General features: G+C 40.8%; 5 protein-coding genes and 1 long non-coding RNA gene across 11 annotated transcripts in view; 2 read left to right on the top strand and 4 right to left on the bottom strand.

The window, feature by feature from the left end:
• The window catches only part of LOC115352195, a 7,105-nt gene extending 5,202 nt beyond the window's left edge, over positions 1 to 1,903 (bottom strand). Inside the window, exons 1-2 of the long non-coding RNA XR_005934071.1 lie at positions 1,696 to 1,903; positions 694 to 822 (exon numbers count right to left, since the gene is read on the bottom strand). This is a non-coding gene — a long non-coding RNA (uncharacterized LOC115352195). The remainder of the gene's footprint in view (positions 1 to 693; positions 823 to 1,695) is intronic.
• Positions 1,904 to 10,091: 8,188 nt separating this feature from the next.
• On the bottom strand, positions 10,092 to 40,708 carry MACO1 (macoilin 1). 2 transcript variants are annotated; one of them, XM_030039384.2, is made up of 11 exons: positions 40,450 to 40,708; positions 31,084 to 31,225; positions 30,264 to 30,390; positions 27,986 to 28,109; positions 25,577 to 25,755; positions 24,612 to 25,110; positions 15,828 to 15,986; positions 15,450 to 15,632; positions 14,491 to 14,611; positions 12,796 to 12,970; positions 10,092 to 11,645 (listed from the first exon to the last, which is right to left on the bottom strand). In XM_030039384.2, the coding sequence occupies exons 1-11, from the start codon at positions 40,527 to 40,529 to the stop codon at positions 11,443 to 11,445; spliced, it is 1,992 nt and encodes a 663-aa protein (XP_029895244.1). In that variant the 5' UTR covers positions 40,530 to 40,708; the 3' UTR covers positions 10,092 to 11,442. The 2 variants fall into 2 exon arrangements, with proteins under 2 accessions (XP_029895244.1, XP_040984908.1); XM_041128974.1 differs by lacking the exons at positions 27,986 to 28,109; positions 30,264 to 30,390; positions 31,084 to 31,225; positions 40,450 to 40,708 and adding an exon at positions 26,321 to 26,512.
• Positions 40,709 to 41,146: 438 nt separating this feature from the next.
• RHCE (Rh blood group CcEe antigens) lies at positions 41,147 to 54,480 on the top strand. 4 transcript variants are annotated; one of them, XM_030038326.2, is made up of 11 exons: positions 41,147 to 41,263; positions 44,313 to 44,348; positions 45,524 to 45,710; positions 45,935 to 46,085; positions 46,759 to 46,900; positions 49,602 to 49,762; positions 50,074 to 50,211; positions 50,453 to 50,583; positions 51,496 to 51,575; positions 52,709 to 52,782; positions 53,397 to 54,480. In XM_030038326.2, exons 3-11 carry the CDS (start codon positions 45,544 to 45,546, stop codon positions 53,421 to 53,423), a joined length of 1,071 nt encoding a protein of 356 aa, XP_029894186.1. In that variant the 5' UTR covers positions 41,147 to 41,263; positions 44,313 to 44,348; positions 45,524 to 45,543; the 3' UTR covers positions 53,424 to 54,480. The 4 variants fall into 4 exon arrangements, with proteins under 4 accessions (XP_029894186.1, XP_029894184.1, XP_029894182.1 ...); XM_030038324.2 differs by lacking the exon at positions 41,147 to 41,263 and adding an exon at positions 42,179 to 42,288; XM_030038322.2 differs by lacking the exon at positions 41,147 to 41,263 and adding an exon at positions 42,270 to 42,288 and having other exon boundaries at positions 44,310 to 44,348.
• An 868-nt stretch (positions 54,481 to 55,348) lies between these two features.
• Positions 55,349 to 58,867, bottom strand: TMEM50A (transmembrane protein 50A). Its single transcript, XM_030038331.2, has 6 exons — positions 58,756 to 58,867; positions 58,235 to 58,347; positions 57,771 to 57,838; positions 57,475 to 57,567; positions 56,120 to 56,180; positions 55,349 to 55,818 (listed from the first exon to the last, which is right to left on the bottom strand). Exons 1-6 carry the CDS (start codon positions 58,846 to 58,848, stop codon positions 55,773 to 55,775), a joined length of 474 nt encoding a protein of 157 aa, XP_029894191.1. The 5' UTR covers positions 58,849 to 58,867; the 3' UTR covers positions 55,349 to 55,772.
• Positions 58,868 to 59,556: 689 nt separating this feature from the next.
• On the top strand, positions 59,557 to 65,342 carry RSRP1 (arginine and serine rich protein 1). 2 transcript variants are annotated; one of them, XM_030038327.2, is made up of 6 exons: positions 59,557 to 59,792; positions 60,005 to 60,060; positions 61,336 to 61,965; positions 62,311 to 62,465; positions 63,678 to 63,761; positions 64,817 to 65,342. In XM_030038327.2, the coding sequence occupies exons 1-6, from the start codon at positions 59,704 to 59,706 to the stop codon at positions 65,000 to 65,002; spliced, it is 1,200 nt and encodes a 399-aa protein (XP_029894187.1). In that variant the 5' UTR covers positions 59,557 to 59,703; the 3' UTR covers positions 65,003 to 65,342. The 2 variants fall into 2 exon arrangements, with proteins under 2 accessions (XP_029894187.1, XP_029894188.1); XM_030038328.2 differs by lacking the exon at positions 64,817 to 65,342 and having other exon boundaries at positions 63,280 to 63,761.
• Positions 65,343 to 66,312: 970 nt separating this feature from the next.
• SYF2 (SYF2 pre-mRNA splicing factor) lies at positions 66,313 to 68,946 on the bottom strand. Its single transcript, XM_030038330.2, has 7 exons — positions 68,832 to 68,946; positions 68,636 to 68,743; positions 68,131 to 68,256; positions 67,749 to 67,866; positions 67,537 to 67,627; positions 66,839 to 66,937; positions 66,313 to 66,732 (listed from the first exon to the last, which is right to left on the bottom strand). Exons 1-7 carry the CDS (start codon positions 68,889 to 68,891, stop codon positions 66,567 to 66,569), a joined length of 768 nt encoding a protein of 255 aa, XP_029894190.1. The 5' UTR covers positions 68,892 to 68,946; the 3' UTR covers positions 66,313 to 66,566.
• Between the last annotated feature and the right edge of the window lie 513 nt (positions 68,947 to 69,459).

Here is a 69,459-nt window from a genome sequence, read left to right as displayed (position 1 = left end):
CAGGGTTGGGAAAAACTGAGGTCTCTTCCCACCCTTAGTACTACCAACCATCATTTCAGGAAAATCAAAATGTTAAGCCAGATTCTTGATGTCCTTTCCAATTAACTTTCAGTAGAGGAAAATAGTCAAAGCACAGGATTTAGTATTGAAACACTGTCACAAGCTCTGGCTAGCCTGCAGTTAACTTGCCCCTACGAGATCGGATCAGAAAGGCTCAGCAGCGTGCCTTAGACCTAGAATTAATAGAGAAGCTCGTTCTTCAGCTGGAGCAATGGGATGCCCATCTCTTTTGGGGAAGATACCTGCTGGTGCCCTTCAGTTCAATTACACCTAAAGATTGTATATGGGCAACCGCACACAGAGGTTTCAGGATGACACCCTTCACCCCAGCCGCACACCAGGCTGAGTTTTTGCAGCACAGATTTTTGCTAGACATGTCTGATCGCACGTCATTTCAGTACAGATTATGGGCGTAAAAACATAGCATCCGCTCATTTCCTTTGCCTATCTGCCGTGTGTTAATTGAGCTCTCAGGAAACCGTGCAGTGCAGTCCTTTGGGCTGCAGAACACTACAAACCACCCTCAGCCCGAGGTTCATTTTCAGGTAGGGATACAGAATTAGGTGCCCATGCCTCATTCTAGGAAGCACAGTAACAGATGTTAATTTCTCCCACTTAATTAAAAAGGGTGACCTTTTGGGTTGCAGCTGTCCTATGGCAAAACAGCTCTTCCTCCAAGCTTGTTGTTTAGGATGATCAGGCGGAGTGTAGTAGAGAGCACCAGTGCATATCATGAAGAGGCAGTAATTGTGCTTTCACCTGCTATTACAGAGACAGGTTTCCTACTCAGGCTTGCAGATGACCTTCTCCAATCAAACATTAACTTTGCAGCAAACAATCATTAGGGAGCATTTGCAAGCTTTAATAATTAACACTTTTATTAATCCACTGACTCCACTTCAAGCAACAGGTCTCTCCAAAATTAATTCTCATGCCATTTAGAGGAGAAAGAAATGCATACCATTTCAAGGCAGAGAAGGAAGAAGGTATTTAGATTCCACTGCACTTTCTAAAGGTACTGGATCTGCTCCTAGAACTGTAATTATGCAACTTATTAACTGAACTGCCAAACATAAGGCTAAGTAATTTTCAAAGCCTGGGCTTTGAGAAATAGTATTACTGGCAGCCATGCAATCCAAAATCCAATCAAGACAGACCGCAAACTTTCAACAGGCTGAAACTCCATCAGCTGCTCGTTGGCTGCAAAAAGCAAGGGAGATGAAGAAAGAGGTCCAGCTAAGCAAATTAACTCCTTTAGAATAAGGGACCTGCTTCTCTAGAGAGCCAAGAAATGAGTGGAGGGAGATGTACATCTTCAGAGCTGTACTGCATAGAAAGCCCAGCTGGGAGGGAATAACTTCTACCTGTCAAGCAAGATAGCTCAGCTCAGCAATTGCTTTGGCTTGTGAGACTTTGCAGTTGTGCTGAGAGCCCCAGGAATTTTAAAGGTCAAAAAAAAGCAAAAGGGACCCCAAAGCATGCTGCTGCTTAGCTGCCAGTGATGATTTTGAATCCCTGTCCAATAGCTCTTTTAAGTGCTATCACAGAACAAATAAAGTTGCTGTTTCACAAGCTCACTAGAAAGTCAACCAGATCAGATACACAAGCTGGGAAGAACTCAACAGTATTTCTTACCTTTACTTTTTTTGCTTCCTCTGATCACCATCTATTTAAGAGCAGGGCAGGCACCTGGCCGGCGCAACTGAAATACAAAGAAATTGCAAAGCAAACTCAGATAAGGGCAGAAGGGAATCAGTTAAGTGTTGGTTAATGTAACTACTATTAAACATGCAATGCTGAAAAAAAATAAGGAGGAAGTGCTGAAAAGATTCTCCTGTTTAATCCTTCTCCCTCCTATGTTTCCCCGTTGTCTCGCCAGATCAGTTTCTATGGGGCAAGAAGCTGCCTTACCATTTTTCAGTTAAAACCCCCTTTTTGCAGCTAGTCACAGTGACAGCGCTCAGAGCACAACCTAGTCTTGCTCAGGGCTTTGCAGAGCTCTGCTTGAACCACCAGATAATGCTCCTTTTTGAGCAGCTTCATACATGTGGGATAATTGAACAGGCTCCCTCTGCAGTGAATAACTCTTGCCTTTGTGTTTGAATACTTGAGGAGCGTTTTGACTTTCCAAGTATTGCTGCCGTTTAGAAACACAGCGTGAGAATCAGACTGTTAATGCGTTACTTTGTGCCATAATATGTAGTAAAACTCATGGTTTCAGTTCCTCCAGCTTCTCCCGTCAATGCCTAAGTGGGGGTCCTGCTGTTCTCCATCGCATTACTACGTTTCCCTCCTTTTTTCTTTAGCTATGGTAAATCAGAAACAAATTAAAAAAAGAGGGACCAGAAGATATCAGAGTCTTTTGTTAAAAATATGCATATATTTAAGTTTTCCTTTTATTGTTACTAAAGTTTTGCTGCTGTGGGCAAGATAAGACGTAGGAGGAAGCCAAATATTTTACAAAATATCTGCCAGAGAAATTCCTACCTGTAAACTATTACATGCACCCGCTGCATTCCTCTGTGTCTGAGCCCAGTGAAGTCCACCTCAGAAATACTGAATATTTTAATAATGCTCTAAACTTTTAAAGCAGCAATAAACATGGAGTGAGCTTTAAAATATTTCCCTGAGAAACCAAGAAACAAAAATCCCATTTTACAGATGGGTAAGCAAGTAGAGAGAAGTTAAACAATTCCCTCCGGGATACATACTCATCATGAGAAAGATGGTATTGAAGTTACAACGATTCCGGTTTCTTGGCATCATTCAAAACTGGCCATGACCCTCTACAGCCCAATATACAAAATAAAGTTTTTGTAGCAAATCAGAGCAGATGAGGTACTTCACAAGCAAAGCACAAATGACAAGACTTACTGTCTGAGAAAGAATAACGCTAATTTATTTTCAGCCAAGCCTTTTTGTCTTAACAAGTACAACTCAGTTTGTTCTAAATAGGCTTTAACACAAAGTAGTTCCACAAACACACTAACTTGCAGTATCTGCAGTCCTATGGATATGGGTCTCCCGATTAACTATAAAGCCTAAAAAGACTCGACCTCTATGCAGAGATCTTCCTGCAGCAGCTAACAGTCTCCCCCTCCTCTCCTCAACTGCCTGTTTTCTCAAAGGTTGCAGGAAGTTGTATATCCTTAGCATTGCTGATTTGCTGCCAATTTTAACTGAAATTAGCAAACCGATTTCAAAATAAAGCTGAAACAGACAGACAGACACCCAGCCATTTACTTATACTTCCATATGAAGACCAAGTAAAAGAGAGTGGGAAATATACTTTCAAATTTTTGTATTAGAGCCACAAAATTAAGAGTATCAGGCTTTACCAGCCTGCACCTGTAAGGCACAGTTACTGGCACTCTGAAATGTAAGTTAAAAAGATGACCTGTAATGTATTGAAATTGTTTTTACGTAGTGACAAAAAAATAGGTGAATGATACTCAACTAAATTCAGCAAATTCAAACAGTCATCTGGAAAAAAACGTGTTCTTGCAAAACATTAAAGGAATCATTTATACCTGGTAAGCCAGGTGTCCACTGATGGAAAGAGCCTTAAGGTCGCACTTTGCTGTGAGTGGGTTTGAAAAGTTGTGCTAATGATATGTAAAAATGCCATTATGAAAGGGCAGGTCCATTTTTATACTCTGCACTCACATTGATATACCGACTCCTTGGAGCAGCGGACGTGAATCTTTAGATGTAGCAGCAGTTTAAGCCTGAATTGCTAGGTCTTATTCAAGTTGCCAGGTCTGCCAAGGGCTTAAACCTGCCGAAATTCACACAGCAAGATGAGTTTTGCAAAGAGCTCAGTTTCTATCCGGGCACCAGAATATGCACTGAGCTCCTCTGCAAACCTGGCCCCAGCAGAGCGGTCTTTGAGGCAGTGGAGGAAGGGAAGCAAACCCAGCATACTTGCATCTTGCTAGCCAAGTTGTAAAACAGGAACGCTGCTGTGCTGCTTGTTTGATTGATTTCTCCCTCTTCTTCTGCAAGTCCACTCAGGCTCTGAGCACTTCAGGGCAGAAAGCCCCCTCATTGTCTGTATATGTCTAACACAAGGCACAAATGCTCCGAGTTTGGTCCAGACTTGTAAGCGCTACTTATAGATTACTAACATAAGTAGTAAAAACGGAGTTAATAACTAAATGGAAGGGGGAGGGGGAAAAACGGTGTCCTGGTTTTGGCTGGGATAGAGTTAATTTTCATTCTAGTAGCTGGTCTAGTGTTATGTTTTGGATTTAGCATGAGAATAGCCTTGATAACACACTGATGTTTTCAGTTGTTGCTAAGTAGTGCTTATACTAAGACAAGGATTTTTCAGCTTCTCATGCCCAGCCAGCAAGAAGGCTGGAGGGGCACAAGGAGTTGGGAGGGGACACAGCCAGGACAGCTGACCCAACCTGGCCAAAGGGGTATTCCATACCGTGTGACATCATGCCCAGTATATAAACTGGGAGGAGTTGGCCTGGTGGGATCACTGCTTGGGAACTAACTGGGCATAGGTCAGCAAGTGGTGAGCAATTGCATTGTGCATCACTTGTTTTGTATATTCCAATCCTTTTATTATTATTATTATTATTAATTAGTTTCTTCTTTTCTGTTCTATTAAACTGTTCTTATCTCAGCCCATGAGTTCTACGTTTTTCCTTCCGATTCTCTCCCCCATGCCACTGGGTGGGGGGGAAGTGAGTGAGCGGCTGCGTGGGGCTCAGTTGCTGGCTGGGGTTAAACCACGACAAGGCAAAACAAATTCATTCCATAATCCTCTTCATCTTCTTCAAAGAATAACCTCCCAGCCACCGGCCCGCCCAGTCCTGCTGTACAGCTGCATGGCAATACACGCTGTACACACCAGACAATGAGACACAGCACAGAGTTTAGAGGAGCCAGTGTGGAGAATTGCATTTAAATTAGGAAGTCAAAGGAATGAGCTAATGAAGGTCAACTCCACAACAACAGGGCATTAATGGGACATCTTACAGCACTGGTGTGGTTTCTCCCTGCCCCATGTTAAAATTTGTCTAAGGTTAAAAAAGAATATTTGTAAACATAGAGTATTTTTAATGTAGTGACTTTTGATGCTGGTAATCTTTTACTATAAATTGAACTTCAATGAGAAGAATTATTCTCAACAGAAATCTAAACCAGCTCCTCCGTACAAGTCAAGATACATGCTGTACCCCTTTGCAAATAGAGGAGAGTTTCAGCAACTTGTTTTTAGCCCTAAGATCTGGTTTTTATACCAGATCATAAACTAGGCTTTGGGCCAGGACTAAATGTTTTTCACCTGCATTTCTAAATAATACCTTTCATTTATGGGAGGTGACAATTCTGCACTTTTGGATAGCAAAGACATAATGGCTTGTAGGATATCATGACTAGCCATGGATCTTTGAAAGGTATTTAAGCTGTAATGTCAGTGTTCCTGAGAAAAAAGAGTTACTGGCAAGCTGCAGCTGAAGCAGGCAGACACCCTGCTGCAAAGGCAGTTCAGCAGGTAAGTACCATCACCACAGACAGAAGATGGGTAAAATACTCTAGGCGTATACAGTGTGGAAACTTTGCTGTATTTGCATCAAACTTCAACCAAGGATCTATATTGCTTTGGTTTCTGCATCAGAAAGGCTTCTGGATATGGAGAATAAAGCAAAGCCTTTTTTCTTCCCTTTCTTTGAATCTCTATATCGTCTCACATAGAGAAAATGTTTGCATATTGATTATACTTTTATTATCACACAAATCCATGTATTTCTGAGCTCTCTGGGCTTCCCAAGATGAATTTCCTATTCCTTCACATAACGGAAAGACTATGAAATAACATTCAGATGTCTGTTTAAAAAGAAATGGAATTTTTTCCAGTATGCTGGTGACTGAGTAATGTTCATGATTTGCTCTCTAAGCAGGGCCAGGCTCACCCTGGGCATCCTGGGCCCTCTCGTGGCTGTTTTGCAGAGGACACAAAGTACTTTTCCTTTTAGTAAGTTTTCACTTTCAGAAAACTCCAAGACATGTTCTCTTCGGGCCCTCCAGATCTCAAATATTGTCATTGAAAACTGCTATGAACCACAACATTTAGTTTCAGATCCAAATTTACTTGGGATTTAGGAGTATTTGAATTTTTTTTTCTTCAAGCTAATCGCCAGTAAAAGACTACTTCACTTCTCATCTTTTTTCCCCATCAAAACAGTTTAATATTTTAAAACTTAAGTCTCTAAGGATGGCATATGATTTGGTTTCTTTAAAGATGCAGGGCCCTGCTGCCCTCCAAAGAGCCTCAGGGGCTTTGCAGATGGAAATGCATTCCCATGGGTAATGGAGGCACTCTATATAATCGTTTTGGTTTGCTTTTTGATACACGGGACTAAAAGCAGATGAAGCATAAATCTTCTCATGATAAAAATTTCTTGCAATTATTCTATATGGCAGTTAATTCATAGAGAGGCCTAAGAAAAAAAAATCCTAAGCATATTTAAAAAAAAAAAAAGAAATTGCAGGTAAACAGATGGTTTTAAGTGACAACACACCTGAAGAAGTTACAAAAAATAGAGATACTGCCTAAAAAGATCATCAAGAGACCAAATTGTTTAGTCAAGGTTAATGAAAGTTAGGATATAGTGGCAAATGTATGAGGAAACAGATCAGATTAAGTGAGCAATTATGGAGATAAAGATTGTAAAATGCTGGTTATTTCAATCTTGTAAGAATCCCTTGGTTTTAGCACCATCTTAAATTGTCTTTAAAATGCTTGTCATGCATTTTGCATAAGGAATGTTTCAATCAGACTTTGAATGGAATGGCTTGAAAGCAAAGGATAAGAAAATTCACCTGAAGCTGACACTTGGTTTATGATCAGGGTACTGCATTACAGCTGTGTTTGTTAGGAAAAGGAAATTGTTAAGCTAATGCTTTAGGGTAGAGCAAGAAAAAGCTGCATTTTCCCACAAAAAAATGTACTACTCCTGGAGCATTTCCAGAAACATAAAGAGAGCAGGCTACACTTTCACTAACTGCCACTACTATTTTATTATAATCAAACCATTATTGTTCATACCAGCTAAATTTTGATGGGAAATAATTTCTTGTTAATTACGTAAGACATATAGTTTAAAGTTTTTCATTGTAAGCAGTAAAACCCAGTATTTTCTGAACCTGACAACATGCTCTAGAACAGCATAATTACCACTCAGAGATATTATAGGTAAATGAGCCACTTACATTTGAACTTGATTGAAATGGATTCTTGCCCTTTTTTTCTGCCTATTCTCCTTTATTAGAAATGCTTTAGTCAAATGCTTGTGTATTATTTTAGTACATCATAGAAGCTGATTCAATTAAGATACTGTGGCATCTCAGATTTCATTTTTATAATCTATTATGTATTAACTTGCTGAAGGTCTATTTCTGACCTTGACTTCCAAATTGCAATACAAGAAAAGGAAGTGTCCAGTAGTAAAGAAACACATCCCCCACTGCACACTAAGTCCTATGTATTTAATAACCATTGAGCTTATGACTGTGACTTGTACGTTTTAAAAAAAACACAAACCAACAAAAAACAAAACCCCAGCAACTTAACTGCTGCAGACGATCAAGCTGCTGCACTACAGTGGTGCCCAGTGCCAGTAGTACACAAACCTGTTTGGATGAGGTCAAATGCAGACTTTGGGTTAGGCTCTCCTTCCACTCTCCGATGCTAATCTCGGGAACAGTCTTATTCTCAATAGCAGGCACTATCGGTAAAGGAAAAGGGTTAAACTTTTTCATGGAGCATTTTCTATCAAATGCTATTGGAAGGAGTCTGATTTTTATTTTGAAGTGCAAAAAAATCCATCTGTTGCATACAAATGTCATCAATAACAACATATTCAGAGCAGCCAGCTCCTGGACACAATAACGGCAGGATTGGGAAATGCTGAAAGGCACGCTTCTTTTCGTCTAAGACACTGTCTTGGAGCCAGTTACTCTAGTGTGCAATTCCAGTGTGCTTAAGGCAACGCTGGGATAAGCAAACAAATTCCAAATCTGATTTAACAATTAAGAAATAAAAAGGAAAAACAAACCACAAGCTTGTTCTGCTTAAACACTTCAGAGGAAATAGCTACTTTAAGGTAGATGGAAGTTCACCTGCTTTCCTGCGCTCAAGTTGGTATCTCCAGCTTCATTTCCAGCTGGCCACAGAGGACATTTCAGTCAAAGCAGCAATTTTTTTTTACTTTCTGGAAGTTATTTGATGAAGCAAGACCGAGTTCAATACATGCATTGAAGCCCTCCCTTCCCCATCACCATGAAATATACCAAGAAAGGGGAGCTAGTTCATCTTAGCACAGTTAGAGAATAGATTCTATGAATAAAGGAGCTTTTTGTTAAATATTAAAAATAAAATTACATACTGCTTTCCGCTCTACTTAAAATTTTAGTGAGGATAAACCCCGAGGTGCTCAAAACCATTACATAGAAGTCCTGTCTTTCCATTACCTTTTCTTCCTAGACTTATGCTGATGGAAAAAGTTCTGGATACTTCAGTTTTTCTTTGGCAGATCTCTCTAGAGTATTTATTCCGCAGTAATATTTCAAAATTGACTGTAGAAAAAACAAAATATCCTAGGTGACCCTTCTGCAGTGTTACGTTCTTAAATTCCCTATATATTAATCTTGCAAGTACAATTTATGATGAGTCATTAAGATATTTTCCATTTCAGACATTTAAATATTTAAAGATCCAGAGGTTGGCTGGTATAAGATTTGAGTGCTTAAATTATCTCCTTCCACTCACTCCACTTATCCTGTATAGCAGACTGGTGCCTGCAAATACTTTCACCTTTCCTAAAGGAACATTTCCATTTGAACTGAGGAGGGTACTACAGAATGCAACTTCTGCTGCACTGCAACGTGATACGTTAAAATTGCAAACTTATCTATAATGTATTTTGATTAGATGATCTACGTGTATGTCAGAGTGGTGGTGGTTTGAGAAGAAGAAAGAAAAAAAGAACACGTCCTCAGCGAACTGGAAAGTTCTGGAAGTGCTTGCAGCAGAATCACAGAATAGTTGAGGTTGGAATTTCTTGGTACCTGAAAAATTTTACCTGAAGGCCTAATCCAGTCAGAGAAGAACACCCATGTCAGGACCAGCTACAGCAGTAGCCAAAGCAAAGATGTAAAAGGCAGCTCATTTACCCTGAATACAACTGCAGGATTCACAATAAAAATTTTTACAACAGGAACTGTGGCTGCTAAGAGTATTAAGCTGATATACTGAAAACCAGGGACAAGTTGTTCTTTCTTTTTGTCTCAATAATGACCTCCAAATCGTCCATCTTTGCTTTGCTTTGGCAGTAAGGAGAATGGCTGGAAAGGAACAAAGGCTAAACTTACAGACATACTTCTGCAATTCTCAAAAAATTCACCTTTTTTTTTTTTTTTTTTTTTTAAAGCCACAGACAGGGTAACTTGCTAAGTTTATATGTCAAATACAAAAAACATCTGTTCTTCCTTCTGTTTCACAGAAGTGAAGCTCTGTTGCAAAAGAGAAGACTTACCTGGAATAACAGAGTGCTCTTTAAAACAAAATGTATTCTTTATACCAGGCTAAATCAGGTCAGTTAAAAAGGCAAAAAAAATTATTTTCTTTTATCTGCAAGAAAATGTTTATTCTTTGTAAACCCCACAGAAAAAAAGAATGCAGCCAAGACCAAGTATTGAACGAAAATTGTGCCAAAGTAGGCAGCAAAATGGGGGAACCTCAACACAAAAAGTCAGTGACAATATTTCATGTTTTGCACAAAGATGAAAAACCTATGACATTTCTGAGTAACACTTTTATGGTGACAATTACACAAGATGATTCAAAAATGCAAATGACAGCAACATGCACACCTGGCTAAAGCTAGAAGTTTTATCCCAAAAGAATATCTGTGATTAAAATGATGAAACTTTAATACTTCTATTGACTTGCGTGTCCTACTTCATTTCTTTTTTTAATGAGGCATACATGCCAATTAACATGAAACTTTAAAAAAAAAAAAAATCTTTTCTTTTAAGAAGAACTTTGTCCTTCCAGAGTCCACTGCATGTTTGCAAAATCATAATGTTGGGTTTGTAATTCTGCTAGTTTCCAATACAATTTTGCTTCCCACCCCTCCAATCCCCACCCTCAAAAAATCTGAAACACTTCAGAAGTTGCCAGTGCAAACACTTTCTATCAATGTATAATATACATTTTAACTTAAACCTTTGTGCAATTTATGAGTTTCCTTTAAAACTCCTTAAAAACTCCTTGGCACAACAGCTGAAAAATATTCAGCTCCATTTAAATTGTCAAACACAAGGTGATATAAAGTGTAAATCACAGTTGAATAAAATAAAAAAAACCCAGAACTGCAGCTTTTATTAGCCAGCTTTACAGTCTCTTGTATACAGTACATTGCACAGTTCCGCCTTCACAATAACGCTTCCTGTATTGATATTGTGCCTTCCATGATGCAGTATAATCAAGGCAAGTTACAGAACACTGCTGAGTTTATATCAAAATAAACAGGAGATGTAACCTTGGTTTATAATGAACATCCAAATTACCATGTACAATTTGCAGTAGACTCTGTAATGAGCTTGATATATAAGCTAGATGACAGTGAAGGGGGGAAAAAATAGTTTAAACTATCAAGTTTCCTCTTGAAATGTCTTTTCCCAAGGCACTGTGAACAAGACTGTTAGCAATTCTCAATGACTAAAAACACCAATGGGAATATAAATATTTCACACAACAACAACCGTCACATCATCATCTATTCTCTTACTCTTTCCCTTAAACAACGCCCCTGAAATTTGTTTGGTCCTTTGAGGGGTAATCAAATTATCTTCTGCAACATCACATATTTGTATTTAATACATCTATAAATCAAAGCTTTGTTAGATTATTTAACCCTTTCACTGTAAAAACTAAAGTTTTTTCCTCACTATTTCTGAATGAATCTGCAAATTCAACTTGATTATTTAAAAAAAAAAAAAAAAAAAAAAAAAAAAAAAAAAAAAAAAAAAAGAAGAAAGGGTTCAAAATCAAGCAAAGCCCTGTATTTTTCAAGAGGAAACCATGCAAGAGTACATAAAAAGGCAAAATTGGCTACTTGAAAACCAAGAATTGTTTTTAATGCATTGGCCAAGGAAAATAAATTGCAAAGTTCTGTGAGGTTTTCTAAAAATTTACAAGAAAAACTGATGGGCAGTTCTAGTCAATCCAGATGTTCTTTTTATCCTGTTTTAAATGACAACAAATACAGTCTCACACAATACAATTTCATCTTGACTGCAAGAGACACTCCTGTGTGATGCCTTCAGCATGACAAAATTACTGGGCAAAAAGAAAATTGGCATTCATTTCTTCAAGGGCTGATAAACAGAGGCATTGGGATCAAGTCCAGAAGGGCTGGTCTCCACAAATTTGGAAGAGTAATGTGGGGAAACAGGACTCAGAGTGCTGGTGGCTGCAGTGTATGTTATGCTGGGCATTACTGCCATAACTTCTGCAATCTTCTGTTTTAGGTCCTTGATTTCCTGATCTTTTTGAATGATTTGCCCTGAAAACAGCAAATAACATCACTTAGAACCAGCAGCATGTTCTCGCCCTCCACCAACTGTTCAATGATAACAGCTGTTGAAGCAAAACACCCAGAAGACATTCACTCTAACATGATTATCAGTATAAGCACAACTCAAGTAACTCTTGGTTCGTGTCAACGAACTATGTTTAATTACCTCTAGTTACCGTGTAACACAACTAGACATAGCACTCCCATTAGATTTTGCATTGTTTGGATTCACAGCTGCAACATACCAAAAGATTATTTCTACGGCTTAACTTTTTTCTGCACCCTTCCATTTGCATTTTACAAGCACCTCACAGGAGCAGAAGTGTACGCTTATTAAAATGTGTTCTTTACTTTATTTTCAAAACTGTCCTATTCTCACCATTTTTCTAAACCCCCTTTGTGGACACTCACAACACCACTACAGCAATTTATGAAACTACGTAAAGAGAAACACCAATGAAATGAAACAAAAAAATTTCTCACTCTAATCAAATTTTCCTGCAACCAAGCAAACTTCTGCAGGGAAATTAAACAGGTACTAGATCAGAAGGTTATTTAATTTTGCTTCATGGTTTGCACAGCTGAACAAAGGCCAGTCTGAGCAGGGTTTTATACTGGCTTCATGCTCCCTCTGGTGGCTGCAACACCAGCCCAACACAGACACTGGTGTCCACGCTTACCTCACCAGTGTGAGGTTTAAAACAGGTTGGGTTATCCCCCCCCCCCCCATTTACGTTGTATTTACTTCAGGAGTATCAAAATATTATTAGGATTCAAGGACAGGGGCTTAATAGACGGCAGCTATTATTTTATCTTCTAGCTCTTCAAAAGAAGTTCTCCAGCTTTTAAGGTAATGGTTTATAAAAATGTAGAAAATCATCATAAATTAACTTAAACGCCCATCTTGACATTTATTGTCTTCAGTTCAATAGCTTGGGGAAATTAGGTCAGCTGATCAGCTGGATTGCTTAGACTCACATTCACAAAGCTGTACAAGACAAAAACCTACTGAAAGCTGAAATGCTGAGCAGGGGCCATAGCCCACCCCTAAATAAAAAGGGAGGATATTCTTTCTTTCTGTCATATTTTCCACAATTTCAGTCAGTACTACACGTTGAATTAAACTATCCCACATTACCTTGGGCAATCTCAAGCTGCCGTTTTGCATCTCCTAATGCAGAGAACAGATCCAGCTTGATTCTTGTCTCTGCACTCAGGCTGTTCTCTAAGTGCTGTGTTTTATCCTGCATGGCTGAAAGTGCTGACATTAACACCTCCGTATCCTTCTCATTTTCCTTGTACTTCCGCAGCTCCTGTAGGAGTAATTAGGACAAATGTTATTCTCATCGACTTTACACATGAGATACACTGAGAAGTCTTTCTCTTCCCCACAGCACACCACTGGGCCTGGTATTAATACTGTAAAATTAAAATGATGGTTAATTAAGGACACTGTAATATTACCTCCAGTAATTATACATGACCATCATACAAGTGATTAAAGCCATATTGTACAACGCATAATTACAGTGCGGTGAGCAAGTACCATTTACTCTGCTTCTCAGCCCTCTATCAGCCGTATCGAGACCCTCCACCCAGAAACCCTCCTCAGCACTTCCAAGTGCCAGCTAAGCAGCCGCACAGTACTCTTAGCCAAGCTGTGGAGTATGAAAACACTTCCCGTAAGCAAAATGGCTAGAATGGGGACTGATCTCTTGCTAGACAGTTTAAAAGGATACTAAATAAGCATTTTAAGCTATTTCAGTTGGCTGATGAGAGGGATTTCTTTATCTCAGAATACTTCCCACATTGAACCTAACTGTGCTGCAAACCCAGAAATTTAGGAAAGAGAAAAAGGAGGGAGCAAGTATTCTACACATAAGAGGCAGGCACCTTGTGGCTGGCAAGTATGCATTAATATTTTGACTACGAAAAAAAGAAATGCTATACACAAAAAAAGTTCTATACTTTAGAATGAAGAAACAATAATACAATAGGGGAAATATTAATGCCTGTAGCAAAAAGCTTTTCTAACAGTTTGAAGACAGTAATAAAACCAAAAAGCTTCATTATAGCTGGGTTTAATTATCTGAAAGCCATGCTCATATTCTCTATGGATAAACCACAGTTGTTTTCAAGGGTTTGGTAAACCTAGGAACAACAAGACTGCATATGTTATTTGGAAACAAATTCACAATAAGACCAGGTGGATTCTGAAGAGTGTCTAAAAACCCACAGGACATTAAAAATACATATTCATGCAAATTGCCAGTTGACAGTCCAAATACATCTTTAGGAACAGACATTTTAAAGGAATAAGGTCAACTTCAACTCACACATTTGAGCTCTTAAACTCTAACATGCCAGACAATATGTCTGCCGCAAGTCTACCACAATGTACTTTCAATATTCAAGCCCTTTCACAAAAAAAAAAAAAAAAAAATTTTAATGTCTGGCCATTAAGATTGCATTGAGTAAGCAATCTTACTTGCTAGCAGTGAAATTTATAATGATACATACTGGCAACAAGCTCCTCATATTAGACCAAAAAATGTTGTTGAGGGGATTATATTCTCAGCCTACCCAGACCATTGGTTTGGGGGGGAAAAAAAAAACCCTAGTAATTTAAACAATTGAATGGTGTGGAGCTGAGACTATTAACCTTTCTCATACCCACATTCTTACAAAGCCTGATGCAAGATATGCAAGACAGACATCTCAAGAGCATAATTCTTGAAGGGGTTGATTGCCTCTTATGTAGATTCACCAATTTCAGAGGGTTGAAAGCAACTCATTGTGATGATGATCTAAGCCCCTGGTGCTTTCTCATTACCTGAACTTTTATTTCTAGTTCTCGTATCTGATCTTCTTTCAGCTTTATGTCAATTGTTAGCTTCTTGCACTCTGTCTCCAGCTCTCGGATACGATTTCGTAAAGTTTCAGTACATTCTCCTCTGCAGAAAAAACATTAAAAGAGAAGATGAAATAAGAATGAGGCTGTCATTCCTGAACTGTTTATAACATGAAAATTAATATAAATATTGAAGGATAAAAAGAGGAAGCTAACTTTGTTCTTTTCAGCAAGAGAATTTCCCTTATGGCAACAATGCAAAGAGCTGCAAAAAGTTACTCAATGTTACGCCTCAAGTATTAGGAAATTTGGAATATTTATGAAATATGGAGCAGAAAAGCAGAAATAATTCTTCTTAGACATTTGAAGCACTGCAGATTAAAATGATCCATACTTGTGCCATGCTTTCATCTTGAAAAACTTCCCATCTATACACCTACGTTACTACTGAAACACCACTGTCCTGAGCACTGGTAGTCACTGGCTAGAGCAGAAAACTTTCAAGATCTGAGATCAAGACAGTATTTTGGCCAATGTTGTTACATGAATCCTTGATTTACAGTCCCCACATGAAAGGTGATGTTCCTTTTTTTAAAGCAGACTGACCCATACAGGGTACAACATCTCTCTGTTAGCACAATCAAGGTACAGCAGATAATTTAGAGCATATTCATCCTTTACTTCCTGTAAATGTAATGTATATGAGTACTGAGACTCAGCTTCATGCAAGATCTCCCAGTCCTCCCACTGCCTTAACACAAATAAACCTCTTAACACAAATACAGCTTTAAAAAAAAAAAATAATAAAAAAAAAAATCAAATACAGTACAGAAGAGCGAGAAGTGCCTCCCCAAATCCCCCCAAAACACATTTCAGTAGCAACAGCTACATTTCAGTAATTTTCTGGAGCTGAGCTTGCTTCTGGGGTCGAACAAAAGTACCTTGTAGCAGCAGCAAAGGCGACAGCACGTGCAGCAGTTGCTTCTTCCAACTTCTTTCTCTTCTTTTCTTCCATTAATTGTTTTTCTACAAAGGCTCGTGCCTCCTGCTCTGCCTTTAGTTTCTTCTCCAACTGGCTGATCATTTGTTTGTCTTTTTGTTTCATTTGTACAGCATTGTGTAATCTGGAAAGTAACAGGTATGGGATTTAATGGAGGATTTTACTTACTAAAAATAAATTGCTGCCAATGGTCCCAAATGAGTCGTGCTGGATTTGCGGGCAAGTGCCTCAAATTTTGTAAAGTCTTAACATAATAATTCCCCTTTACCAGACTACAGTCATCAGCAACTCATGTACACAGCTGCATAAAAACACATACTTGTTCTGAAGCAGTTCATTTTCTTGCCGGAGCTGTCCGATTTCAGACCGAATTCCCCGCTCTGTGTTAGTCAGAGAACTGATCTGACTACGTAGCTCCTGTTCAATCTGCCTGCTTGCTTGCAGGTCAGCCTTTAACTTTTTAATATCTTGTTCCAACCTAAGAAAGACAATTTTAAAAGATAATTTCACTTTATTTCCCAGTTACCCAAAGGTTCAAGCACATTATATAAAAATAAGCAGAGTAAACATCATACCATCTGCCAACCCCCCCAAACCCTTCATACTTAAAATAATCAGCTCTCAGAAATTATGTCTATCCTTGCTAAATAATAATGTTTTATGTAACTACACACATATAGCTCTATGTATAGCTATACACACACTTCATAACCTCCCACAGGAATTTTGTTTTCCTCCATGCACTGTGGAGTTGTAAAACAAATCCTGTGGAATTGTATTTTTCCTCTTCAAGCAGAAGTGAAATGGGTAAGTCTGAGAAGTTGTAAACAAGGACAGGTGCACATATGAACAAATTTTACTTTTCTCAACTAATTCTGAGTTTCATTTGTTACTTATAGCTGAGCAAAGGAGCATACTGCTGAATTCTCACCTAAACATTTTTTTTCTTGAAGTACATAATGTGCATGTTGAATAAAGAGTACGTGTTAAGTCATCCACAGTTCAGGAGTCAGTAAATTTAGTTTTAATTGCTCCTGAACAGAGACCATCTGCTATACACTTAATTGTAGCTTTTGAAAGTTCTTGAAGACTCATGCAAGCTTATTAATTAAAATATTTTCAACCAAAATTGGTTAAAGAAAACACGAATTTCTAAAGAGAGGCCCCTAGCTCACCTTATATTTTCCTCACATTTTCAAAACAAGATTATTGATTCTTAGAATAAAAACACACCATAGGTGAATAATCAACCATTTTTTACAAGCACTGTGTTACATACTTATTTAAAGCAAATACGCCTCTCAGTCATTCACACATAATTCTCATTTGCTCCGTCAGTTATTGATGTAAAAATTTTTCAATGTTCATAAAGAAGATAAAGATGGTTTTGTTTCCTAAAGTTCCATACAGAATTAATGGTAGTTGAACATTCAGACTTGGGGAAAATAGTCCCAAAAGCCAAAATGAACTGCCCTTATTGACATTCACTAGCACAGACGAACGGTTATAGCTTTTAGTCCTCGTAATGAGAACCACTTAGCTCTTTTGGGCTTCTGCGCAGGAAAATCTCAACCTAAAATGCTAGCGAGAGATGTAATGATATGAGGCATAAGAACATCCTGCGTGAATGAATCAAGAGGTTAAATGTGGAATCATCAAACTTATGGAAATTCATAAAAGTATGTCTGCAATAGGCTAAAACTGCACCGAAGAGGTCTGCTGGGTAAATGAACAGAAAGAAACAGCCTATAAAAGAGTGTGGTCTATAATACACTCATAGAACTCAAATGCTCAGAGCCTACTCGCTACAGCTGTACTAAGCTGTCTTTCTAGTTATACTTGAACTGCCCTACTGGTAAGATGAATTCCTTTTACTATAGTATAAATTGTGGTCAAATGTACCTTTAAAAAGAAAAAAAAAACCCAACTTACACTTAGTAGGCAAACAGCAATAGTACAAAGCAAATACACATTTCACGTTGAAGACCACAAATCATTTCAACTCTGTTGTAAGAGGAAAAGAATTTGCAAACCTAACCAAATATTCATTCAACCATGTAACACAGCACACAAACCAAAAATGGAAAACCCATCAGCAGACCGTATTAGGTATGTATTTTCACTGTGTTCAGTATGTTAAGTGATAGAGCCGGACAGCCGTTGGATGATGATGTAACAGTTCAATTTAATCTTCCAATAAGCAGTAACTAAGTGTTTTAGAAAGAGCAAACTTATTAATTGAAGACAGTAAGATGCTGTAGGAAGCATTAACAGACTCTTGCCTGCCAACAGCTGATTGGTTTTAATATAGGTTTTCATAAATAGGTGAAAAAAATGGTTGGTAGGAAAATGTAAAGGAATGCACATAAATCACACACACTTTACATTGACAAGTATCTATAAATAATTTCAACATATATCTCTACAATAAAGGATAACTGTGAAAATAAGACAGCTGTAAATAGCCATTTCCCTGTAACTAAGACTATGTTAAACTTGCTCAAATAAGATATACCAGGATTTATTTTGGTTATTTAGTATTCCAGGAAAAGAAGCACTGATCAGGTAATGCCCAAATAAATCAGCGGTGCTAGTACAGGACAAGCTGAATTTGTATTTTTGGCAACAGAGTATTGACATTAGTTCAAACTTCTTAGGCCATCTGGTTCATGGCATTCCTGCTGGTTTCAATGAGGGCTCTGTACCTGCAGTGCTCATGGGGCTGGTCCAGACTGTGCTGTAAAGAAAGATGAAACCTGCATGATCCACAGAGTGCACACAAACACGAGCAGAAAGGATGCCTACTTTCCAAACCAGGAGGAAATATATTAGGCCACAAGCCACAGCTTTCCTTTTTACACAGCATAGGTTTAAGTGTCCAAACAGAGCTGTGTACATTACATTTGCGAGAACTGGGGTCAGGAAGTGTTGCACGCTCGTTATACATCACTCAAATCCTGCCTGAACACAGAGCCAAAGCCTCATGGATGTCCTTTCCACCCTAACTTTTCAAGCATGCTCCAAGCATCAAATATTCATCCTTTTACTCTGAAGGACCACAGGAGACTTTGGGTAGCTTTTACAGGAAAACAAGACCAACCTGCCATTCACTATGACTTTCACTGTAAATCGCAAAGAAGCCAGGATTAAATTCAACAAGAATCGATTGAACTCTGGGTGCTTCCATTGCTTATGAAAAAACAGTAGCCACACCGCTAAAACACACCCAGGCAGACCACATACTGATAGAATATTACTGCCTATGAGCAGTTGGCGCTGTTCGCCTGCAACCCTTCCATGACTAAACACTGCAGAGAGAAGCTTCTTTTTCTTAGAAACTGCTGGCAGGTATAAACTGGGAACTATATACATTGTGCATCCATTAAAACACAAACAGTCTCTGATTTACTAGCCACCACAAATGAACTCACTGTAGGCTCAGGAGTGAAAGAATGGCAAGTTAACCAGTTTGACTTACTCTAATCAAAGGATGCAGTACTTCCACACACCTGAATTTCAGAACACCATGCAGTTAAGAGTTTTTATTCTGTTGTGAAACAATCACTCCTATCAGCACAGATGACCTAACTTAAACAGTCAAAAGACAGAATTAACATATGTAAAACATGATCAATCTACATACAGTGAGTGATCAACTACTATAGTGCAATTCCAAAGGGGCAAAAGAGAATTAATACAGAGAAAACTAATCTCTTCCAAGTCAATGGCAGACAAAATAATTTCTAAACAAGACCATCTATCGATAGACTTATTTCTAAACAAGTTTTAAAGCAAGATTTTACCAGATTTTAATTACTCCTTTTCATTATACTGTAGTTTTTACTATAGCTTTAAATACTGGAGCAGATGTTTTCTGCGATTTATAGAGCAAATAAATGCTCCTTACTATCTAAAATGAGTTAGGAAGCTAATAATCCATCATAATGCAAGGACCAAATGTTTCCTATATGGTTTCTCTCCCAGACCTGCCACTATTAGCTAAAGAAACAACTCCATGAGAGAGAGAGAGAGAGAGAGAGAGAGAGAGAGAGAGAGAGAGAGAGAGAGAGAGAGAGAGAGAGAGAGAGAGATGAAGTTATTTTCCCCTCAAAGGCACATGTACTCCTTGCATTCTCTGGTGTGTAACCATGTTCTTATCCATCTTATAAAGTCCAGTCAAACATTTTCAGCCTAAAAATTTCCTCCTGTCGAACAGCAAGTCAAAGCTCTTCTCTGTATATAGACAGAGAGGTCATCCATCATTTCACAGAAATACAAAGAGATTAAAAACACCCTTTATGTTGCCCCCTTTCTAAAATGAAAGCACATTATCAAGGTAAACCAATACAATGTCATAAAAGAAAGCTTCGCTGCTATGAGCACAGACTAGTGTGTGGAGTTTTCCCTCCTCCCCACCGTAATAGTCTGCACTACTGTTACAATGATAAATGACCCAATAAGACAGCACTTCTTTTATTATTATTATTCTTTCTACCATTTCATTTTCTGCTTAAGTCTCTTATTTCCAGGCTTATTGGAAAACTTATTGACAAAAAGGGGTGAAGAAAACTTGAGTTCTAGAAGATACTTTATTGCTGCACAAACTACAAGTCATTTTGACACACAACTATTTTTAAAATGAGGGTTTAGTTGCAGATTATTACATTGTGCTGTTTATACAACCAAGGCCAATTTCTTTTGGTTTGTCATTACTATGAATGCAGATTTACCCCTTTTCTTTCCTCAGCACTACCACATATCATTCCTGATCTCACTGATGAAGAGAATTAATCAGTAATCACCTCCAAGACTGAGTATTTTTCCAAATGCTTCAAGGAAGATTGATGGATCAACTTAAAGACAACTCAATTCAGCTTAATCCTCTTAAGTATTGATAACTGGTGAATAACATACCCTTGTTGCTTAGTTTACTCGGTTAATGCAATTCCATAATCACCTGACAACTGCACACAAATTACACGCAATTGATATAAAAATTAAAGTTTTAATTAAAAGACCCAGAAAGCACCCGGATGCTTTTCTAAGACTAATTTTTTCCTTTGTTCTGTTCCGGCCCAATCTGTTGGCATAAGCATCTGCCGCAGTGAACCTACTTCTTTGAAGTAGCCAATGTGATCCCACAGCGCTGAGGTTCTCCTGCTGTAACTAATATGCTGTTACCAGCAGTTCCTCAGAGCATTTTTCATTACCAAAAAGACAGTAATCCACAGAGAGAAAGCAGAGTTACTTATTTTTTTTCCTGCACAGAATCGATCTAAGTAGCTGGCATTTCAAAAGGTTATTCTGTTTCTGAACAGTCCAAGCACTATGCTGACAGTAGCTTGAAAATGGTCTGCTAGAAGGATTGTCTCCCAGATTTCTAATTTACATTCCCAATTCTTTTGCTTTTCTATTCTATACTTTCCTTCACTCCCATCATATTGCAGGAAACACTGACCATCTCCCCCACTGCAGCTGACAGCAGAAAGCCTTCTGGTATACTAATGCCATTTCAGGCAGGGGGGATAAGGAAGCAGCAGCAATCACTTTTAGAACATCAGTGGTGCCACAGAAGATGTATAATAATTAGCATCAAATGAACAGAAATTTACATTGAAACCTTCAAGTTCATCTCTGCAGGTAATATCAAATTTTAAGAAAGCAAAATAAGATGTGGTAGACCAGCCCTTGCTTCACAAATATTTTTCTTAGACCAATTGCCAGAAGATGTCATCGTTATCTCTGAGAATAATTAGTACATAAGACAGCTTGTTTCAACACCTCATGTGCCAAAGGCAAGACCTCTATGGATACAAACAGTTTTGCCAAGCTGCACTGCCAGTTTTTTGTATGTGGGTTTTTTTTTTTTTTTTTGGTTTGGTTTGTTTTTTTTAAGGATGCAAATAACTAGAGGCAGGACCTGATTATTGCTGTGTAATAAGCAACACACACACACAAATTCTGCATCAATTACAGCTTGGACTTGTTCCATACATCGAGCCCCCTAAAACATGAATAAAACCTGCTGCACCTCAGAAGTGACAGTGAAACAAGTAACAATAACAAAAAGTCAACTTGCTCTGTACCTACTGACAAACACTATTAAGTGTAAGGGGATATCAAGGCTAACCCTCCATTGGATACCAAATGTATCCCTCCATTGGCCCAATTACCACAGTGTTGGGAAATAAGCAACTCAGATCACAGAGATTCAATTGTTAAGTTCTTGACAAACAAACAGCAGATTTCAGCATCCATCAGAAGTAGATATTCATTTCAATTGTAGGAACAAAAAAAAACCAAAACAAAACAAACCCAAACCTAAGACAGAGGTTACTTTAAAGGCTGATCAGCAGGGACAGAGCCTCTTGAATCCCTCTGCTCTAGCTAACAAGATGACAATAACGTAACGTATTATTCAGTGAAATACCTAGAGATGGGGATCAGTAACTTCCTCTCCAGAAAACTAAACACACATGAACTAACCATTTACCAGACAGAACAAAAATAAAAACTTACTTTCAAATAAGAGTAATATTGTATATATAAAATATAAACTTAAATTTATTAGCAGTACCCTTTCAGATATAAATGTCACATCAAATATTTAAGAGAAAAAGTTAACAAGCATGCAAGACTGTCTTGTTCTCAAAAACCCCAATCTTTACTGTCTAGAATAACCCCTGTTAATCCTGAGTCCCTAGCAGTCATAAGGCATACTTTACATTTAATACTGGTTAGTCAGCTCAGGGAAATCATTTGTGAACACGAAAGTAAAGCAGCTTGGTTTTGACATCCTGCTGTGAGTCTGCTGGACAAGTAGTTATAAAAAGCATCTTTATTTGGAAGCTGAGCAGATCTGATCTGAAAGTCGGACACAAATGCAGGACTTCACATAGCCCTTTTCAGGGTACGGCACTGATGCAGACTAAAAGTTTAATAACGGGAATGAGTACTACTACTGGAAGTGGAAAAGATGATGAACAAATGCCTTACACTCCAGGGACAGGGTAACTGACAAGTTAAAAAAAAACAACACATGAATTTTTAAATTTAAGTGCAGAACATCCCATCCAATTTGTCAGGTAAGTTTATGCTTCCGTTGATGTAGGAGTTACATACTCAATCTGAATAGAAACAAGATTTCATGAATGATTTCAGTCATCTACGTTTGTAAGAAACTGTGAGCAGCAACACACAGGACGTTGGTGTTTTAAGTGCTCCTGGCTTGCTTGCATGGGGAAATCAGTGTACAACAAGAAGGTACAGGAATTTGTAGCACAGCCCCCACATCACACCCACGCATCACATAGAAACACTTGACAAACAAAAGACTGAAGTAGCTTAATTCACTTTCAGGGCAGAGTAAGGCTACATTGCACAAAGGCACTTTCAGAGGATCCTGGGTACTCTGTCCCTACCCAGTGAATTAGAGGAGCTAGAATTCTGTAAGGACACAGTCTAGTTTATTGTATACTCACTTCTGCATTAGAAAACCCGCTTTGGACAATTATAATGACCACCTGGCCTAAGCTCACATCACAGCATATAAGAATTTCAATGTGTAATTTAAAACTTAAAACACACAAGGTTTAAAACTCATTCCTTGTCATAGCTACATGGGACAAAATTCTTAGTCTGGCAGGTCATTCTATAAAGCACTTCCCTTCTCTTTTCTCAAGACTTATGAATGATATTTTGAACTGCAGCAAAGCTAAGTGGCCTGTTTTCATCCTCAGTGAGCAAATAAGCCATATAAAGAGTATAGAGGTGCCCATCTGAAACTAGCAACATACAAATACAGCAGTCCTGTACATGTTTATTTAGATGCAGCTTTGCTGAAGCCAGAGCCATCTGCATCCCATTAATCTTGGCTGAATTTGATTCACAGACTAGATCGATTAGCTGGTTTCTTATTTGCTTCATACAAGTTCTCTACAGACATTAGGTATCAATTAGTCTGGATATTTAATTGGCAGAGGTACACCAATCAGCGGCAAAGTGATTATCAGAGGAGAAAATAGTATTTTCACTGAAGTAATTGTATTCACATAGCACAAATCCTCAGAGACAGACCAGAGTCAAAAGTCCAATTATCAAAAGGTACCTGCAGGGAAAGTGAACCTGATCTGCCAATTAAGTTAGCCAACAAGGATTTGTTGGCCAAAGAGTGTTCAGCACATGAGAAATGGAAAGAGAGAGACATAGGCCAGGAATGGTAGGAAAGTGCATAATTGTGCAACAGGTTTTTTCTAGACATATCTCTGTCCCCATTCTGGACAGTTACACACTACCTCTTTCTTAGTTCTGGTTACTTGTTCTGGTAACATATGACACCACCATATGTCTCAGGACTCACACATTTTAAGTACTTAGCAGCATTTCATAAATACATCTTTATTTAAACCTCAGATAAGCATATGTAAAGATGTGACTTTTTCGATCTTTATAGTTTACAAGGCAGCTAAATTAAATCCTTGTGACCTGTACTTAAACCAATAGGGCAGCAGGTATGCAAGCAAGAATCTGAACTTATCGCTTTAAGGAGTTACATGGCAGCTGCCACTTTGCATCTATACTCATGAATTGAATATTAAAACAAAAGCCAAACATTTCAAGGAGAAACAACAAAACAAAAAGTTAAGACAAAACACCTGTTCAGGCACCATCAAACCCCACTGAATTCCCTGGAGATGTAAAGGTCACTCCGTGGAAGGTTTGTCAAGAACACATCCACCGAGTTCTGTCATAATGATTCTTTACATTTCCCTCATGCCTTCTATCAAATGATTGTCAAAGCTATTTATTATGCCTCACAACACCCCTGTGAGGTAGGTAAGTATCATATACTGAGGTAGGTAAGTATCATATACTGAGGTAGAAAGGAAGCAATTTGCTCAAGGCTGCATAACAAACCAGAGGCAAAAATCAGGAACGGAACTTAAAAGGCCTAGTTCCCAGTCTTATTCCATTACTAGACAATTCTGTCTCCTTTATGGGATCATAAGTTACATTTTCCTAAGAAAAAAAAAAAAAAGATTTGATGTACTGGAACGAAGGGAGGATAAGACAGGCTATTACACAATGCTCAGATCAAACTTACCTTACCAGTGCATCTGGTTTGCTTAGCTGGTTATTAGGAATACAATTTTCCATTAAGTCCTTATGTGTGCTTGGGCTCTTGCTAGCACATTTCTGTTTTTTCTCGTTTTTAGTAGATGAGGAAGGGATGCTCCCATTAGTTGCACTGTGACTGCGAGGCGAGGAGTTCACAACTCCGCTGACATTTTTGTAATTTTTGGACGAGGCAGTGCATGAGTCCTCTTTTAAGAGGTTTTCTGTACTTCCTACAAGATCATTATTTAATCTTTTACTATTGATATGGTTTTCCATATATTCAATTTCTTGTATTTTAGAGTCTACAGGTTGCAAAATATTGTTGTTTATTCCAAGGTTGTGTTTCTTAGCATCCTTGTCCTTTTCTTTCCCTTTTTCTCTATATTCTAGCTCTGGCAATGTTGCAGATAATTTTTTATTAGCTGGAATGCCTCCATTGTGCTGCAAAAGTATTGAGGAATCCATGTCAGATAATCCTTTGGCTGCTGCAATACCAAAATAAAAAAAAATACTTAGTTCATTAAATCAATCAATACTGTGACATACAAAGAAAAAAATCATTAAGTACACATCAATTATTTCTGCAGAAAACAATCATTATTAGAGTCTATTTAGAAAAGAAAATCAGAAGTCACATGATATTTTAAGACTTTTTCTCATTACAGGCAGGAAACAGTAACCAAGGGATTTAATAATAAATACTAGTGCTTCATAGAGCACTGACTGACTAGATTGATGCAGTTGCTAATAAAGAACTAAACAGCGGACGCATTTTATTTCTACTGTCATACTAACCACTGCCAAGATCATTTTATTTCTGCTCCTCTCTTTCCAAGTTCACTATACTTTGATCAAAACAACATGGACTAAAGAAGCTCTTCCTTAGCAGGCTTTTAGGCTTTTTTTTTTTTTTAATAATAGCAAACACATTAAGTAAGAAATACAACTTGCCTTCCTCTGCCTCCCTCTCTTGCCTTTGTAACATCTGCTGTTCGGGGGGCAGAGCTTGCTGGAGAAGCTGCATGTAGAACTCATTCTCTTTCTGCACTTCTTTTTGTTTTCTTAAACGCATTTTGTAGCTGACGTAACTTTTAAAGCCAAAGCCCAAAGTCACAACAGGATAGCCAATACTAAGAAAAAAAAGCAACATTATTAATCAAAATGTAACCCATAATAGTAAATGAATAAATTGTAATAAATTATCTAGCTGTGAATACGTCTGAATTACAACTTTTCATAGAAAATTATATACAAAACATTTTTTGCTGTACTACAATAAAGCTACAGTTCAAAAATATAGGCATGTCTTTATCAAGATAAAATTACAGTTCATTACAGACAGCAATTAACTGTAGCATAGATTAAAGGATTACGACAACGCAATTGCACTATGCATAGCAAAGACAGCCTTTAGACAAGCACCAGACTAGGAATTATACATCTTTTAAGGAGATAACAGCCAAATACAGCAGAAATTCCCAAGTTTTGTTCCTAAAGGGCCCTGTAATATGCAAGACATTAAACTGGGAGGTGTGTTAACAACATTCGGCCAGAACAGCGAAAGGAGAAACTGATCCTTAGCCCCATCCTTTTGCACTCAGAAATTAATAGCAGATCCCTCTTCCACCACTCTTTAAAACTGAGACAAAACAATGGTTCTCCAAAATACCACCTCTGCAACAGGCCTTGCGATACCTTCTCACTGCAGCACAGGCTGAGAAACAAGAGCTGGAGAAGCCGTTGGAACATACAGCTTTGGGGCTACTGCATTGCTGGGAGGGACCAAGGCTGTGAGCCAAAATGCCATCACCCACACCTGGTACAGCCAGAAGTGACCCTGGAGGTAAAGCCTCAATAACCATCTGCCTCTGTTGAGGATGGCCACAATTAAGACATCTTCTGTGAGCAACAAACGGCCTTTGGAAACTCCTCGTTTAGGAGACTGACCTTGAAGCTGTAAGCGAAAAACATCTAATCTCTAGACTTAGTTCTTCCACTTATCTTACTGACAGATAAGATATGAAGAATTTCACTTCCAGCCAGACTCTGCTGTTCCATTTGTTGACAGGGATGACAGCAGCATAACAGACCTTTGGAATTATTTTTTTGAGTATCAGCTTCATCATGCAGAATTTAAGTATTCTTACTAGCTTGTGACAACTGCACCAATACAGAATGCTAACAAATCATGCTAGTGTGTTTATTAACAAGGATACTCAATCAATGAGCAAACACCCCTGTATAAAAATAAATATATCTTTGACAAGTATTTCAACAAAGCATAGGGAAGTTGCATTTTAAACACTGAAGGTATCCTAGATCAGGGGAAAACTCAGATGCAGGTGACTATTAACCATTAAAATCTTCTCATTCTTTGCTCAGTAATAGCACTGTGCAAATTGCATTTCTAAGTAAGCTGCCAGAATGCAAGAATCATTTGCATATGCATCTGACATTATCTCTGCCAATGCTTCTTTTGTAACACTGTGTAAAGCCAGCTGTAGCTACAGTTCTAAAACTCTGATGACAAGCTGAAATGTTTGCATCCAATTCAGCAGCAGAAAGACCTTTCTTCACAGCTCCTAAAGTGCTTTTGTAACCTATTATAGAACTTAATTAGTGTTTAAGGGATTTAGTGCACAATGTAGACAATATAAATTAAAATGACAGATGTCTAATTTATTGGAGACTGTATCACAGGGAATTGGACCAAATGACTCCAGGAAAAACAGGACACTTTTTAAACATAGCCCAATCAACGCATACTACACTAAAAACTTGCAGAATAAAAGTTCACTTCTTCCAGATACGGATACTGTGCAGTTTAAGTCTTTTGCCTGAAGTCACCCTTATCACTTCCAAAGTAGTAGTGTAATAAGCAGCATTTGTTTTTTATTTTCTGTCATGATTTTCAACCTGAAGCTTATTCACTTCCTCTGGTGAATTATGAAATCAGACGCTCATGAGAATCCTTCTCATTGGAGAGGAAAAAGAGGAGTGCTTTGTTACAGAAAAGGAAGAAGATTTTCGTAACATTATACATAAATTATCAGTGAAACTATTTTTTTGCTACTTTTACCATCTATTCATTATGTAAATACAAAATTTGTAAACTGATGACAAGAACTTTCAAGAAATGCTATGAATATCCACGCTACAAATTCCTTACAGCTCACAAGCACTGTATCTTTAGAAAGGTTACAATTGGTTAATGTTTAGCGTACATTTCTTGTGGAATATTTAATGACAGATGTGCAAGGGGAGAACTGAAGCCAAACCCTGAATGAAAATAAAAAGCCCTGAATATTAATTTCCCTGCTGAAATAAAGGTTAATAAGAAAAGGAGAAAAAAACACTTACCAGTGTGCTGCAAATGGACGACATAGGTCTACATGGAAGTTTTTTAAATCTTTAAATCTAATGGCTGCTTCAATATAAACGAAAAGTATCCACAGTGATACTGTTGGTAAGCACACACCCCTCTCTATTGAGAGAAGAGAAAAAGAGAAACACCTTAGTAATATATTACAAGCAGCAAATATTTTAAAGTTATGTTTAAAACATTCCAAAAGTTAAGGGAAATTTTCAGACAGATATAGTGAATTGTAAGAGGTTTTTTTCAGAATAAAGTATCTAGGATGTCTTTATTTTAAGCCAACTCTAAACTTTTGTCTCCTTATCTTGCTTTATTACTTTTATAAGGCATCAGTGAAAAATAACAGATGCAGAGCTAATGAAATAGCTTGGCACAAAACCCTATACAGAGAAGGAACACGAATGGAAGTAACTGCAGAAGATGAGGTAATGTTACAGCTTATGATGTTTGAGTCAGAAGTGGTAAGCTTGGACTACTTTTTCACTCCAAGTTAGGTATATCTTAGTAGCAGCAGTGAGCAAATCAGCTGAGAAAAACAGGAGTGAGTAAGCACAGTACTGGTTACTCCATATACAGTAATGCAGACAACAGTCTGCGACTCAAAACTCTACATCAGGAGAACATTTAGGACGCTGTATTGATTTCTCTCTCCAGCACTACTGGTGAGAATGTAAAATAGTAGCCAAGCAAAACTAAGGTCTTAAACCTCTTGGCCAATGGAAAACATCACTGTGGCTTGCAATATAGCCACTGTAAATTTCCACAAATCAATTCCAGTTACATGCCACAGGCTTCATCAAAATAAACAAAATTCTTGATTACATTCTGACATCAACATATAGTGTGCTGATGTGGAAACAGGTCTCAACTTTGAAACTAAAAAGACCATTACTCTGAGGCCCTGATGTTATTTACTGTGGTCTCCAGTTTGGTCTCTCTTGAATAGCTTCACTCTGCATAAATGAGAAACCTATAGCAGAAACTGTCAGCTTAAAGGAACTCAACATTTCAGCTAGGTGGACATACCACCTAAAAAGATCATTACTTCTTAAAAAAAAAAAAAAAAATAGTAAGTTCCCATCAACTAAGATAAACATTTAAAAAGAAGAATCCCCAACATTGCAGTGAATTCAAATATTAAACAAGCTCAATAGCTACAGTTAAAACTGGCCCGTCAGGTTTTTCCTTTGGGGTTTCTAAACATCAACCCTGAGAATGACTTCAGATAACACTTTAACATATTAATACAATCCTAAAAATAACTCCAGATTTTCTACGTATTTTAAATTGGGCAGCAACTGGTTCACAGTATCTTCCATTAGCTCCCACATTGTCATTATTATAAATGACTAACTCGTCAGAAAGATGACTGCTTTCACCAGTAAGCTGAGAAATGATCCATGTTATCCTGCAAATTCTTATGATGTGATGGCAAGTCTAACATGAAATATTACAAAAGCCCCAAATCCCAAGGACTTGGGTAGTGAAAAGTTACCTCTAAGAAAAAAAAAAAAAAAAAAAAAAAAATCAAGATTTATTCCTAAAATTTTTTGATTGAGGGAAAGACATACACATAACCCATATCAAGTATTAGTGCTCATGCAAACTAAACCACCTCCCCCCAATCCAACTGCTGCCCCAGAACCCAAGGATTTTTTAAAACAAACCCAAACAACTAAGGATAAAAAAAAAAAAAAAAAAAAAAAAAAAGGGGGGGGGGGGGGGGAGGGGGAGGGGAGAAGATTTCTCCATACATGTCTCAAACTGTTGGGGCAGCCACTGGTATTACCAGCCTTTTTGCTCAGAAACTGAATCCAGTTGATACAGATTTGACTAATACAAATTTAAACTATGATAATATCCAAAATTAACAGCACACTGATCGAGTAGTAGGAAGAAAGTAACACCGTTTCACAAACTTTTCGTATGTGCTCTGTATTTGTTGAATTGCTGCAGAAGTGTTTTGACGTCAGGAAATTTTTTTTTCTTTTTTTTTTTTTCTTCTTTTTTTACTGCTCTGGAATTCCTGTTTATACACCTTCAGTTCCATTGGTCAAGCTTTAATGATAACTACAAGATGCACCCAGACATGTATCAAGTGCAAATCGGCATACCAATGAAAGCAAAAGAACATTTTTTAACTATAACAAAATGGCATTAAAACAAATGTGGTAACAAATAGAATAGGGTTTCTGCAGGTTACTAAAAGCTGTAAGATATACATTCAAATCAGTAAGTTGTAAATAAAGAATAGTGACCTACCTGTGTGCCAGACATACTGTACCCAAACATACGTGCTGGCAGCAAAAAACAGCCATTGTATTGGTATGAAGAGCAGACATATTATATTTGATGTGAATGCTACACAAACAAAAAATACTGAAAAGGCCTAAAAGAAAGGAGGGGTGGGGGGAAAGAAGAGTGTTTTGGTTTATTCCAGCAATTACCAGTTTATTAATGGTGACACCACAATGATTTCAACATAGAAACACTAGTGCTGTTCATAATCAGGGCAAAGAAATGGAGCAGTCTAGCCAACAAAAGTAGAAACTTAGCCAATTAACAGGCACAATTTGTGAAATTGCACCCATCTACTCTTCCAAGGAGTCTCCAAACAGCTATATTTATTCCTTATTATTTTGTTTGAAGACTTTCATTTACACTGTTGATATAGTATTATCATTGCTATATTCTCCTGGAAAAAAAAAAACAACCACCAAACAACCAGCAGTGTCATTTACTCTGAAAGAGTAGTAAATATCTAAACAGGCAAGGGCTTCTGTTTTATTTTAAACAAAACCCTGTTATATAGGGACCTAAACCAATTCACTAATCTCAGGAATTCAAACAGTATTTTCCTATGGTGAAAATTTGATAGCTATGTATGTCACTGCCACTTGCCAGAGATAAAATAGGCAGTCAGAGAGAAGAGCCTTGAGCCCAGGTCACCTAGTCATTAGAAAATTCGTCCTCTTGTGAAAATGATCATCAGCGCCATTAAGTTAGTTGTATAACATGGAATATGCCCTGAAACTTTGCAGGATTTCCCTACAAAGGGACAGCAATTTTGTGTTATACTTACCAAACCCTGGTATCTGAAGGAATCGTAAACACTCCTGATGAAGAGCCAGAATGGCCACAGATATTCAAATCTGAACTCCAGGACAAAATCTGCCAACAGTACTAGGGCCCACACTACCAGGAACTTCAGATACAGAAAAGTACTGGTAAAAAAAAAAAAAAAAAAAAAAAAAAAGATAATTTCAGGTCAGTGTTTCCAATAGAGAGACTTAATACTACTTTTTTTTTTTTTAATTAAAAGCTCAGGAATAAAAACTATAGACAACTAATACAGATAAGAAAGTTTCATTCCAGATAATTTTACAAAATAGGTAGTTTTATTATTACATTAAAATCAGGCTTGGTCTAATGAAGTTAATTATATTCAACTGCATTTGTTTTTAAAGTAGCAAAGAAACAGAAGGCTTGCTGCTCTTACAAGACATTCAGCAACAATCTCCCTTTAGCTTTGCAGTGTATTTTTACAAAGCAAAGTCTTGCCAACAGGTATGCTATCACAGCTGAAGTGTTTCCCTTCTAGTTTGCACTCTTGGAGCTCAGAAATTTCTGTGTTCCCTCTCTTCAACAGACTGCAGATGTTCACTCATTTTCCACATTTAACACAGACAAACTGCAACACCAATAAATTGAGATATATTTTAAGCCTATAACTATAGCAATTAGGAAGACTGTTTTGATACTGAGTTGTCAGTGTTATATTTGAAAACATCCATATTAAAGTAAATGCATCCATTAAAAAAAAAAGAAACAACAAACTAACAGAAAAATGGAGGCACATGAGACTTGAGAGCAGACAGTCTAACGTCTATTTTTTTCATTATTTCAAAGCCACATTCCCTTATTCTCAGTCCTGCATTTTAAACCATTGATGATCCTTCTTGGCTACGGAGCATAAAATGTTTTGAGATCGCACCTAACTGACACAGGAGCACCTGAGGGATCAGCCCAATCCATTCTGCTAAAAAAAGGAGGAAGCAAAACCCCTCTTTCCCTAAAACCCAGCACTCAGAAATCTAGTATGTTACTCCAGTTTCCCAAAATGCAGCTACCTTGTTGCACCGTATTGGGTTGTAACAAAGGTGGATTTTTAAAAATATATTTTTATTCCTTAAATCAAGGGCAGTTTTTCCTTGTGGTAACTTATTTTTCCTCCTCTATCATACTGCCAACAAAACCAGTAGAACTTTGCCCTGGAATGTTTACTGATAAGTTGCCAAGAGTTTGCATGCACAGTGCCAGGTAGGGTCAAGTTTCTGCACTGTTCACAGACATGTGGCTTTTTTAGGAAGTTGTTCAGAGCTTCAGAGAAGATACAAAATAGCAAACTTCTACGAAAACTGTTATGAACCAACAGAAGCTTAGAAGCAACTGAACTACTTGTCCAATTATCACTCACGTTACTTGTAACACAAGGTCAGCTTCTAAACCACATGACTTGGAAAACACTTTTGATTTCTTGTGAATCAAAGATTAATTGCATGTGCATGAAAGTGACCCTTATCAACTGTCCTGGCCCTACAGCTTCCCTCAATGGAAGAGTTTTTGCTTAGCCTTCTTACTTGCTGTATGTTACCAGGCTTTCTCCTAAAAGTCCAATGCCAAGGTTTTCACTGTGACTAGACACCCGAAAGGAATTGCTTCAGTGGAACCACTTACATATATGCTCTCAAACATGCTCAAACAAGGACATGCTTTAAATCAGCACAAACTAAAGAAGGACTTCATAGCAAATACACTTCTGAAGTCCGAGACAAATAAGCAAGTATTCCTACATTTAACCCACCTCGGCTTCCCCCCACCCACTTTTTTGAATATTCTGTATCTGGAGTTTAACATAATGGGACTGACAAAAAAAAATGCAAGTAAAGAGGCTATAGGAAGCACTTTAATTCAATGGAAACAAAATTAATGACACACACACCTGGAAAACTTAAGATACTGCTTTTTTCAGTTTTTATAGAACCACCCCCAGCCACTTAGTCAAAAATTACTCTTCAAGAAGAATGAAACTACAGTATAAATATTAAAAAAAACCAAACCCAACCCACAACAAACAACAAACAAAACCCACCAAAAAACCTTAAATGCTAATGTTTACCTAAATATGCAAGATTATGCTTGCATATTTAAAGTCTACATCCTCAACAGAAATCTGTAAAAAGCAGCTGCATTCAGAGAATACTTAGACATAAAAGGTGACAGGCATTTGGGGATGCAGTCACCACTCCGTTCATTTTGACCATGTTGTTGAATTGTACACGTGCAGCTCTTAAGATTTGAGAAAATACATAAAGGCATCACACCCAGGCAATCATTATTCTGTCTGTTTAGCTGGAAAAGCAGTTGTGTTGTGTAGGCACTTTTTCCTGGGTTAAAGTTATGGCTATTGTTTATTTTTCTGCCACTGAAATCTACAGAGAGACTACATTTTTCCTAGCAAATTAGGGTTGTCAGAACTAATGCTTTTCAACTGTTAAGTGCCACTCTAAGTTAAAGCATTTGCTGAATAAGAGTTCTGTAATACAGCCATTAAAGTGATTTCTAATATTAAATTCATATCAATCCAAAGGCCATGGTGACATTTACCACTTTTTAAAGTGGAATTGTAACAATACAACATTTGTAATAAGGTTTTCCCAACAATATTAAAGAGCCTACTTCTCAGTCATCTGAAGGACTCTAAAGCAATTAAGAATTTAATGAGTACAAGACTAAGGCACAAGAAAGTTATTTCCTTTTATAAAAGACTTCATCCACTTATGTTGGCCTCAGCAACAAAGTTCACTCTTGTGTAATATAGTCTACATATGCATTCAACTGCATGAGTCCACAGGCATACACGCACTCATAGAAAACATTTTAAAGGTACTCTACTCAATCAGTTGGGTTTTTTACCTCAGGACCCCCTGCCGCCCCCAATTAAAGCATGCAGGACTGCAGAGCCAGAGACTGCAGTCCATAACGAAACACTCCACCCCAGCTTTAAAATCGACATAGGTAGCAGCCTAAAGACATAAGCCGCCTCCTCGAAATGGGCCGGTTTTACACACTGTGCTGAGCTTCCACGCTGCCACGGTTACATACACTGCTGGGTTACAACCAGCTCGGGTGTCTTTGCTGCACACTGCAGTCTGCAGATGGCAATGAATCTTTGTAGGAAGAAAGGAACACAAATCTCGGCTTCCCTTCTTCCATAAAGGTACACTTGCACACCGGGATTTGTTGTTCCTGGCAAGCACACAGTTCATCAGTTAATTTACAAGTGCTTAGTGAACAGACACTTCTTCAGTGAACATTTAAATTAGTGATAGCTGAAAAACGTCCAGCAAGAATTAAACCCCAAAGAAAAACAGGCTAACGGACCTCTCCTTTGGACAGGCTAATCACTCTTCAGCTGTTTTGTTTCATACGACAGACCGTTCAAATAAGATGACATGAATGAAATGACTAACAAAATTTAGCAATAGCCCTCCTCCCTTTCTCTGCTCTCACTTTCACTTCATCTTTGCTCTTCAATCCCTTGATTCTTTCCAGGCACGGTTCTTCCCTTCAGTGCATTTCTATTGTTATCTAGTTTCTGTCCCCACTGCACCTCCTCTCCAACACACTCATCCGGCACTCCTTCGGAATCCAGCACCAGCCATTTGGTGTCTGTGAACCTCTGATAGTCATTGATCTTTCTGGGCACATCCACACATTTCTCCAATTTTGATAGCTGCTGCGTCAGTGTCCTCACTTAGAGATAACACTCACTAGGCAGAAGTGCTTTCTAACCTCTGTAGCCCTTATGTTAGAAAGGCTCAAATATATTCCATGATGCCAATTATAATTCCAAGTTTGTTCTCAATACAGGGGAAGATTGTTGCAGATAAATACCTAAGATCTGGGTTATCCAATTTTCTGACACATGTCAAAAAAGCTGACTTCAGTGATGTGACAGAGGTTTAAGGAAGACAGGGCTTTCCCTATAAAACCAGCATACGGTATCTAATCTTGTAGGGTAATACAAGACGGGGGGGAAGGATGGACACATTCATGAGAAGAGCAGGGTACCAAGCGGGAAGGAGCAGTGATTACACTGCTGCAAATTCTGTGGAAGGTCAGTTGATTGCTAATGTATACTGAACATAAAGATTTATTCAGAGCCCAACAGTGGCTGTGTTCCCCCTTCAAATTTTCAAACAAATAATTTTCCTCCTTATTCTTTCTCCCCCCCATCAAGTGCCAGATGCCATTTCCTTCCCTCCCCCCTTCCCCCCCCCCCCCCCCTTGTTCTTTGTTCTCTTTTTACTGCCCCACAGAAGCAGATATTGTGCTTGCTGTAAGGTAAAATATTGCCAAAAAATCACTAGAAAAAACACACAAATTATGCACCCCAAATCCAAACTGGTAGCAAATCAAGCCTCTATTGTATCCCACTATTACCAGCAAGTCCCAAAGGCTGGAAAGTGAATCTTAACAGAACTGATGGCATGTTTCATTCTGCAGCCTGACTCACACAAGACAATGGAGTGGAAGGCATCTTAAGGCTGGCAGGGTGCTAAATGCAGAGGTAGGCTTTAGAAAGGTGAAATTTAGCATAGCTGTGAAATTACCGAGGAGTCAACAACCACCATCTCAAGGTTACCCATCCAATGCCAGACAGAACAGTGGGGATGCTGACTGAATATCACTGGAGATTTTCAAATAAAAAAAACTTTATATATGTAAACACACAAATATATATATATGTGAGATTATTACTAGTGGATTAAAAAAGTAGTACAGAACAAGCACAGCAAGTATGCAAGACAGAAAATGACTGCTGGGATGTGGTATGTATATTGGAAACTATTATGTGAAACACTTGCCAACTAAATTTTTGAAAAGGAAGAGAAATGTAAAGAATCCCAGGAAACCTCCCTGACTACTTATTCAGTGTCTTGATATGGCATAGAATATATCAATCGCCAAACTATGGAAATGTAAGTAAAGGAAGACAAAATAGAAAACCCTTCCAGTAATTCTGGAAGCAAGTGTAATAGACTGCTGAACCACAGGCATATAATCAGCAATCAGTATTGTAATACTGAAACAAGAGAAACTGTTAGCCCACTATGGTAACTCAGCTGAAAACACCAGAGTACAGAACACATAAAGCTAGAGGAATTGCAGTGTGCAGGGAATGAAAGTCACTGGCAGAGGGAAGCAATATTGCATGTACCGTTGGGGTTGACACAGTAGAACACGTTTAAATGTAAGCTAAATTAGATTTGAGACCTGAATTTAAGTACTAAAAGGTAGCACTGCTGGTTTGTTACAGACCTCCAGGGCAGGTTGAGAAGAAAATGTTTTTCCCTGTATAGGAAGCTTATAAAAAAGTGCCAGAATAAATCAGTAGGAATAATCGTTATGGATTTAAAAAAAAAAAAAAAAAAAGCGCCTAAAAAAAGGCCACATTCCTGGAGTTAGTAATGAACCGTTTTTCCTTACAGTTTATTTGGCTGTCAGCAGAGTCAAAACTCAAGGCCTTGGAAATAAGCCATATCCGAAGTTAGGTGGCATACAGAACCACATGAGTATCTTAGCAAAGGGATCGTGGTATCAAGAAATGCTGCCCAGTATGAGATGCCCAGGGGCACAGACTGCCTTTATTCCATCAGTGGGTATCTCAGTAACCACTTGGAGATTACAGACACATACACATCCTCCCAGGCATTCACTTGGCTGCCAGCCCAGGTAATGCCTGTGATAAAGGGCAATATATATATATATATATATATATATATATAGGCTAAAAATCCTAATTCTAAAGGAACATACAGTGTTTAAGGACTATTGTCAGGAAACCCATGATACATAGCATAAGTCAGCTGATGTGACAGCGTAAGTTAAGCCAGTAACATGTGGAATTCATCTTGAAACTTAACCAGCTACAAAATTGGTACCAAGTGCCAATATGACTCAGTAGAGCCAAAACAAGCAGTAACAGCAATAAAGCTTAAGTATTTTAAATAGATCAAGGATGAGGACTGGGAAGAGTTAGAAACAAGCAGTAACAAGTAAACTTTAATTGCTTAACTGATGACAAGCTGCAATGAATACTTTAATTAACAATTAAGGTTTTAATGCATGCACAGTGTCAAAGGTATAAAATGTTAATCACTCAAGCATTGTAAAACAATGGCAACGGATAGCTTAAGAAGTGAAAAGGCAAAGTTTTGAACATACACTGTGGAAATAACATGAGATCTCACAATTCCTACCATTAGTTTGTTGGTTTTGGAGATCTATTGAAAGCACAGTTATGTTTTAATTATAATAATGTTCTTTCCACAGATACTGTAATACTTCTAAATAGCATAAGTCTTTATCGCACTTGCACATGGTATTAGATTGGGATTCATCAGGTTTTTCAGAGTACAGGTAGCAATATTCACTTGAAGCTGCGATGCTGTACCACTGGCATCCAAGGCTTCAGTCGCAGTACACAGGAGCAAAGCTGCTAATGGCAGCGCTGGTATGCCATGTTACGCAGCGCTTGCACACAGCCTGAAGTACCTTAGAGCTATAGATGGGGAGTAAAACTAAACTGAAAGGGAAAAAAAGGGGTAAAAAAGGCAGAAAGCAAAAGGAAGGAAAAACAGCAGAATGTAAAAAGCAGTATAAAGAAGAACAGGGAAGGCAGCTGTTGAAAATTTGGTGGGGAAGGGGCAGGGGGGAAGATTGGTCAGGAATAACTTTGGAAGTGTTTATGAAGGGCTGAGGCCAAACAGTCCATTTAATCTAGGTAGTGAATGTTGGGGAAGGTACTTTAAAGAACTACAGCTGTAAAATTTCAAATGAGAAAGGTTGTGAACCCTTAGATCAACTTGTTAAAAAGGATACTGTAGAAGTTGGCAAAAAAAATAACATTCAGGGAGACAGGATATTCACATTTTTCAATGCAACCCAGGATTTTACATTTCTAACTCTCTTCTGTGACTAGAAATTATTTTTCTATCACTTCATATAATTTGCTTCAGATTTACACATGTAGAAAACCCTGCCACCAGAGTTTTACTGCAGGACAATTCCTTCATTGCTTCACCTCCTCCAAAACTCTTCAGCTTTGCAGCTCTCAACTACGCTCACATGTGTCGATTAGTGACAGCTGTGCCTAGCTCTGCATTTTAAGATTGGAGAGGGAACAAGGATGGGAAAATTGGTCTTAATTTTAAAAGCAAACAAAAATCCTACAAGAGTTAAGTATCTCAATCATGCTGTTTGTTCAGCCTAGCTGCTTAGCTTCTAACACTACGATGCTACCTACTGATAACTGTATTTACTGGGTTTGTGTAAGTTGATGGTGACAATTAAGATAAGTTGAATAAATAACTGTAGTAGTTACAGGAATTTAGAAATCTATAGTTATATAGAAGCTACCTGTATGTAATCTCTTTGAATTCTGGGGGGCAAAGAAAAGAGGTTAAAAAAAAAAAAAAAAAGGAGAAAAAGGAGAGCAAGAGAAACAAGAGAAAGAGCCACAATGCATGTAGAAGTACCTCTCTCTGGTTAGATTTCCAAAGAGGCAAGACTTCACACTAGCTTCTCTTTTCTTTCTGTGGGACAGTACTTTGAAATCACTGACTACTTCTATTTATCAAAATGCCACATGAAACAAAGGCTAAAAATCCTATTTCTGAACTAAAGCATTCCAGGAGAAGTTAGTACAAGAAGCCAGATGTCTGTCTCAGCTGTTCACACAACTACAACAGCTCTACATGCTGAACACACTCATCATCTGGTGTTCTCATCTTTTTCTGGTTTTCCCTCCTTCTCTCACTCCACCTTTCCAGCCAGTCACCTCAAAAGTAATGGAAAGCACATGATTTTGAATGACTTTTGAAAACTAAGTAATTATATAAGGAATTGCTTATATGTGAACTATTTTCCTAAGACTAGCCGTCTTAAATATTAACTTTTAAGCAATGGATGCTTTTTCTTTAACATTCCAAGCACTGTTTTCTAAACACCTGAAAGAGTCTAAAGCAACAAGATACTCTCTACTCTCACGTAGAGATTCACTACAACTAGGATAAGCAGTATATTGTGACAATTTTGTTACAGTCAGAGCTCACTATCAACTGTTTCACTTATGCAAAGCTAACATCTGCATTGTATGAGTTTGCTCAAGTTTCCAGCCACTGCATACATAAACCTCAACTCAACTAGAAACAGATATGGGACATTACGCTCACTAGAACTTTCAAAAGCCAGCTTTCCAGCCTCTACTAGAATAAACCGCTCTTTATTCAGAAATATGTTAATTGTTGTATTTCATAGAAAACTTAGCATACTTAGATACTCAGGAGGGCAGGGCTCCAAAATACTGCTTAAAACATGCTCACAACAAGCAAACGCTTAAGAATCTGCGCTTTGGTGGTGCGTTCTGCATGTGGACACCTGGAAAGCATGCCCTCATTCCAAGACACCGATGAGGTACCTCCCACGCCTAAGAACGTGGATCTCATTTCACCACAGTTTCCCTTCTCATTTCGTATGTCAGAGGTGAGTCAGACACCCACTGCGTTTTCACCGCCACGAGGCCATCCATCCCTGCTCCAGGCACGACCCACACAAGCTCTTACTCGCATCCCTTGCTGCTACACCTATCGCTCTCGCCCGCTTCCACCGCGGAGGCCGCAGCACAGGTACCTTCGCCACCACGTGAAAACCAAGTTTCTCAACCTCAGCGCGAAAGGCTGCCGCCCGCCAAAAGCCAGCAACCCAGATGCTAGCCCGCTCCACCACGCTGCCGCTGTCGAACCACCGCAGCGCGCAGTTCACAGGTTTAGCGCTACTGGCAAAACCCAGCCGTGAGAACCCACCCGCTCGGGAAACCTCCCCAAGGGGAAAACAGGGCGGCCAGGGCCCCCCCGCTCCACCACACAGGTGCGAAGCCCAGGGTGGCGATGGTGGCGGCGGGGGGGTAGGCTCCCACCGGCTCCTCGCCGCTTCTTCCTCCAGGCAGCGCCGACAGGACCTTGGCCAGCAGCTCCCCCCCACACCCCGCGTTCTCCCTTCACCCCCCCCACCCCCCCCCAACCCCGGCTCCCCGGTTCCCGACGTCTCGGCGGAGGCGGGAGCGGGTGAGGGGATGGGGAAGGGAGGGCAGGCGGAGGGGCCGGTGCGGCCTAGCGGCGGCGCGACCAGGCCGCGGGGCGGGGCAGCGCCTGAGGGGAGACGGGGCGCCATGGCGCGCGCGGCCCCCGCTGACAGGGGCGGGGGCGGGGCAGCCGCTGAGGGGGACCGGGGGTGCGGGGGGACCGGGGCAGCGCGTCCCGGTCCCCGTCCTCCTCCTCCTCCTCACCGCCACCCCCCCCCCCCCCCGGCGGCCGCTCGGTACCTGCCGTAGATGCCCTCGGTAATGCGGTTCCGCTTGAGCGGCCGCCGCAGCTTGCTGCAGTCCGCGCTCCTCCGCTTCATCCTCCCGGTCGCCCTCCGGCCCGGCCCAGCCCGGCCCGGCCGGCCCCGCCGTGCGCCCCGGCCCCGCGCTGCCCTGACCCGCCCCGGTCACGGCAGCACCATCCGCCCCCGCGGGGGGTTCGCTCGCGCGGGGCTTTTTTTTTTAATTTTTTTTTTTTTTTTTTCCCCGGGAAACAAAGAAATAAAAATAATTCCTGGTCCGTCCCTCCCCGCCGCGTCCCCCCGCGCAGCCGCCGCGCAGCGCCCCGCCTTTCCCGGCGCTGCCCAATCAAGCGGTTGAGCCCGCTGGAATGACGGCGTGCTCGGCCAATCGGCAGCGGGGAAAGGCAGACGGACGGCCTGGGAGGCCCATCGCGGCATCAGAAAGTTGGTCCCGCCCCACGCTATAGGGTGGCCCGCCCACACCCTTCATTGACGGCCGCGAGAACCCGTCAAAGAGAAGGATTCGTGGATTGATGGCTTGTGGGCCAATCCCTGAGTAGGTTTTGTTCTTCTCCCGCCTACTGTCCTTTTGGGCTGGTTCTCGCCCCGTGTTGTGATCGACAGTAAAACCGCCCAATGGAAGAGACAAATAAAAATCAAAGGACAGCTCAGCTATCCATTCGGAAACGGAAGAAGGAGGGCTCAATTTCCTCTGTCACCGTAGCACTGAAGTACCGCCCCTCACACTTGATTGACAACCTCTCTGGCAAATAGGCTGTTGGGAAAAGGAGAGCTAAGTCTCAGGTGCAAAGGTAAGTGGAGGCAGCTTACGGTGCCCTGTGCTTCCCCCATAGCGCGGCCCCGGGCTGATGGCTCACCAGAGGGTAAAAAAAAAAACACCTCAGAGTGACTGACGGACTCCTCCAGCCAATAAAGAACGCACACAGCAGAGTGACAAGCGATCGGTCCAATCGCGGAGCAGGAAGCTGGGGGGGGGGGGGGGGGGGGGGGAGACTCGGCCTCTCTTTCCCCGATCGGCCCAAAGACGGACGATGGCTGGAGATGGTCCAATCAGGGGCCATGAGGGACGCCAGCCTTGGGCCAATGGGAGGCTAGTCCCTAAGGGAGGCCTGTTGGGAGGGGTGGGTGTTCAGCCAATAGGAGGCGAGGGGCGGGGAGGTTCCCATCGCCCCTGCTGCCGCCCGGGCCTGCCTAGTCACGGCCGGGCGCCGCCGCCGGTTCAGGGCCCGCAGCCCGGGCTTTGGGCCTCCCCGCTCCGGTGGCCGCTCGACAGAGCCCCCACCCCAAGGCCTGTGGTCCCTTTTGGACTGTGGATAACCGTGAGGAAACCAATGGCGGCCCCCGAGCCTGAGGGAGGCCGCCAAAGCGGCTAGGCCCGCCTCGGCCCCGCCGGCCCTTTGGCTGACGGGAGGGTAGTGGTGCCCGGGGCGCCCAGCGCCTCTCCGTGCTGCCCTTCTCTTCTCCGGCCTCGCCCGGAGCTGGGTGGGGTGTCATGGACCTGCCAGGCCTCTCTGGGGGTTAACGGGCCTCCCTGAACAAGGGTTACGCGGTGCTGGGCTGAGTCTGAGGAGTGTGAGTCCCGATATGGCGTTAAAACTGGCACAGAGGAGTGCACCTGAGGCTGGTGGCCCCCTTGGCTGAGCCGATGGGGATATTTTGCTGGTAGTGGAGCTCTAATCTGAAAGTTATTTTGTACTTCCCCCTGTCTGAGATCACTGAGCTTAGGTCTGGTCTTTCTGTCCGTGAGGGAGTTTAGGCTGGAAGTCTGAGCATCAGTGTTGGCGGTGTGGCATGTCATCCTGAGGGAAAAACATGGGTAAATTCCTAGCCTTTGGTGTATTTTCCCTGAGTGTTAAAGCTGACAGCAGATTTGGTAACAAGTGTCAAAAGAGCTAGTTGTGTTCATTTGACCATGGCAAAATGGTGGAAGGAGTTTTGGGTCATTCTTACCCTGGGTATGAGTCCTAATGGTTTGTCTTGCAGGAAACAAATGAAAGCTAATTAGATATATTGCATTTATAAACCACACAAAGACACTGCATCAGTTAGCTAAATCAATTCTTAAATTGCTGTTTCAGCTATTATCTTTTTCTTGTCTAGAGAAAGTTCACTAGGTGTTCTGGTTCTGTCTGAATTACCCACGTGATCACAGAATTCCTATAAAAAGGAGCTGAATGTAGATCTTCCTGTATCAGGATTTTTCTGAAGTCGGGGCAGCACTCTGCATGTCTGGGAAAGTCCTTTGAATGCTATGTAGGAGTTTCTGAAATGGGGGTAAGGATACTTAACGGTTTTGTTAGGCCTAAATAAAAGCTGGTAAAGCAAATTGTAACTGCATGTGAGGAAGGTACAAGTTACCACCACAAATGCAAACCTTTCACAGATGGCTTGAAAACTACTATTGTGCCATACGGCCTGGGTTTGCAGGAGGAACGTCCTAAAATACAAGTGAACAGGAATTTTTCTGCGTATGTGCTTGTCTGACAGATATTTCTGTCACCAGTAGGTGGCTTTCTACCCATTTGTACGCATTGTTATTATCTCAACCACCAGCGTGCAAGCACAGCACTGAGTTTGAAATGGCCTCAAAGTAGAAAGTCTGAGGCATAATTACAGTACTTTAATCTCCTGGACGACATGAACAAAGAAGCGTACAGTTTACCAGAAGCACAGTGAATACTGAGAAGATGGTAATGTTCATATTATGGATTCATAAATTGTCCTCAACAACCAAATAATCTTATCTAACAAATTATGACATCTGTGCACAGCGATATACTGAACATAGTTAGCTTCCACCATATAGGCCTGCTTATGTGCCCAAAATACTAGTTCTAGTGGCTCCTGGTTTAAAAAAAACCAACAACTAAAAAAAGCCTTTGCCTTACCAAAAGGCTCAGAACCTGTAAGGCAACAGGTACCTTGTAGCCACAATGTAGTAATAGAAGTTGCTACACTTCTGGATGAAGGCTAGGTCTGAATTAAAGAATCAGGAGGGTGTAGGTCTGTGGTTTGGTTCTCAATTAAAAACCAGCAGCACACTGAACAGTGCTGTCTGCCTGCAACTTCCCAGCCTGGGGATTACCAAGGCCTTCCAGAGTGTTCACTGTAGCTGTTTCCATAGCCATAGTATAACCAATAGACCAATCTTACAAGTAGCATCAGAAATGCTACATCACCTCTGCATGTCCAGAGATTCTTGATTCCCTGCTGTTGGGTTGTATTCATCATGTATGAGAAGGTTTGTCGTGGGACATGGATGTAGAGCTATAGTCTAACCAACCCGAGAATCACATTGAGAATCTCAACAGGACCTTCCCTGACCTTTACATGAAGGGATTTGGGTCTCGGATGGATATGAGCAATGTAATTAAATAATGTTTTTGCATGAACTTCAACATCCTGTTCTTGTGAGTCCATGTTCTTCTTTACTTGCCATTTAGCTGATACGTAAGGCTCAACAGCAGCCAAAGTACTGTATGGGTGGTATCCTGGAGCATTACAGTATTGACAGCTTGATATGTCTGTGTTCATGACTACTTTTTGAGTTCAGTCCATGTCAGTTGTGGTAAGTTTGGGCTCCTGACATGCCACAGATAAGGAGCTGTTCCTTGCTGACGCCTCTTGGGCTTTTTATCGCTCTGAGTTTTTATTCCTTTCCCCCCACAACTCCTCTTCTATTGGTTTGAGGTTACTGGAACATTTTTATAGAAAAAAATATTAATGTAGTCTAGGGCACAATGCCTTCTAAATACCGCAACTTCCGAAGCAGCGTGCCGTGGATAATCCTTTTTCTGGAAGTTGTTTTGATTATCCTCTTTTACTTTTTGTTCTCAGATGATGATGATGCATCCGGATCGACCAACTCCTACCCAGGTAAGATTGGAAGTGTTGCTGTGAAAGGAAGGGTTAATGCCTGCTTTTATTTTGCAGTGCAATAGAGATGGGATTCAGCAGGTTTGTGTAATTGTTAGTGAGAAGTAGAATGTTTTTACTGCCCTTTAAGTACCCTACCTTGCTATGTATGATGTGTATGTTGGTCTGTTTTCTGCTGCCTGTTTGTGGTAATCTTGACTCCTATGAAGGTAGCAAGCTTCTATGAACAACAAAGCTTCTGAGGGCAGGCACTGCTCTATGTTAAGCGCCTACGTCTGTGAGGTCTTGGCATGTGAAGGCGTTGTTGTGCTACAAAGTAAGAATTCAGGATGGCAGTATTTTCCGTTTGAATGGTTGATGTAAATAAATGAAGTTAATACAGTGGAATTAAGGGTTTAAATATATTCTGGAGATTTATTTTGTGCATTGATCAAAGGAATGTATTAGCAGATTATGCTATAGCCATAGTGTGTAATGTATTTACGGTGTTGTGCAAATATGAGCTGATTAATCCTCATGACATTCTTGTATTACCCTCCCAGTTTTATAGCTGGAAAAATGAGACCTACTTACTAGCAGTTTAATATTTTGCTATATGTAGAGGCTGGCACAACCATATGAGAATGACTGTTAGCATGTCCCAGGGGACAATTCCAGGGCTACAGACCCAAGAGCTTATATCTTGGGTGGCCTCTTCCTTTTATGCAATGGTGCTGGTTTCCATATTAAACTCTTTCTACTGCTGTTTCTGTTCCTTCTATGCAGATGAGGGCTTCATACAGGTTTCTCTTTGTAACTTATTTCTTCCCTAATGCCCTCAAGGAATGAATCAGCACTAATTCACAGTAACTCTCCCTGAAAAGTCCAACTTAAGCTCTTTAAATTCATTAAATCGATGTCCAAATTTCATTGCTAAACGTACTTAATTTCTGTTGTGCTTTTTGACCCCTCAACCCCCATCCTATGGCATCCATTCTGATTACTTTGTAAAAATAAATTCAGCATCAAGGGTATTGGAAAGCAAGCTCTGGAATTCTTCACTCAATAATAATGGCACCTGAATTTTTATCTGAAGGCTTCTTAGTTAATTGTGATTTTTTTTATTAATTTTTTTAACCAGAAATCCAATCTACATTAATAATGTCAGTGCTGTCTTGGTCTTTTCTGTCATGCAGCTTTTCAAGATGTCAACCACATGGTGATTTTTGGATTTGGCTTTTTCCTGACATTTCTGAAAAGATACGGGTTTAGCAGCACTGGATTCAACCTCCTGATCATTGTACTTGGTGTACAATGCTCTGTGCTGATAGAAGATTTATTAGTTTTGCTTCTTCAAAGGGAATACAAAGATGGTCTGCAAAGGTAATTAGTTTCTGTTAGAATTGGAATAATCTAGAACTGCTGATTGCTCTTTGTGAAGGATGATGCCTTGTTATATGGACCTATTTGTGAATTAGCATAGTCATATTTGCAGACATTTTGGAAGGCTTTGGGTTTTTAAGTACATTCTACTGTCTGTCATTCTTTCTTTCTTGGCCCTGGTGTGGTCCTGATACAGAATTATTTTTTTCTTTCTTTTATTGCAGAATAACAAAGGCTGCTGTGAGTATGACTGCTGTGGTCATCTCCACTGGAGCTGTTCTTGGGAAGGCTAATCCTGTGCAATTAATTCTGATGGCAGTTGTGGAGATAATAGCTTTCCATATGAGCAGATCGATCAACACCACATTCCTGCAGGTACTGTAGTATGATTTCCAGGCACATGGAGGAAAATTTCACTGGGACTTTGGAATGTTGCCTTTTGGTGGTTTGTTAGTGCTCTGCTGACAGGAACATCAGTGTATTTTATCTCATCTCAGTTAGACTGTGGCCATGTTTTCATTAAGAGATGAAGCCTGACTTAAGGACACGGAACTCCAAACCCGGCGCACTCTTTATCTATATAATTGCCTATATCTATATTCTTGGCCTTAAAGGGTGAGCTGATCTGATGGATTGGGATGTAGTGCATTTGGCCTTGCCCATGCCCTGACCATCCCCAACACATGAATGAAAGCCTTGACCTATGCTAAGGCACTAATCGCCTTTAAACTTTACCCCCTCCCTGTGTCAGTTCAGTCTGGAAGATTTCCAGTGTGAATGGTATACCAGCCCAGTATGGGCAGCAGAGTCAGACTTGCATTTAATGTACAATGTAAACATACCCCAAACTCTGTATATGAATTGTGTGTTTATGTGCTGCACTGAATTCAGGTAAGTTAATCTCGCATAAATAACTCATGCGTAAACTGAGGGACTGTGGAAAGAAATTGTTTATAGGGAGGTTACATGAGCAACTATATCAGGAACTGCACCAAAGGCTTCCTGTGGGATGAAATAAACCACAAATTTGATTTTTCTATTGATACAGGTTTCAGACAATATCAGCATGATGCATGTTCACCTGTTTGGAGCGTACTTTGGTCTGGCAGTCTCCTCACACTTCTCTGAGCCATCACCAAGGACTGAGAAGAATGCGAGTACCCCAAAGTCGGATTTGTTGTCAATGTTAGGTAAGGCATTTGCTTTAATGTCTCAGCTGGAAGAAGAGATTGCAGTAAGAACATAAGGAGTGTTTCTAGGGGCTGGCCACAGCACACTGAAGCTTTTGCATCCAAAGTGCATGTCTGAATGCAGCCAAGCATAGAAAACTGCTGCTGCTGTGGTTCGTGGTTTCTGACAATGAGTTGGTGAGTCTCAGCATGTTTCCCACCAGGCATATAAGCCACTCCTGCAATGGCTGTGGCTTAGTGTGCTTTTGTCAGTCTCAGCATAAAGGCTATGCCAGGTTAACCGTTCCCTCTCCCAGCTAAGTTGTCCCCTTTGGGCTTGTATAGGCGTATTGGTAAGGGACCTATGCACTAAAGTTGAGGTCATTACTTGTATTTCAGGAGTGCTTACGGTTCCCGGCTGCGGCCAAGGCTCGATTTTGTTTTGCAAGGTGCTGTACAGAGATATAAAAAAAGGCAGTCCCTGCCTAGTAACGTAAATGAAAAGATAAAAGCCTGATGAAGGGTGGGGAATGTGATACAGACAGGCACACGAGGAAGGATCTGAGTGATGATAGGCTGAATGTATAGGAGTTCCATTCTTTTTCTTAAAGAAGCAATTTGGTTTCTTTATGATCATCACTTCTGTTATGTAACTGCCACCAGCTGAGCTGAGATCTTTCTGCAAAGGCCTACACAGTCTTAATTCTTGGTCAGTCTTTGCCCAGTTGAGGGAAAGAGAAATTTAAATGCTGCTCTTTTGAGTCCCTGGAGTTCTTGGTTTGCTGCGGAATTCAAGAAGATCAGTATTTTAATCTAACTCAACAAGACACTGTTAAGCCTTTATAATTTTAGTGCAGCTTGCTACAACCAAGTGCTTGCTATTTGGAGTAATCATATTGCCATGTCTTGAATAATTCCTGACATAACATGGGTAGAAAGGAGCAGCTGGGCAGGCAAATTCCTCACAGTTCCTTTTTGCATCCTGCTTCTGAGGGCTGTGTGAAGGGTGCCGAGGTCTTCACCCGCATTCGGACTCATATGGTGACTGTTTTATTTCCATAGCTGAGCAGATACTCGTAAGAATGCTTCAGTGGCATCAGTAGATACTTTTGTGTGTGTGTGCATGACTGACTAATCAATGGAAATAAGATTGTCATAGTATGGACCATTCCACCAGTCCTCACTGCTACCATAGGTTTTGAATTGCCAAAATGGCCTCTCTTGTCTGAGAGGCATGGTTATCACCACCTTGGTGCACTGGAAGGGTGAAAATTAGCAATGGAAATTGGATTTCAAGGAGCCAAGATAAGCTTGTACAAAAGCAGTAGCTGCCAGGGTTGCTAGAAGCCGGAGTTAACCATTGTGCTGTGTAGTGACAATGCCTGTGTCACTTCTTAATTGACTTGAACAAGAACACTTCAAGTTTTACTGTCAGGTGAATTGCACAGGGGTCTGGTAACCTCTGTAGCATGGAGAACAGAACATTAGCTATGGAAGTTGACTGGACAGCAAAAAATAATGACTGGACAAGGCAAAATAAACTGTTGCTTGTTTGTATTATCATCTGTGCACTGAGCTATGCTTAACTCAGGGAGCAGAGGCACAGATTGCCATGTGTGGTCCAACTAGACTTAGTGGGAGGCCACCTACTTCCCTCTGCTGGTTGGAATTTCATCTGTGCGTCTGTATCCGTATGCACATAGAAAAAGATGTATCCTGCCAAGCAGTGAACTTGTTTTATAGAGGCTGAGATTCCTAAATGCTGACACTTAGGGCCCAGGTTATAGAAGCACAAGAACCTGTTTTTATTCCTATTGTTAGCAAAGCCTATGTGGTTATGAAAGTGTGACACCGTGCGGTGATCTTACAGGAGGAAAGTCAATTGTTCTTTTGGATCCATATACTAGGGAGTAGCTATTCGGTAGGTAACTTTTTCACAAATAACAAGAAAGTTAAGCTGTGTATGGCTGAGTTGGTGAAGCATGATCACCTCAGCTCCAGCTATTGGTCTTTAGCTCTCCCCTGGCGTAATCCTAGTAGAGGTAGAGAGGATTCTGTTCTTATAATCCAGTTCATCCTCTTTTTCTCTTCAAACCCTGCCAGGAGGCAAGACAACCAGTACCAGCTGTACTGGCAGCCAAGGTAAAAGACATTCCAAAGGGGACTTTGTGTTTCTTTATAGTGATTTGTACCATCTGAGCTGTTTTCTCTTCCTCCTTGGCTTGCTTTCATTCTCTCTTGCAGCTGGTTTTGAACAGTTATTCCACAGTTCCATGAAAAAGAGCAGAAATTTTGGCCAAGGACATTGGAGCAAGCCCCTCATGCCTGTGCAGAACAGGCAGGATGCTGATCGTTTGGAAATCAACAGTGGGATTGTTCCCATTTGTATCTGAACCTGCATTTAAGGGGACAATAGCACAAAGCTGAAGTTAAAAGGTTTTCTTGAATAGAGAATCCTACCTTCAACTCTGCAAAGGACCAGCCAGATGCCAGTAGAGCTGTGCTTTGGCTGTATGTTTGACATTACAGTGGTATGTTTCTGGGAAGGTGTTGGTATAGCAGGTAACTCTCAGGGCTGTCTGCGTTGTGAATTGTTATACTTTGTTTACAACATGGGAATTATAGCAAATGCAAAATGCGGGGTGGAGCCCTCCAGAGACAGCCAGTGATGGATTCACTGTGTTAGAGCAGGTAATGATAGTTGCTTGTCTTTGTCTCCAAGGTACTCTCTTTCTCTGGGTATTCTGGCCAAGCTTCAATTCTGTACTACTTGTGGAAGAGAAGACCAAAGCAATCTACAACACCTACTTTGCCCTTGCAGTGAGTGCTGTAACTGCCTTCGTGTTGTCTCTTCTGACCGCAAAGGATGGAAAATTCAGAATGGTAAGACATGAGAGAAAATCACTGCATGGAGAAGATATTTTTCTGTTCTCTCAGTAATACACTGGAAGTATAATAGCTATTAAATAAAAACAAGTCCAGGTTTTCAGCCTGACAGTCATCATTAGCCTCCCAAGCAGAACACTGAAGCTGTACCTTAGAAATTATGTTCTCAGATTGTAATTTACAGTATACAGTGGCCCAAATTCACCCTAAAGAGATTGTGCTTGCATGAGAATAGCAATCTATGATACTGAGCTCCTGTAAGTGATGACCAAATTCTCACTCCATGTTTTTGTTGTTTTATTTTACAGACTGATATCCACAGTGCAGTACTAGCTGGTGGGGTCACTGTTGGTTATGCAGCACACATTATCGAGTATCCTTGGATTGCAATGATTTTGGGTCTGCTTGCCAGTGGGACAGCCGTATTAGGATCTTACTGTTTACAGGTAATACTCAAAACCTGAAATTGTTTTTTGTATAAGCTGTATAAATTTCTTTTCCAATGTAACATAACTCGAGGGAAACCTCTCTTTCAGAGAGATTAAAGCTAGGAAACCCAAAGTCTTTTGAACAGAGCGCAGGATTGCAACTTCAAAGACCAAAGTTCGTTTTCTAGGTCTGCAATAGACAATATGCTATTATCAACTTGTGTTTCAGTGTATCACTTAAACCTTTTCTTCCTCCCAGAGATGCCTGCATCCTGCTCTCAAGATTCATGATACCTCTGGAATTCATTTCACTTTTGGCTTGCCTGGTGTGCTTGGAGCTCTTGCCCAGGTTGTTCTCTTAGTATTAAAAGACTGGACCAAATCACCAAGGTACATAAATCACTGCTATTAAGTAATAAGCTTAGCTAATCATTATTGTCATGTTTCCTGAGAAGAGTCCTTACACATACAGAAAGCCAGAATGTCATCACAGATAAATCGTTTTATACCAGATAACCTAAGATAATCTCTGAAGTCCAAAAAAGTCAGGAACAAAGACTTTCAGAGTTGAGCAGAGTTTGGATCAAAACTTTAATACTAGCTTTTAGTCCTGTTTTCTGTCTCCCTTTTTATTTGATATTAAATACAGCAGACATAGGAGATGAAGGCTGGGGATATGCATCCTTCTAAGACTGATTTTGGCTTTTGTGATGTGTTTTGGGGAGCTTTGTATGCTAATACAGGGGGGGCAGAAATCAGCATTTCTCTTTGAATGAGGCTTTAACTCTGAGTCAGGGGCAGGAATGCCACTTTGGACTAAAGCCAGTCTGGACACTGAACTGGAAAATATACTTAGGGAGATACCCTGCAAAAGCTGAAGGGGTCAGTTAAGAATGTTCTCCATAGGTTGTTCTCATCTGGCACTGGCACCTCATTTTTGCAAATCAAGCTCATGTCGTGTCATACAAGAAGTTCTCTGATTTTCTGTTTACACAGGAATGAATCGCAATGTGGCATAAGGGCCTTACACTTCTCGTCATATTCTTATTGAAACAAACAAATTTAATGAAGTTTTAGTACCATAGTGATGGTTTCTAAGGGCAAAATATGTCCTCTGAAGTCTGTATTAGGCTTCTGATAGAATCTCTTAAAACATCTAACTGCAGCTGCAGAGAGATTTGAGAGTAACAGAATTTTTATGAGAGGTTTTGATGTAAAATGCTGTGTAGATAGAGATTCATTAACAGTCTTAATGCTAAATTCAGCAACTGTAAAAGGTGAAACACTTGTTTTGCTTTTCAGACTGGATTATTTGGTCATGATTCCTATTGGTGCCTTCTGCCTGACCATCAGTGTTGCCTTGATAACAGGTTTTCTTACAGGTCAGTATTGAAAAACATGTTTCAGTAATATCTTCCTCATTTCCTCGGGACAAGGGTTATGTCATCTTATTGCACCTGCTATCATGCCAGTGCAACCCCTTGCAGAAAGAGGCCAGTTTAACTGGGGCTCTGAAATGTGTCTGTGGGTGAATTAATTGTAGAAGCCATGGAAACATGAATGCCAGGGACTCTTCAAAGCCAGACTTTTGAAGAAGAGATGTATTCAACATAAATAACCTATTAGCACCATTCTTTCATTGGTGAAGTTTATTTTAATAGATGCTTAACAGTTGCCTTCAAATTTCAGACAGGAGATGTGTGAGGATGAAAGTATTTTTACATTTGGGTATTGTCTCAGTGACAGAAAAATGCTGTCTAGAGCTTGTCACTTTTTAGGCCATTTGGTATAAATCTGCAAAGTTTCACAAATGTCAGTAGCTTGCTTGCATCAGCCAAGCGCTAGGCCTTTGATCACTAGTGGTTTGCAGTCATCAGGGCTCCTGTGTTTCCCATGTGACATACTGTTTTATGGCAGCTGCTGTTCTTCTACAGCTGTTAACTGTCTTGAATAAAAGAGAAATGGCAGATGAAAATTGCTGTGTGATACAATCTAAAATAATTTTGATTTTTTTTGTCCTTTAATTGATCTGAAACCTCTGCATTACCTTCAGTGTAATTAAGAAGTTGAGCTAATCAAGCAGATTTTTAAAAAACATTCAGCTAAAATAATCAAACATTCAGTGTTTAACCAATTGTTTAAAAATCCAGATGTTTCCATCTGAAATCCCAAGCTAACAGTGCTGATAAACCCAATTGCTTTAAATACACAGGCATTTTTCATGCAAGAAGTCAATAATTTTTGATGTATTTTTAGAATCTGGCAGGCTGTTTAATGGTGTTTTACCTAGAGTAATTAATTTTTAATAACACAAGCCTTGATCCTGGCAAGCTTCTCTCTTTGTATTTAAGGTCAGCTTGAGTCAAGGGGCTCTGCTGAAGCATTTAGTTCTGAATGTGTATTTTGATCTATGTTACATTTGGATGTGTGTTACTAAGAAACCTCCAGTTACACACAATCTTCCCCTTTCCCTGATGTACACATTTATATTGGATATATGTGTTTTTACAAATAGGTGTAATCGTAAACCTCAAACTGTTTAAGACCATCCCTGTATCAAAGTACTTTGAAGACCAGTTTTATTGGGAGGTAAGTTTCAATGTAAAATTAACTTTGTGGGAGTATATATAGCACCTTGTTGACCTTGATGAAGAACTCTAGGTATTTGAATTAAAAAAAGGATAATTCCATTTTGGATGCCCTGTTTGAAATGGATGAACTGTTCCCACAGTTGATTCAGAGCCTGAACATTATAAATGCATGTAGTCTTCAGCTAAGATTGTCAGAGCTGTTGGCGGCCACAGGGCTGAAGTGAAATGATCTTGTTTGTTGTAACACGTAATCTTAGGTGCTCAGACATCCTCTGGGATTGACAGCCCTGGCCTCTGTGCTTCATACACAGTCCCTGAGGAGACTTGAGCAGCATCTGAGAGAGAGATTTTTAGAAGCCAGTGAATGGAATGGAAGGTGCTTTTTATGCAAACAGACCAAGCCTCCTGGCCTTCATGGGTGCAGAGCAGCTGTTCAGTCTGATGCACAAACACAGGCCTTGGGTACCTTTAGCTGCTGAATGTGATGCTATATCTGAATTACAGAAAAAAGAAATGGATGAAAATAAGCTTCTAATAAGGTTTTCCATTGCCTTTTTCATATGATGATTTGATGCATAAAATGTTCTGATACAAGAATGTTTGTCTTCACAGTTTCCCCATTTGGCTGTTGGATTTTGAATGGAGGAACCCAGATGACAGATTTGACCAAGATAAGCTTTTCCTGTTTGTCACTAGAGAAAATGAATAGCTACAATGGGTTGAAAGAGCACTTAAGTATCAATTCTCAGGCTCAAAAAAGCCATCCCAATGGCATCCCACAAAAAATTAGTAATAAACTGTTGTAGTTATTCTTCAAAGATACAGAGTGTAACTTTACAGGTGCAAACTCACGCTGCATTTAGCTCTTCTGCTTTGTTGGTCTTACCTTAAATATTCTTTTGTGGGATACATACAAAAAAGTTGGCTGCATTAATTGCTGTAACGGCTTATCAATAAAAATGCTTGGAAACTTTAAACTATTTTTAGCTCCCAAGTTTAAAAGCCAAAATATGTATTTTAAAGTATAATTTTTCAAGGAGTACATACTCATTCTTATCTAGCGAAGCATTCAAGTACTTGTTTTTAAGCTAAATTAATTCTGTTGAAGGCCTTGTTAAGCAAGGATTTGATGAGTAAGCTGGATCAGGGCCAGAACTCTGCATCTTGCCAGACTGAACTCTTTGAGTTATCTGACTGCTTAAAGAAAAATCTATAATTACTTGGCTCAGGCTAGCTATTTGGAAGTTCAAATTGCAAGAAGTTAAATTGTTCTGCTTGTGGATGGTGCCCCTGAAATCAATGGTATTTACTTGTATTCAAGGTTTGGCAGCAACCCTCAGAACAGCCTGTCTGTGCAGTGACAGTCTGTGCCACCATGGGGTCACAGCTGCCCAAAAGGCCCTGGCTGCCCTAAAGGCATAGACAACCGGAGAGACTGAGGGAATAGCCCTTGGTACTGCGTGGTACCAAGACTAAGACCCCATTTCTGAAGTGTTGTATGTTGAGCTGTTTTACTCCGAGACAAGCAGGAGGCTTTGGTGCATGAGCTAGGGCCTGACCAGGCAGAGGATTCTGTGCAAGCAAACCCTTGTTTTTAAATGGATCGTTATCTTCAGCGTTTCTTCTTTGTTTCAAACTAGTTGACCTAGAAAAACTCTTTCAAAAATGCTTACCTAATAAAAAAGTCAAAATTTGATTGTTTTTATTTATTCAGCATGCTTGCTTAAAAAAGAAGCAATGAGGAAAAATGTCATACTGAAGACAAGGCATGAGTTCTTTGATGCTCACTGCGGTAATGCATGCTGACCTCCATTCATTCAGGATTAAACGAAGTAAATCACTACAGTTAAAGAAGTGTGAGACAGGTTTCAAGTAATAAAAAATTACTTGTGGAGGAAGGGACAGTTTTTCTTACTGGAAAAGGTCACAAAATAGCCAGTGATCTGCCGAGTTTATCGGCTGCCTGCATTCAGCCTGGACGCACACTTACGTAGTCACACTATCTCACAGTTAACACACTACCTGTGTAATAGTCTAATCCAGGCTCAACTTGCGTTCTCCACTTTCTTAACTTCCCAGCAACCAACCAAACATAACTTCTGCAACACAAATGGCTGTTTTCTAGCAGGAGTGCTTTTAAAGAATAGTATTTTATTCCCTCCCTTTTTCCCACATCTCTTTTAGCATTGATTTCTTGGGCAACTAGCCTAGGTGAATGCATAGGAAGGGGCAGATACAGGATCAAAATTCTCCCTGGTAGTGACCGTCCCTGGTCTGAGGAGTACTCTTTGCCAAAGAGAGGACTCTGATCTGAAGACTACTCTTCCTTTTTTTTTTACAGTGGTTAGAAAATAGTTGACAGCAGGCTTTGTGGATGAGCTACTTCCATCTAGAGCCACTTCGTCATTTGTACTTGTGCCTCTACAATGTCATCCACAGCAGCTGTAAGTTGTTACTCACCAGAGACTTCCTCATTATTGCCACAGGATAAATTAAATATTTGGGGGGGGGAATCCCAAAGCAGCATAGTTCTATATTATGCAAGAAAAGCCACACACAGCAAGTTTTGAAATTGAAGAAATGGTTATATTGTCCAGATATAGGAAATATTTAATAAATATATGTTAAAAAGTTGTTTTAAAGCATTTAGTAAGTCTTGGACTGTAGATAATGTCATAGAAACAGCTGGTTAAATACATCCATTTTCCACTATACTATTTACTTGTAGCAAACATTTTATCATAAAAGTGACTGCCATTGTTACTCGTAGCAATTTTACGTTTGTCAAAAACATTACAACATTTAAATCAACATACAAGAGTAAAAAAATGAAACAGAATAGAACCAGAATTTTTAGTGCTATGATTTAAGTTTTCCTTATTTTATCTTTAGACACAATTGAAGGTTACTGTTTACAAAATGGTTTTACAAAATTTGGGAGTGTGCAGTTAAAAAACCAGCATGGCCAATGCACTTCCACAGGCATGTTCATTGCCACAAGTCTTCCGTGCGACCGAATTTAAAGACCAGTCCTCTGTTTAAAACAGAATAAAGGGACATGAGTACATAACGGAGCAAATCAAATAACTAGTACTTTAAATACATGATTTCAGGGAGCAAGTTGTAGTATTTGTAAATCCAATTCCTGGTCCTGCAACGAAACCTATGCAGACAGATCCCAGAGATCCACTGCCTTTACCAGCAGTTTATTCACATGTGTCTAGTTACCAAACAGGGTTTAAGGAAAAAAAAACAAAACCAGGTTACAGCAAGTTTCAGTTTTTATCATTAAAAACAAATTAAGACAAAAAATGAACAATGGAAGATAGTCTTACCCAAAAAAGATGAACGCATTCTGGAAGAACACAGCTATTCCTGGGTATACTACTGGTTTTTCTAACACAAGAAAAAAATCTCCATAAATTTTTTTGAAGTCATTTTCAAGCATATCCCATCTCTGACATTTCAGAGACACTGAATTGCACATGTTAACAAAGATAACCAGTTTCATTTAAATAGGAATATCTGGAGTCTATGCACTGTGAAGCAGTGGTAAGGAGCCAAGTTTGACAGAGGGATCCATTACTATGTAGGATTCCCAACAAGATGCAGGAGTGAAGTGACAACAAACTCTTAGTGCTGTTGCTACTACACAACAAATCTGCCTAAGCCAGATTGTTCTCACATACAATTAAGACAGCACTGTGCAGACCCCTGTCTTTCTCTAACAAGATGGTCGCCTCCAATCTCTGTTGCTCAGTGGTGTGATGCAGAACACAAGCATAAGCCTTACCTCACTGGAAATTTAATTCAACAGCTTTTGTGCTCCCTCGCCATCATTCAGCTTTCCAAATAAAAGAAGCCTGTCCTGTTCTATAACCAAAAATGTGCCTCTCAAATGCAATGCTCATGAAGACTGTAATTACTATATGGGACTGCACATCCTGTTTGGAATGCATGTGTGTCTAAATATATATACATATACATTCATATATATCGACACACAAAATGGGAGTGCACATTAGCACTCCTATGCAACTAACGCACCTAGGTTTCCTTGAAAATGCCCTGTGAATTGAGTAAGGCGAAAGCTGACAAGAATGTAAACAAAACTACCAATGTGTCCTGACTACTCTGAAATTCACTTCAGCTCCACATACAAGTAGTATCTTTACATTTACTTAAGTGACCTAACCTCCTTTTGAAGAACAAAGACTAACACACTGCAGTTTTCATGTCTTTCTCAAGACTTGCCTTCACAAAAAGTTACTGTGGTACATGTTAAGGTATGAATTTAAATAGGCAATTCGAATTAATTTCTTCCCTTTTGCTAATTTAGCATATAGGCTTTGGGAGCAATCTGCATGAAGTCATTAATTTTTATTCTGGGAATAAGCGTTCATCCAGGGAATTATTCCCATATAACTGCAGCAGTTTAATTGTATCAGTACAGTTCTCAGTTGAGACCTGTGTTTCTAGTGAGGCTAGTTAGAAGTTTGTGACTTAGAAGTAGATAAAATCCATCCCAATAATAGTAGATAGTATGGAATGGTGGTGCGTAGGGAATCAAAATATTAAAACTGGGCCTGCCTAGAAACTTAACTAAAAATAAGTTCTAAAATTCAATAGTCATTTAAAATACTTTAAATTTTCAAAAATGGATCAGGTCACATTCCATGCTGTATCTTACCTTTAACAACATAGCCTCCAAAAAGGATCCACATGGAAGCAATCAGAGATCCAAAAGCCATCATAAAACCAATGAAGAGCCAGATCCGAGCACCTTGAAAAAGACATAGGGATGTTCTGTGCCTCTGTCCGAGTACAGACACTTGTGACTTTCAGCATGCTTTTGTTTCAGAGCGCCTGTCACACACCAGAGCTATGCACAGATACACAATGTGCACACTGGTACAGCTCTTACAACTCTTCCAAGACTAAGGGCTTCACAGATCTGTCGCTATACAATAGCCTACGCCACCGTACCTGTTTGTCCTAGACAGCCTTCACTGTAACTGTCACCCCGCACTTGTCCATTAGACACGGCATTGATCCTGTACCAGCAAAACAGGATAAAACGGGGTAAACATAGGTAAAGCAAGAAGTAAGCGTTTACAAAACAATAGGAGACACTTCTCAGAAACCTATATAGAAAGGATGATGTTGTGGTTTTTGGTTTGGTTTTTTTTTTAAAAAGAAAGACAAGGCTAAACTTGGAAAGCATTCCTCCAAAGACTAATAAGACTTAGACCTGTACTATATACTTAATTTTTTAAAAATGGTTCCTTACTATAAATATCAACAAATATAAGAAAGATATTAGAGATACTCAGATAGTAACTTGATTTGTTATTCTTAGTTACCTCTCCATTTAATGCTATGTGTTCTTTTATTAATTGCATAAAATAAGTTTTAGGAGTGTGTAGCTCTGATCAAGATGTTACACTTACATTAGGAACGCAATAGTGGCTATAACCCCACAAGCATGGTATGAATGGTTGAAGTCTTCCACTTTAGGGTATTTTACAGCTGCATCTATGATTATCCACCAACCTGTAAAAAACTATTAAAAAAGAAGAAAAAGCACAATACCTTAAAATATGGACGTGAGCCTTTAACAATATATAAGATTACTCTAGAAAACATTAATATACAAAATCATTCTTACAGTCTCCAACCCAGAGTCAACTGATAGCGTAACTAGTTTTGGCATCAACTTAGGAACAAGGTTAAATGCAAAGCCAGAGATTTACCTACTCCCAATAGTTGTTACATCGGTAGATACTGCGAAACATAAGTAGCACGTGGATGCAAGCACCCCAAACAGATTTTGTCGTTAACTCTGCTCCTACATACAAGAACTATGTATCCCTGTTCTTCCTTTTACTTCACATGGCTAATAATTTTTAGCTCATTGACAGCTGACTACATCTAAAAAGCCCAAAAGCAGCGTAAGAGAAGCCATACGTACCAGCACTCCTGCAGCAACAGAAGCGATCGTGTTTCGTTTCTCTCCCCAGTCAACACACTCCGAGCACCTCAAGCTCTCAAGAAAACCTGACATTTTTCAGCGCTCTGAAGAACTGCAGAAGAAAAAGGGACTTTTCTTTCCAAGAGGAAACGCATTGCACATCAGGAGCTGGCATACAGCAATGCGCACCGTGCGAGGCAGCTTAGAACCGCTAAACGCTACCACAGCCGGGGCCCCCTTCCCGAAAGACGACCGAGCAGAGCAGCTGACAGACCCTGGCCACCAGCACCCACCCGGGACGCCGCTGGAGAGCCGACGGCCTACAAACCGAAGACACTGCCGGTCAGCGCACCCAGCCCGCGGAGGCGGGGGCCCCGCCGCCCTCCCGCACCCAAGGCCGGAGACATCCAGCGGGGCTACGGCCATCCGGGAGGGGAGGAGAAGGCTCCGGTCAGGGGTCCCGCCCTACTCGGGGAGCGCTCAGGCCCCGAACCGGCGCCTCACACCGCCTCCCCGCTTACCTGAGGGCGGGGAACGACCGTTGCCCGCCAGCCTCCCCCACCTCGCCACCGACCCCGCCCACACAGCGCATGCGCGGCGCTCAGCCGGCACCCCCCCCCCGCCCTCCGCTAGAGACGGGGCGGCTGCGCGCAGGCGCACTGGGTTGTAGGCGAATCCCAAACGGATCCTACTGCGCATAGGCTGCAGTACTGGCGGCGGGGGCGTGATGGCGGGCAGTGCGCATGCGCGGGGAAGGAAGGCCCGCGCCTTCTGCGCCTGCGCCCTGGTTCCCTGTTGCGTAAGGGGAGGGGAGGGTTCTGGAAGGTTCTCGGCTTCCCTCAGTCGCTGCTGGGCGGCGGGAGCGGGCGGCAGCTGTTGTGAGGGCTGAGTCCTGCCGGGGGTTGTGTGGCGGTTTGTTTCCTGGGTGGAGGAGCCTAGCCGGTCGCTATGGGGGTGACTCATGAAGCGGGGTTATCTCCTCAGGCGTCGCCGCTGGAGCAGGATCCGTGTGGGGGAAGCCCGGCTGGCTGGAGCCGGTGAGTTGGTGGGGAACGGCGGGGGGGGCCCGGGACAACAGCTCCTGGGAGCCCTGGGGTGGGGGAGAGGGGGGGTGTGCTCGCAAAAAGTGGTTCTTGGGGTCGGGGGGAGGCCGTTACTCGTCTTTGTGTCTGAATGCGTTGGGGGGCCACTGCTGCGGGCTGATGGCAGGGTGGGGGACACCCGTTATTCACGTTTCTCTTCCTTACAGAAGCGCCCTGGTGTCTCACGGGAACCAGCACCGGGGGTGTCCGGCGGCTCCCAGCGGTAAGTGTCCGTGAACAGCCTCTGACGTGAAATGCCGTCCCTGCAAACTCGGCCCGCTAAGGGGTCAGTGCCCGACTACGGCTTGCTGGGTGGAGGTCGGTGCCGTGGGGATACATGAGGCACCTTGTTGGAAACAGTGATGTCTAGGTAGCTTAGCGATGGGAGCTGGGGGCGGTGTTGGAGGAGACCAGAATTAATCAGTTGTTTTTTCTTAGCTGTGCCCTGTATAGTGCTTGTGACCTTGGCCTTTGTTTAGAGGTGAAGTAGACAAACCTCGGCTTTAGCAGTAGCAAGGGGAATGCTTCTTCCAAACTCGTGTAGACCTTAGTACCCTTGATTGGTTTCAGTAGGGTTTTAAGGTCTATTTGGTAACTTTGGTTTACAACGACCACTGCATAGCAATTTTGTGATAAAGCAAGCTTCCTTAAACTGTTAAGTGGTGATGTAACTCAGGGTTTAAGTACTGGTGATAAGATAGTTACACCCTAGAATACAGTAACCTTTGTAGATATAAAATGGCTGCCACTAGAGGGACAGCCATTTTAATTATTAATATATAGACTTAACAAGTGTTCTGTCCTTTACAGGTCACATCCAGTGAATCATTAGCTGTATTTTTCACTAGTTATGTAGAATGTTTTTAATAGCAGCTTGCTATATATGCTGCTGGGATGTGTGGAGCTTTGTGCAGATAGTCTTGTAAAATGATATGGTTAAGATCTTGAAGTGGCTGCTTTGTACCTTGAAGGTTTTTTTTTTCTTTCCCCTGTTGGACGACAACAGTAAAACTTACTTACCATAGAACTGAAGAAGAAAACTTCAGTTCGTACTGATCTGGAAGGCAAATGGTTATTTTGCGTTGTAGATGTGATAGGCTGCATTAAGAATAGATTAAAGATAACATGCCTTGAAAATTGTGTTTGGAGAAAAAAAGGTATTAACTCGTATCCTTTTCACAGAAGGTTTGTGCTTACCTAGCAAACGAAGGGCAACGAACTTTAAACCCACACAAACAAACTTCTCTTCGAAATTCCACACAGAACTACTCACAGTTTAAACTGAAGCCTTTTTTTATTTTATATAGAAGGCTGACTACAGGAGAGGAAATGATGAAACTTAAAATTGTCATGTGCAAAACATGCTGATAAACTGGATGAGCATTGTTGGTGTGTTTAGTTATCCTTGAACTTTTTGCCTGTGTGTCATGTTTGTTGTTGCTGTATAAATGACTTGATGCATGTAAATGATTAGCTTCCCCCTCCCCACCCACAACAGGAACAGAGACCGGGTATTGCAGAACAACAATAAAAACGGAACCAGCTTCTGAAAGTACCTGCATGGAGAAAATGGTGGTTAGGAAAACTGAAGATATGACAGGCTTCATGGATGACTTAACCCTCAGCTCACCGAAGAAAAGAGAGTCGTCTTTGAGATCCAAGCGAAGTTGTGATAGGTCATCAACAAGATCATCTAGCAGATCCTCTTGCAGTTCACAGTCCAGTTCAAGTAGTTCCTCTTCAGCTTCCTCCAGGAGTTGGAGCCGGTCCAGATCAAGATCAAGGTCATGGGCTAGAAGAAATGGTTCCCAAAGGTATAGAAGATACTCCCGTTCGTATTCCAGAAGCCGGTCAAGATCACGTGGCTACATGAGATACCGAGGAAGGTACCATGCGAGACACTACAGGAGGTACCACCGCTCTCCTCCAAGGTATAGATCACGCAGTAGGTCATGGTCTCGTGGAAGATCATATTACAGAAGGTCCTATTCGAGAAGCAGATCACGTTCAAGAGGCCGAAGATTTTATGGATTTGGGCGAACAATATATCCCGAGGCTTACAGGAGCTGGAGAAGCAGGTCACGAACAAGATCTCGGAGTAGGTCACCTCTCCATTTGAGTGAAAAAGGTACTTTTTTTTTTTTTTTTGAGACTTCCATTGTGTGAAAACCTCAAAACATACAATTTATATTTTAACAGTCAAATTCTCATCTATATACTTGCTTTATAGAGCATAAGTGATAATGGCTATGTGGAAGAAAATATCTGTGTGGTTATAAAACTGTATTTAAAAAAATAGTTCAGAGCATATTCTTTGCAACTGAAGCTAAATCTCCTAAGTTCTGATGAATTTTCATCACAGTTGATGCTCACATAGGTGCACTGATAGTCAACCTGCAGTTTTTAGGCTTGTATGAGTAGGTACATGTTGATTTAAACATAAGAGAATGACACTTTTTTTTTCCTCTTGTAGACAAGAGGGAACTCCTGGAAATTGCGAAAGCTAATGCTGCAAAAGCTCTGGGAACAGATAACATAGTCTTGCCAGCAAGCTTGAAGATCCTTACTCCTTCCAAAGAGATAAAAAATGAAAAACAAGAGCATGAAGGTCCTGGAGAGTCAGCTGAGGTAAGTATGAACTGGAGTATTCTCAATGAAAAGGTAAACACTTTTAAAAACTTGTCATCTGCATAGATGTGTTACACTTTTTGACTGTGGACTTTGTGATGATGAATTCAAACCCTTGAAGAAAAAGTTGAGATTTACCAGAATGCTAAAAACGACTCTGGAAACCACTGTAGACTTTGCGTTAAGCTGAAAGTAGTATGGACTCTTAAGAGGTGGTTGATCCACCGAGTACATGCAGGCTTTCCAGTTGTGATAGGTTGGGAAGGAGAGGTGAATGTAGCTTGTTCTTTTGAGTTGTTCTTCTAGTAAGATATTGCCCATTAATTGGACTAGTTTATGTGTTCCTGACCTAAAGCAAGGAGTCTCCTTACCAAACCTAGTGAATAGTGTGGGGTTTTTTTAAAGGTTAAATCTTTCTACCCTTTTTAACTGTTGAAAGCTTTTCATGTGCAACAAACTGTTTCCCAGAAATTACATACCCAAGCACACAATGCATTTTACATACTTTATTTCTGTCTTATAGAAATCATGACTATGGTTCCAGACATGATGAAGAAAATCTGTTGGTAATTAAGGGACTTGTGGGCTGTAGCTGCTGTGAATTTAAGGGAGGGAGAAACTTGAGCAGCTTAAACTGAATTTGAATTTTAGTTTGGCTCTGTTGTTATGGTGTGTTAACCTGATTCATGGTAAATACAAAACTGCAATAACTGTTACATTGATCAGACTGCTATTTCAAATGGAAGTAAATTTACTAAGGGTTTTAGACAAATGGTACAGGCATCCCTTTCATAATATATGCAATATATTCCAGATGTTGAGAGAGTACAGAAGAAGAGGCCTGCATCACTTGCAGATAAGTTTATTGTCATTATCCAAAGCTCTGCAGGAGGGATATGCAGAACTCAATGCAACTTGCTCTACTTCTACACTTCATTGTATGGCAGTCCATGCTTTGAATCCTTTTTAAAACTGTAACTGGGGCATGGATATCAGGTCACATGTGAATTGGCACAATGACATTGGTAAAAATACTGAATGCTTTTCGAATTGAGTTCAACGTTGATCTGTTTGCATATTTAGTAGCTTACAGCTACTTTTGATGTAAATGCCTGAAACAACTCTACCAGAAAGTTCATACTATCTAGTAACTGCCTTAACTTGCGCAGAATAATGTATCTTCCCACTTAAGCTGTGTGTGCTCTTCTCTAGCAACCCAGAAGACTAGCAGAAGACATGACCAAGAGTGGAATGGAGAGAGCAACCATACAGAGAAGCATTTCTTTCAGTCCTAACGTAAGTGTGATTTCCCAAGATGGAATTCCAGTACTTCATCCCTCCTGTGTATCATGGTTTAACCCCAGCTGGCAACATAAGCACCAGGCAGCTGCTTGCTCACTCCCCCCACCCAGTGGGATGGGGGAGAGGATTGGGGAAAAAAAAACCCCAACAACTTGTGGGTTGAGATAAAGATGGTTTACTAGGACAGAAAAGGAAGAAAATAATAATAAAATGACAATAATAAAAGGATTGGAATATACAAAACAAGTGATGCACAATGCAATTGCTCACCACTTGCAGACCAGTGCCCAGTCGGTTTCCTAGCAGTGATCCACCCCTCCTGGCCAATTCCGCCCAGTTTATATGTTGTGCATGACGTCACATGGTATGGAATACCCCTTTGGCTAGTTTGGGTCAGCTGTCCTGGCTGTGTCTCCTCCCAGCTCCTTGTGCCCCTCCAGCCTTCTTGCTGGCTGGGTGTGAGAAGTGGAAAAATCCTTGACTTAGTTGTTGCTATGTAGTGTTTATACTAAAACATCAGTGTATTACCAACATTCTTCGCATACTAAATCCAAAACATAACACTATACTAGAAGCTACTAGAAAGAAAATTAACTCTATCTCAGCCAAAACCAGGACACGGTGTTAGGCTTTCCCCAGCATTGGTTGCCAGATTGAAGATCTTTATTGATAGTAACAAGTTGAATTTCATGGTTTGATAATTACCTTCCTGGAGATCAGCCCTTTAACAGTAGAGCACTGTGAACACGCTACAGTAATGTGTTTAAAATAGATGTTTACCTTTCAGTGCTCAATGTTGAATGCCTATACTGTACTATAGGCTCAAAAGTGTATGCCAGAACTGGTTTACACCAGAACTTATTTCAAATTAAATGTTTGGATGTGTTTTAATAATGCAGAACTAATGAAAAAGCAGCTTCCCTGAATCCTGTCTCAATTAAGTGTATGAAAACATTTGTCTTACCAGTACAGATAGACCCCTTGATGTTGACAGCTCTTAGTACATTCCTTCTCATTATAGTGTTTCTAAAGGTAATTTCTTTTTCCAGAATACAATGGCAAAACCAGTACTACAGAAGCCAGCAAGCCATGTTGTTAAAGAACCGACAGTTTCTCCAGGAAGAGAAGATGACAGAAAGGGAAGTCCCTATGGGCAATGGGTTCCTGTCAAGAAGGAGGAGAAGAAAACTTTTTTAAACTTCTCACCTAAAAGTGCACCGTTCCGGGCACGCTAGCGTATTTTTGTCACTGTTTCTGACTGCTGCATTATGCATACTTCAGTAGTGAGATCTGAAATTTTCTGATAAGGTTGAAGACTTGTTCATACTGAGTATTTATTCTGAGATCTTAATTTTGGAATCTTAGGTTTCTCTTTCAGATCTAGAGCACAGTGATCCAGAAGCCACAGATGGGAATCTTGTGTATATTTGTAAATATTTTGTATTGCTTTAATGGACTAGAACTTACAGGTGGGTAACTTTTTCTAAACAATAGTTCAGTAGCTGTTATTTTGAACACTTGATTTACATTGTGTAACTGTTTACTTAAGTAAATAAACTTTAGTTTTGCACTGGCTTCTCAATGTGTCAAGTATTAGACCTGTGTTGACTGTGTCCTTTAAGTGGTTATTTCCAGGTTTAGCTTTCTGTTACTCTACTGTTATCACAAAGTGCAACAGAAGGTAATTTTTTACATCATACACTAGAATCGTTCCTGTCCAGGCTGTGCGTAGTTTAGGGCCTCCAGCCTCATTTCCCCAGATACCCCTCTGCAAGTGGAAAGCTTGTGTTGGATGTATACCTGACTGCCATGTGTGAAGCTGTCACCATTCTATGTAACTGTTGAAAGCATTGCACCTGAGCAGCTGTCACTTCTGCTGACTTCTAATGCTCAACTTGAGTCAGTGCTGGCTTGTGTTTTGATTTCGGTTGCTTTAAAAACAGCCTTTAAAAGCTCCCTGTGTAAGGTAGTAAGCAACTGGTGAAGGTAGTGGAGGAGGCTGTAGCTGTTCAGAGTGCCACCATTTAGTGGTACAGTGCACTTGGTGCTGTGGCTCACAGACCTCCATCTAGTCTCTGAAGAGAAGCATGCAAGTCAACAGGCTGTTGCATGGTTTTGGGGCAATCAGTTAAACTCTTTTTTTTGTAAAAATCAATGGTTAGTAAAATAAACTGACTTTAACTCCTCCAGTCTGGAAGCTTCTTTAAGAAACTGTTTAAATTGGTAAGACAAGGCTAGCAGATGTACTAAGGATTGTGTGTTTTGTGGCAACAAAAGTTAACGCTTGAGAGAGTCCCTGTTCCTTGCCCTGTGGGTGAGGAGGACAGGCATTGCTGCCTGGGTAGGGGACAGCTGTGCTGTGCAGGTGCTGCCCATGGAAAAACTCCAAACTTGGGCACATGACAGGCAGCTGAGGGTAGCTGCTTTTTCACAGAAAGGTCACACATGTTCCTTGAGTGTTCTTTTGCCTTCTTCCTAAACAAGTGTTTTCAGGGACTTTACCAGTCTCCAGCTACTGAAGAATGAAGACAAGCTTTATTCTAAATCAAGTGATAAGAGTTTGTGTTTATTTAGAACATGAAATTGCACAAGCTGGTTACTTCTGTAAGTAAAAGCCATGTACAGCTGAACGTTTTATGCAAGCTATTACATTAAATATACTATTGATTTTACAAGTTAGCTAATGAGGTCTACAAAGTGGGGTTTTTTGATACAACTTGAAAGTGCCTGCAAAATCTCTATACCAAAGTTTAATAGACGCAGTAGGGCTGTCGTACGTGCTTTGTGGGAGATGACAGTTCAGACAGCTGTTCCTCTCTCCAAGTTCTGTTTAATCTCAGCCGTGTACTTCCCGTAGAACCTCTCTGCCTTCTTATTGAACTTGGCGTTTCTCTCGTTGATGTAGTCGATGTCTGCATCGTCATTGTAAGGACGTCGTCGACTGTATTTTTCACGTTTTTCAATTCTGTAAGACAAGCAGCAGTGTTTGAAGACCTGTGGGTGAATCCTGTGGATTTGATTACACAAAGCTTCCTTATGTCACACACTTCTTTATCTTCGTATTTACTTACTGTTTTTCAAGATCTGCAACCATTCTATCAACCCCTTCCTTAGATGGCACGTGAGTTCCGTGGAGAAGACTGTCGGATGTGGGATAAAGCGCTTCACCACTGGACAAGAGTAACAGATGGGCAGCATTTTACACAACTGTATTGATTACTTTGAGATTTCACTGCTGCTTTGATTTTTAATGTAAGATTTCACGGCACTGAACTGTGGGAGCCCAAGATTCAGATGAGAACATGTTGATATTGACAAGCTCTCTTAATGATTTTGAGAGATGCTAGCACACGCCTACAAGAGATACAGAAACCCACTGAAATTCTAAATCTGTCTAAATGCAAACTTGGCAAGTTCTCATCTGTCGGTCAGTCTGTTCTTAAACCGTGCCAGGCTGCTTAAAAAAACCCAAAACCTACTCCAAGAAACAAGAGTCATCAACTCATGCATTTAAATACAATTTAATTGACAAAATACTTCTTCAAACTCAGTTTGAAGAAAGGAACCTCATCAATTACCCCAGTTACCTACCGAAGCAGGGATTGCGGAGTAGATTATCAGGCCATGCATTTTAAGATCATGTTAAAAGGTTAATTAAAATTACAGTGCATATGGGAACATGCATGCACTGTAAGGATTAAGTCTTCAGTGTTTGCTAATAATTTAGAAATACCACAGACAGTATCAGATGACTGAAATCAAAACTTACTACTGCTCTTTCAGCTTCTCGTACTGCTCCAGGTCAGGTTTGATCTGCCGGGTTAACCTCTGGTACTGGCGCAGCTGAGCGGCCGCGTAATCTTGGGAAGAAAATGAATTGGCGTCGAGGTGAAGGTTTTTATTTCATGGTTCAGTTTGCAGGTGAAATACTAACAAAGGTTTTCATTAGGAACACAGACAATTACGTAGTTAGGCCAATACCTGAAAATCCTAGATCTGGATTTTTCCTCTTCTTTTTCCTTTCCCATCTCTCGGCATCCTCGGCACTGATCTCTAGCAGCTTAACTCGCTCATAGTCTTCTCCTCTGGCTGCACATTCCTAACGCAGCACAAAGAACGCTTCACTTTTAACAACAAGACAGTGGCCAAGCGTCAAACCCAGAACTACCTAGATCAGTCCAGCCAACCTCTAGTGCAGAACAGTAATTTAGATAATCAGGAGTCTAATTAGAAGATGGATTTTGTGGGGGTAATGTCTGCATAAGCTCCCAAGACTGGCCACCACGAGAGGGGGCTCAGCATCGCTACAGGCGCTTGGACTGAGGCTCAGCAGGGTCATGGGGAGCTGTAATTTTGCATTTACCTTCTTCTTTTCCTCCACCTTCAGCTCCCACTCCAGCCGAGCTTTTTTGGCTTCCCAGTTCGCTGGCAATTTAAGCCTTTTATCTTCTTCCACCACTTCTTGGTGATTCAGCTTGCGAGCCTCGTTCTAGGAATGAACCGGTTTGTTATGCACGGCAATGCTCAATCGCAGAAATGAGAAAAACGGAACCCCCGAGGATTGCAGGAGCCTGTCCCCGAGCGGGGCCAGGCCGCCAGTCACTGATTGTGCCACGTAAAACGCTGCTTTTTGGCAAAGGGCTAAAGAAACCGTCACCCACGCGTACCGGAATGAGATAGGCCGGGGAACCCCCGATGCGATGGCAGCACCGAACCGGCGGCACAACCTCCCCGGGACCACCGGGCCGCCGCCGGCCTGCGTCCGAGCTGGACCGGGCAACCCCCACCGACCCTTCCGCTTCGTTTTCCCCGCGTATCAGCGGCACCGTTGAGCAAGAACCGGTCCCGCTCCGGCCGCCGCCGCGTACCCGTTTCATGTGGAGCTCGCGGAACTTGCGCAGCCGCTCCTCCCGCTTCTGCGCTGCCGCCGCCGCCGCCGTGCCAGGCCTCGCCTCGTCCTCCGAGCCCGACGAGCCCTGAAACAACCCACACTCAGCTACCGGCACCGGGAAGGAGTCGAAAACCCCCTTCCCTTTCCTGTCACCACCGCCGCCGACGCCTCACCCCGCCATCGGGATCGGGAACCCCCAAACCGCCCAACGCCGACACCTCCGCCGCCGCCATCGCGAACGATAAACGCTTCCGCTTCCGGCCTCGCCCGCTTCCTGCCGGAGAGCTACCGCGAGCGCCCCCCAGCGGGCGGGAGGTACAGCCGCCCCTTTCCCGCTGCCATCCCTCACCTCCTGAGGCGGCGGCGGCGGCGGCGGGGCCCGGGGCTCCCCCACAGCCCAGGCCTCCCCCGCCGCCACTAAACCGGCCCTCGGTTCTCCTCCCCTCGACGCCTACGGGGCTTTCCCCCCCCACACCACCACGCCTGGAGCTGGAGAGGGTTCCAGCTTTGCTCCCCGCCAACACCTGGTAGCTGGGTTTGCTGCGATGGCCTCCTGGTCGTCTTCTCCCCTTTCTGCTGCCTGATTTAAAAGGAGCCCGGGGTCGTAAGGGGCTGTTGGAAGATGACCCCGGCCTTGCCGGCACCCCAGAGTCAGCATTCTGAGTGGTTTGGGCTTTACGGGCTTAATTTCTGTATGCCGAGGAGACGAAAAGCGGTGACTCTCCTTTTTTTTATCTTTGGAGGCAGATTTAAAGCCTTGTCAGTGCATCTCGCAGCCGTCTGGAAAGCAATCTTTAAATT

Source organism: Aquila chrysaetos, chromosome 16 (assembly GCF_900496995.4).
Source record: "Aquila chrysaetos chrysaetos chromosome 16, bAquChr1.4, whole genome shotgun sequence".
Classification (NCBI taxonomy): Eukaryota; Metazoa; Chordata; class Aves; order Accipitriformes; family Accipitridae; genus Aquila; species Aquila chrysaetos.
Note: the sequence above shows the minus strand (reverse complement) of the source record. Positions and strands in the feature narration are given on the sequence as shown.

Excerpts from the sequence above, each read along its gene's own strand:
- MACO1 (XM_030039384.2), bottom strand. The coding sequence starts at position 40,529 with ATGAAGCGGAGGAGCGCGGACTGCAGCAAGCTGCGGCGGCCGCTCAAG. Across the intron at positions 31,226-40,449 it reads ACCGAGGGCATCTACGGCAG|TACTTTTCTGTATCTGAAGT; the intron begins GTACCGAGCGGC and ends TTTTTTTACCAG. Across the intron at positions 30,391-31,083 it reads CCTTCAGATACCAGGGTTTG|GCCTTTTCAGTATTTTTTGT; the intron begins GTAAGTATAACA and ends CCTTTCTTTTAG.
- RHCE (XM_030038321.2), top strand. The coding sequence starts at position 44,213 with ATGCCTTCTAAATACCGCAACTTCCGAAGCAGCGTGCCGTGGATAATC. Across the intron at positions 44,349-45,523 it reads ATCGACCAACTCCTACCCAG|CTTTTCAAGATGTCAACCAC; the intron begins GTAAGATTGGAA and ends TCTGTCATGCAG. Across the intron at positions 52,783-53,396 it reads AAGACCAGTTTTATTGGGAG|TTTCCCCATTTGGCTGTTGG; the intron begins GTAAGTTTCAAT and ends TTGTCTTCACAG.
- TMEM50A (XM_030038331.2), bottom strand. The coding sequence starts at position 58,848 with ATGTCAGGTTTTCTTGAGAGCTTGAGGTGCTCGGAGTGTGTTGACTGG. Across the intron at positions 57,568-57,770 it reads AGGCTGTCTAGGACAAACAG|GTGCTCGGATCTGGCTCTTC; the intron begins GTACGGTGGCGT and ends GTCTTTTTCAAG. Across the intron at positions 56,181-57,474 it reads TGGAGGCTATGTTGTTAAAG|AAAAACCAGTAGTATACCCA; the intron begins GTAAGATACAGC and ends TTCTTGTGTTAG.
- RSRP1 (XM_030038327.2), top strand. The coding sequence starts at position 59,704 with ATGGGGGTGACTCATGAAGCGGGGTTATCTCCTCAGGCGTCGCCGCTG. Across the intron at positions 59,793-60,004 it reads AGCCCGGCTGGCTGGAGCCG|AAGCGCCCTGGTGTCTCACG; the intron begins GTGAGTTGGTGG and ends TCTTCCTTACAG. Across the intron at positions 63,762-64,816 it reads GCATTTCTTTCAGTCCTAAC|AATACAATGGCAAAACCAGT; the intron begins GTAAGTGTGATT and ends TTCTTTTTCCAG.
- SYF2 (XM_030038330.2), bottom strand. The coding sequence starts at position 68,891 with ATGGCGGCGGCGGAGGTGTCGGCGTTGGGCGGTTTGGGGGTTCCCGAT. Across the intron at positions 67,867-68,130 it reads AGGTGGAGGAAAAGAAGAAG|GAATGTGCAGCCAGAGGAGA; the intron begins GTAAATGCAAAA and ends GTGCTGCGTTAG. Across the intron at positions 67,628-67,748 it reads TCCAGATCTAGGATTTTCAG|ATTACGCGGCCGCTCAGCTG; the intron begins GTATTGGCCTAA and ends TTTCTTCCCAAG.